At 37.2% G+C, this 72,089-nt stretch overlaps 1 long non-coding RNA gene across 1 annotated transcript; it reads left to right on the forward strand.

The window, feature by feature from the left end:
• The first annotated feature begins 14,969 nt into the window (after nucleotides 1-14,969).
• LOC115943262 (uncharacterized) lies at nucleotides 14,970-18,187 on the forward strand. Its single transcript, XR_004077861.2, has 3 exons — nucleotides 14,970-15,886; nucleotides 16,604-16,687; nucleotides 17,808-18,187. It is a non-coding gene; the product is annotated as an uncharacterized LOC115943262 (long non-coding RNA).
• Nucleotides 18,188-72,089: the final 53,902 nt, after the last annotated feature.

The following is a 72,089-nucleotide window of genomic DNA, read 5'->3' on the forward strand; positions in this document are numbered from 1 at the left end:
CAGTTTAGATAAGCAGCCAAAAAATTCAGAAGCCCAATCCAAAATTATTCTGTTTTAGTTGCCATAAAATCAGATTAAATATCGCATAAGAATAGGCTTTCTTGGAAGATTTCTGGTTCAGGCCTTCCTGGCTTTGGCATGAAACAAGAACACCACAATATAGCAAGATTGGAATGTAAGCCGTACCTAGAAGTCTAAACTTGAAATACTATTTGCATCTTCTATCTGAATAACTCAAGGAGATTTATTTTTGTCTATCTCTATAGAGTGTCAGATTTAAGTTATATTTTGTTAGCTAATGATTTTTAACTTAATAGTAACAAACAGTATTTGATGGCTTAAATATACTCTTACTCGCAGTTTGTCGAAATGCCGTTTTTCAAGAAACAATCGTTTGTCTGTAAGTAGAATACATACCCCTTAACCGCCTGATTATTACATTTCTTTTTCATGCTTCTGTGTGGTATAATTTTTGCACTTTAAATAGTACACTATTAAGCCATGTGGAGGATATTTTTGACTGTATCATACCTATGGGTATTTGGTTTTTAAACATTACATGGTCTCTTAAATGGTCTGCTATTGCAAAAACAAATTTAGAATAAAATTACTCTCTTAACCATATCCCTGAAATGGTTTGAATTCTAGCTGTGGATAAATCTCAGTCCTTTTAGAGGTTACCTCTCCCCCTTAGGCCATCTGCCGTAAGTACATGGGCTCATGCAGGCCTGCTGACAGCTCCGGCGTTCACTTACAAGGTTTGGAATTAAGGATTTTTTTCATGAAGGATATTTGCTGAGCGTTTTCCCAATGCCTCCAAGTGCTATAAAGCCTATGTAGTTTGAAGCTGGTGTTTATAAATTTTAGTCCGTAGTGGATATTTGTATTCCTTTTTTTCCCTCTATACTTCAAATCAATTATATTCTAATTGCTTGATTTAGATTTTTTTTTTCCCTAAGTGAAACAAACTAGTCTGCAAAGGCTGTATATTGCATGATTCCACCATATGACATTCTGGAAAGGCAACACTACAGACGGTGGAATGATCGGTGGTTGCCAGGACTTCAGGGGGAAGAGATGAAGGTGAAGCAAAGGGAATTTTTAAGGCGGTAAAACTATTCTGAATGATACTGTCACGGTAGACACATGACATTGTGTATCTGACAAAACCCATAGAGTTTTACAGCACAAAGAGTGAACCTTAATGTATGCAAATTTTAAAAAAATTATTAAGGAGGCTGGGGATCTCAGGAAGGAATACAGATTGTAATAAGAGAATATACATGGGAGGGTATGTGCTATGGTGAGCGCTGTGAGTTGTGTAGGACTGTTGAATCACAGACCTGTACCTCTGAAACAAATAATATATGTTAAAAAAAAAAAAAAAGAAGATAGTAGGAAGGGAAAAATGAAGGGGGGGAAATCAGAGGGGGAGACGAACCATGAGAGACTATGGATTCTGAGAAACAAACAGGGTTTTAGAGGGGAGGGGGGTGGGAGGATGGATTAGCCTGGTGATGGGTATTAAAGAGGGCACGTTCTGCATGGAGCACTGGGTGTTATACGCAAACAATGAATCATGGAACACTACATCAAAAACTAATGATGTAATGTATGGTGATTACCATAACATAATAAAATAAAATTAAAAAAAGAGAATATACATGTATCACAAATATATGAAACAACCTCACTGAAGAGGATGGGGGTAAAAAATGCTGACCTAAATAACTTTGGAAATGAGCATAGTCTGTAAGACTGAAGATAAAAAGAACTGCAGGAAAGCATTACCCTCTAGTTGATAAAGTCATTTCTCACGAGGGCACAGGTAAATAATTCTGTTACTGACATATGTACACTGGAATTGAAAAATTAAGTAAATAGATGGTAGATGGTGGGAGTCAAACTTGTCACTGTTGTACTGGAATCTACAGACAAGCAAGAGGAAGAGGCTAGAGTGGTTCATGTGGTAATAGCTTAGAATTGGAGACAATTAGTAAAAACTCATATTTAGCTTCATATGGATATGAATGGTTGCACATAGAAATATTTATAGGTATTTGTATATACATGGGTTAGTGTATATATTCATATTTATTTGCTCTGTCAGCTGAGGAGACCTAGAAGCAAAATCCCAGTAGTGAAGAGCAGACCTAGTGCCCAGATGTTGGTTTCTAATACCATTCTTCCAATAGAAGGAACTGGGACTCCCTGGTGAAATGATTGACTCTGGGGCTGGGGAAGGAAATATACAAGACAGGATCAACCTGGAACATCTTGTGGTGCCAAACAGTAAAGAACTACTCAAAACAAACAAACAAACAAACAAACAAAAAACAAAATAAAACACAACTGTTAAAAGTATGTCCAAGAAGTATAGGAGCCAACTGAAAGAGCTCCCAGTGTCCAAAATTGGGACAATTGGAGTAATAAAATAAATGAAGCAGTATTAGTTATAACACAGAGTATACAATAAACACCTGTGAATCCATAATTATATAAATAAATAATTGAATAAATTAATAAATGTGGGAGAAGAGACAAATCTCCTGTTGGAAGAATTCCAAATAATTTATGTAGGTGCCCTGACCTCAAGGTGGGGGGAAAATAAATCTATACTTCTTAAGTGCAGTCTCTGCATATTGACTTCCTTCCGAAGAGTACAGTGTGAACGAGGGGATGGAGAGAACTTTATACAGTGGAGAACTTTACAGTGGAGAAACCTGGCTACTTCAACCAGGTGATCAAGGTCAACATCAATTGTCATAAATCAATTTAATAGTATTTACCGTTGACATGATGTGTTGAAAATAACACTTAACCTTTGCGATCTTACTCTTCCAAACCCCAGTCTTCTCATGAGAAAAAAAATCAAATGATTTCCAGTAGAGGGGCATCCTACAACTACATGACCAGCACTCTTCAAAACTGTCAAAGTCATAAAAAAAAAAAAAAGAAAGAAAGTCTGAGATATTGTCAGAAATAAGGAGACATGGCAATTAAATGTAATATGACATCTGGATGGGACCCAGGAACACAAAAAGGGCATTAGATAAAACTAAAGAAATTTGAATAAACTATGTATTTATTTAATAATAATGTATCAATATTGGTTCATTAATTGTGGTAAACATGCCATACTAATGTATGCAAAGGGAAACTGGGGGCAGGATTGTTGGAACTGTGTACCATATCCACAATCTAAAACTACTGGAAAATTGAAAACTACTAGAACTAAAATTACTCTACATCTGGAAATCTAAAACTACTCTAAAAAATGAAGTCTATTTAAAGAAAATTACACAAATAACACACGCTTGTATTGAGAAAACACATTAAAGCAATTGAGAAGTATGGAAAGTGTAAAATGAAAACTCCTTACTGTTCTTCCAGTTTTAATTACTAGTGGTAACCAAGTTGCTAATTTGGTTAATATATATTTTTCTAAAATTTTCTGGGCATATATAAATGTGCATGTATTTGCTTTTCTCATAGAAATGGGATCATATTAAGACATATTTTGTAATTTTCTGCTCTTTTTCAACAATATAATATGGACATTGTTCTATAAATATTTCAACACCTACTTTACTCTTTTAATGACAGCACAATATCCTATGTTATGAATATACCATGTATATGTTATGTCTAATTTTTGGTGATAAAACTAACAATATAGGGCGCCTGGGTGGCTCAGTTGGTTAAGCGACTGCCTTCGGCTCAGGTCGTGATCCTGGAGTCCCGGGATCGAGTCCCACATTGGGCTCCCTGCTCAGCAGGGGGTCTGCTTCTCCCTCTGACCCTCTTCCCTCTCGTGCTCTCTGTCTCTCATTCTCTCTCTCTCAAATAAATAAATAAATAAAATCTTTAAAAAAAAAACTAACAATATAGTGTACATCTTAAGGAAACATCTGCCATGTTAGTCTGTTTAAGAGAATAGTTTAAAGAATTTTAAAAATCTCTCATTTCTCCGCACGATGATTTTGGGATTTTGTGTCTTGATTAGGGAGATCATAGAAATAATTTTACTGTATTATATTCCATTATTTATTACTTTTAATATTTAGGTTTGGATATTTAATCCATCTGGAAAATATTCTTTGCAATTTCTTTTTCTCCTAAATGGAGAGTTGTTTTAATAACATCATTTATTGAATAGTCCATTTTCTTCTGGAATTTGAAATGTTACCTTTTTAATATACTAACCTCTCATATAAGCATAGAATTAACTACCATCATCATTTTATTCTATTATTTGTCTATTTCTGTATCACCAGTTTTAATTAATGTGGCCTTATAGTGTGTTTTGATAGCTGGTAAGATGATTTCCTCTTTATTATGCCTTTTATAAAATTTCTTCCTTTACATGTGTAATTTAAGGATTAATTCTTTTTTTTTTTTTTAAGGATTTTATTTATTTGACAGAGAGAGAGAGCACAAGTAGGCAGACAGGCAGGCAGAGGGAGAGGGAGAAGCAGACTCCCCACTGAGCAAGGAGCCCGATGCGGGGCTCCATCCCAGAACCCTGGGATCATGACCTGAGCCAAAGGCAGACGCTTAACCAACTGAGCCACCCAGGCGCCCCAAGGATTAATTCTTTAAAAAAACATTTTCCATGCTTTCTCCTCCTCATCTTCCTCCTATTCCTGATCCCCCGTCTTTTCTTCCTTCTCCTTCATTTTTGTTGTTAAATTTGGCCTGGAAGTTTTTGTTGGGTTGTTTGCTTTGTTTTTAAATTTTTGTGGCTGGCACTTTGAACAGGATCTTTTTGTAAACACTTTATTTTTGAACTGACTGTTGCTAAGAAACATTTACAAAAGCTATTTACTTAATACCAATAATTTAGCTGATTACCTTACTGAAAGCTGTCTTATTAGTTCTAGTTTTGCTATCATTACTCTTGGTTTTCTTATTTGGAAAATGATAGCCAATTCAAATAAAGAAGGTAATTAACTCCATCACAGAGTTCATCTTATGGTAAGAAACACATGACTAAGAAGGGTACTACCCCAACATCTATCTGGAAAATGTTAATTTGATCCATTAATTGGTTTATTTTACTGACACATATTACATTAAAACAATAGTGTTTATTTATAATTATGATTAATTTTTTTTGAATGTGGCATGAAGCTAGTTCCTAGGCCAGTGGATGACTGTTTTATATGGAAACTACATTCTGATTAAATGTATTTACAAATGTTGGGCCAGAATTATGTAAATGATTTTAAGCTTGTACCATTCTGTCCTGAGACAAGAGTCTGATTGTTACACAAAAGCATGATTAAATCAAACTAATACATTAACTTGATCAGAGCATAAGCACATTAACAAATAAAATCTCATTTAATCCTCATAATGACCTTTTTAGTTTGATATTATTATTCTCTATTCTTCATAATTGCTTAACAACCAAGTTAAGACAAAGTCAAAATTAAACATCTTTTGGTAGACATGTAACTTTAATTCATATAAATCTGGAATGATTTTTTGCTTTGAGTAAAGGCAATAGATCTTCATTTGGTTAAGTCTTTAAAGCAAGGAATCTACTTAAATGCTTCAAAGCCAAATTGCCTTTGTCTTTCCTCTCCCAACCATGAGAAATGGGATTTTTCAGTGGGAGGAGGGTAGCATAAAGACCTAAGAGAAAGGGAATTGAAGGCTTGGCAAAAAGTAAACAGTTGAAAAAGGACAAAATAGGAAGATGGTTGTGTGAAATGGGGATTTGGGAGCTGCTCAGGAAGCAAGTGTTGGTAAGATATGATAGGTTGGTGTCAATAAGCAGGTATTGATGGGTGAAAGTATACACATAGGCGATTGGGTAATGGTGGGTAGCATTTGCTTCAGAGAGGTGGTGAGTTAAATTTACAGCTAAATGATGCTGAAAGCCAGACAAAACTGCAGTTTGAAAAACTATATCACTGCCCATATTGATCAAGTAACATAGAATTTCGCAGGCCTCCCCTCCAAATGATACTGCAATATTTCAAATAGAAACATTGCCTTGTATATACCAATATTAATCCTCTCCTATCTTCCAATTGTCCTAAAATATATTTTTGTGGAGTCCTCTGAATAATGTAGTAAGAGATTTCTTTATGTTGATATTTATATTAAAAAACAATGTGCCTATAATCTGAAGACAGACGCTACTGATATTAGTTGGTATGTATTCAACTGTATCTGGGAATAGGCACGCTGGATAAAACATGGTTGTTTTAACAATTTTGTATTAACTACATGACTGTTAAGGCACTTTGGTTTTAACAAGTAAGCCAAGAAGGGTGTCAAGATTTGGAAGAGAACTTTATCCAGAAACCTCACTTTTGAAAACAGAGGAGAAAAACGTATAATAGGAATAGAAGACTTTGTAGTGAAAATCACTTGAATCATTAGAAAGTACAGTGGGAAGCAGTAAGCGGGGCCATGACTGAAATTGGGCATCTAGTTTCTCAATCTCAAGGAACATTTACCAAGGGCTGCTGGGTGCAAAAACCTGCCTTAGATATTGTCAAAATCATGTAATTCTAAGTAGAGATTGTCATCTAGTGGTTTTTTGTGTGTGTCTATATATGTGTTCATCTGTGTGTGTGTGTGTGTGCGCGTATGTGTGTCTCCATGGGAAAGCTGACCTATAGAGAGAAGTGTCACATTAGTGTTCTTTTTTTTTTTTTTTTAGCACTTTGTTATTGGGAACACATACAAAGATTAGCACTTAAGGGTGGGGAGGTCTGTCGTTGTCAGGCACTGCTTGGTTAAAAGTAGACCAAAGGAGTCAGACTTGGAAGGACTAATACCCAGAACCAAAACTGTTGTGGGGATTGGTCAGATGGTGAAGAGACAGAACCAATCCTATATTCCAAGCGACCGTCCAGTCCAGCAGAGTGGAAACAATAGTAGTTCTGACATCAACAGGTTCAGACAAGTCAGCATCCAGGTGTCCCACTTGGAAGGAGAGTCAGAGGCAGTCATCCTCAGAATTAGTGTCAGCAGTTATGGGACTTTAGTTATGAAAAGAGGCTCAGGGTCAGACCTCCTTTTCAAAGGAGGCACAAGAAACAGCCAAATTCAAATCTTAGAACGAGGGCCAATGCACCAGACTAAACTAGTGACATGAGGTCGAGTCCCTAAAAAATAGCTTCTTTCTGACTAAATACTCAAGGCCAGAACTGCCCTTAGAGGTTTGATGTGGTCTAAGCATATAGAACGAAGATTCAGGTGAGTGGAGGGAGGGAAGGGTCAGGTCCAGGCAGGGAAAATTTTGAGTTTAAGGTATGATATATTTTCCATATCAATATATGATAAGTGGCAAATACCATTTTGAGATGTGTTTAGGAACATATTTGGCAATAAAAGTTTGGCAACAAATTTATGCTGTCTTTATCAGATGAATTGGGGAGATGTGCATCTTTTTTTGTAGTCTGGGATAGCTTAGCAAAAACGGATTTTTAAAAATGTGGCCTTTTATTGTGACAGACTATCTTTCTTATTGTTTTGTGTTTATTGCATTTATCCCTCATTTCTTAGCAATTTGAAGAGCTTTATAGAATCTACTTTCTTACGCAGGAGGCATAAATTAGAAAGTTGGAAATTGGAAAAACAGTGCTGAAGACTCACAAGAAGGGAGTGATGAAGTCAAGGCCAGAACAGTGTCTTGAGGGCTGTTCTATAAATACTTCGGGGCTTTTCAAAGAGACATTGCTTTAAGGGCAAATATCCTGTCTTTTATTTTGATTTTGACCTAAGCTCTCTTTATCTAAATTACACGATAAATATAATTTATTTATATTTATGTAAATAATAGGATACGCTTTTCAGTAACAAAATATTTTCAATCCTAGAAAAACAAGGCTCTGGTAACCACAGCAACCTTAGCAAAAAGTGCAGTGTAGAGCCACTAAGAGAAGGTGTGAGGTTCCACAGCTTTTAAATGATTTGTGAGTCATGTCTCCTTCTTATAATGGATGGCTTTCGTCAACTATATACGTGTAAAAATAGGAAAATGACAATAAGTTTTGCTTTTACTGAAGTTCTCGTAACAACGGTCTCTTTCTATTTCCTACACACACGTGCACACACACACAGAAATTTTCCCATGTTCAGAATTTAAAAGAAATATGTATATAGATGTATACTGACATATAACATTTCCTTTTAAATGCAATTTACTATATGAAAAATTCTTCAGGGCCTGTTTTGTGCTATATTCATTTTTATCCACTTAATAATGATCTCTACATAGGATCCTAGATTGAACATAAGAAAAATATAGTTAGTGTTTACTCTGGTTCAATCTAGATAGGAAAATCTAACCTTAACCTTATTTAAAGGGAGAGTTTGAATTTTTTAACCAAATCTCGTGGCACAAACTGTATTAAACTTTGTTTAATTTTTGTTGATAAAAATTTAAAGCACACTTTAAACAAACTGAGGATATTCTAAATATAAATAATGAATTGATGGCAAAAGTAAAGATGGATTTAAAATTACTTCTGTGTTTCTAATTTGTATGTTACCCATATTATGAAATTTCCTGCGTGGGAAAAGGCACGAAGTTATGGTCTTGGGGGCATGGGCGCAAGCTGGATCTGCTATAGCATAGCCAACTCAGGCCCACAATGAAACAAATCTTTTGTTTTTTGCTTTGAGGCAGTTTCAACTTAGAAAGGAGTTGTATATATAGTTTACTTTGCCTTGTATTGCTCATATTGTCAAATTTGGGTTATGATTTCTTTGAGGAAGCCAGAAAAGTGAAATATATAACTTAAGTGCATTTTCTAAACAAGATGTATAAACAGATTTTTGCATATGTATTTTTTACTTTACTTAAGAAACAAAAGGCTGAATCCACTTAACAATATAGATGTCTAAAAACAAAACAAAACAAAACAAAACAATATAGATGTCTATTCCAATTCTTTGACTGTAAATTCCACAGTTTGGGAATTGCACACTTATTTTCTAAGTACACATATTTTATTCATAATACTTCCAAGCAAACCATTTTTAACCAGTCAGAAAATATTTTTAAATGGCTATAGTTTTTGGCTTTGAGGAACTTTTTACATTTGAGCATTTGCCTCTAATGGTGAGCCTTTGAATGTATTATTCAGATTAATATACACCATGTGCTAAAATGTGGTCCTTTATGTTTTGGAACTAGGTATAAGCTCAATTTGAATTCCACTAAAAGTCTGTACAATATAAATATTTACTCTAGATATCTTCTGTATTTGGCATAATTGAAAAACAGCTATAAAACGTTTGAAACAGAAATGCTGTTCTTTACTGTAGTGGAAATTGTTTGTTGGTTTCTCAGCATCCATTGTCCCATTTCTCCTTCCTTAGAACGTCCTGATTTTCAGCTATGTGTACACCTTTCTTCTGGGCAGTGCAATAAGTTAGAAGAAAGTTCATGTCTCGTCTAAGATAATCCCATTATCGTTGCCACAGTAACAGGTTTAGGAACCCAGGGCTAAACCAACAAGGCCATAGCAATTATTTCACATGTGACATGTTAGCAGTTTGGGCACCTAAGACACGAAGGAATATTGCTGAGCTCTCCTGGGAAAAAAGTCTCTTCTACGTTGTGGTGTAAAAATTAGAGGCCTAGAGCTGCTCTATGGCCATATGGTTCCCAATTGGAGGATGCAGTCCAGCTGCGGAGGGTGCACAGCTAAAGGCACAGCAGAGAAATGGAGACAGAGTCTGGATTAGTCAATTCTATCACTTGCTCTGCCTATGAAGTTCATTATGTAAATTTCCTCATGGCTTAAGTCAGTTTGCCTTTTCTCATCAAAAACACACTAAATTTATATACTTAAAGATGCAGCAATCATACAGTTTGGATTTTCAGCATAGTTATACTCCCAAGAAATTTAATTATTTTTAAGGAAGGCAATTCGTTCAGTGTTAAATTAAATATGATTTATTCTTAAACATTTTAAATTTTTATGAGGATAGATTGATAAATCATAAGAATCATTTGTCAGACCATCTATTCTGGTTTGGGATTTGAAAAGTATGGCTTCCAATTTTGGAGCTAATCTTATTGGTATGATATTCTCAAATTTTGGCAAGGTACTTGAAGCACATCTTCAGCAAATCATTATAATATTTTCCCATCTGTTAATGGGATATGGTTTCATCGTTTCAGTCCATCCTGAAATTGTTACATACATATCCTGTTCTCACCATTCTTCCACTCAGAGTTTCAGTGACTACGATTTAATAGTGAACAATGGTACAGTATTCGGTTATTATTATTGGTCTTCAGAAGCGTAGCCAGTCTGTGCCAGCACGGTGCTAGCCATCGGTCTTAGCCACATTGCAGACACAGCCCCTGCCCTCTGAGGCTTATTGACTTGTGGTTTAGGCAGAAAACGAGAAGAGCAATTAATTCAAAGTGATAAGAAAGCTATGGGGCTAAGTATAGAATCTTATGAAAATACATGGTGGGTGGCATATAATCCAGACTTGGGTATTTAGAGAAGGAGACACAGAAAAAAGTGGTATCTAACCTGAGACTGACAGGCCAAGTAGAAAATAGCCATTAACCATGTGAAGTTCCCAAGGAAGAAGGAAGGTGTGGAAGTGGGGTTTTGGGTGGAGGAATAGTACACAGGCGCAGAGAGAGGAGAGAACATGACACATCTTGGGCAACTAATTCAAAATGCTGGAGCATAGAGCGTCTTCATGTCATCTGAGGCCTGAGTAGGAAGGGTCTTACTAATGAATTTGAAGTTTATTCTGAGAACACTGGAAACTCTGGAAGGAAGGAACTTTAAACAGGATGGTAAGAGGATATCCTTGCCTTTCAGCACGATCACTAAAGAGGGATCAAGATTAGAGTCAGGGAGACCAGCAAGAAAACGTTTGCAGTAATTTGAGCAAGAAATGATGGTGGCTTGAGTTCTTTCAGGAAAAACAATGAGCAGGATTTAGTGATTAATTGGGTGTTGTGAAAGGTTGGGGTGTTAATTTAACACATTATTTAATAGGTGTCGGATCCCACAGACTTTCTTCCATGGAATTATTTTTGACTCAAACAGAAGTTTTATTCATAAAGTCATCAAGATGTCTATAGTCCAGGAAAGGGAGCCTGCATAGAGCTGCCCTACCAATACAATAAAGCTGACTCCATCTTTAGAGTAATTGAAAACACAGCCTTGGGTTTGAGCAAAAGCAGTTTGGGCAGAGGACATGCATGAAAGTGTAAGATTCTCATCCTCAGGGGGTTCTAATGATCACAATCTCACCAGTGCTCTTGAGCACTAAGGATAGAAGTGACAGTTGGCACAAATCCATGATGGATTAGTAGCTATGCATGCGGTTTTGAACTTCAGAATAGCAGTGAGGTCATCACTGTTAGGAAATTTTAAAGTAGTAGAAAATGAGAAAACATACATTTCAACTTATAATTAAAGGCATTTAATTAAGGGTGTTTGGGGGTACTTGTAATTTGAAGAAACTGTTAAAAGAAAAGGGAAAACTAGAGACAACGTACAAACTCAAAAGCAGTTTGCTAAAATGAACGAAGAATCAACAAAGGAAAAGGGAGAGGTCAACATATTCTTATACTGAATTTCAGTTGCTTTTGTATAACAATGTATCTTTTGCGGTAGTTTGTTTTTTTCTTCACTATGTATTCTCTAAGTATGAAAAGAGAAGGAAGAGAAAAAAATATTCTCCTTCAAGAAAACATTTCTGGTCACAACATAATGCTACTCAATCTCTTTATGAACTGCTAAAAACAAAAGCAAAACAAAACAAAACCAGTGTGTGAACTTCTGTTACATACACATGGTACAGCCCTTTTCCTTCAAGATGAAATATTCCACACTTGATGCATCATTTTCTACTATTTACAGTCTGAAGAGAAAAATAACAAAAGGTGATCCTTACAAAAATTTGACTCTCAGGCTAAAATGTATCTTATTTACTTTGGGTTGGTTTAGTTTTTAACATTTTTATTGTGAAATATAAACACACATACAGAAAAGAGATATAGAACAAAATTGTTAAGTTCTGTGATCTATTACAAAGTGTGCATCCTGTAATCATGATCTAGGAATAAATAAAAAATTGCTAAGACCCAAAAGTACTCCTTGTGTACCCCAGTATCTCTTACTTCCTCTTTCTCCAAATTTCCACTACCATAATTTTTTTCCACTTCCTTAATTTTTATGATAATCACATTCATGCCTATCTCTATAGTTACATCACATACATATGAATCACTTAATACCATAATGTAGTGTCCGATTTTTTTTTGAAATTCATAAGAAAGGAATCATATGGTAGGCATTCTTTTAGTCCGCAGTCTTTCATTCCACGTTATATTTGAAGCTTTATCCACAGTGTTGTTTGCAGTTGTGTATTCATGCAATTCATAAGAATTGAATGGATGTACCAGAACTTGTTGATCTATTCTACTTTTGATGGACTTTTGGGTTGCTACCAGTTTGGGGTTATTATTAGCAACAACACTACTATAACATTCCTAAGCATGTCTCTTGGTGCACATGTGCTCATTTCCATTGGATATCTACATAGGGGTGGAATTATTGAGTCAACAGATTATATGTAAATTGAACTTCAGTAATTAATGCCAGTAAGTTTTCCAAGAGGTTACCAATTTATACTCCAATCATCAGATTATGAGAGTCCCCTTTGCTCCACCTCCTCACCAACACTTGTGATGGCCAGTTGTTTCCGTTTTAACAGTTCAGGTGGTTGTGTGGGGTTTATTCATTTTGGTTTTATTTGCATTTTCCAGATCACTAACGCAATTGAGTCCTTTATCATATGTTTATTAACCTCTTTGGATTTTCTCTTCTTTGAAGTGCCTATGCAAATCTCTTGCCCATTTTTCTATTGGGATTTCTTTTTTCTTATTGATCTTTAGGCATCTTCTTTTAGATTCAGTATGTGAACCTTCTGTCAGGTACACGTATTGCATATACTATCACTCAGTATGTGACTCACTTCTTTACTCTCTTCATCATGTCTTTTGTTTAAGTTTTTATTTACTAGTGTCTTTTGATAAATGGAGATTGTTGATTTTAATGTAGTCCATTTTGTCAATCTTTTCCTTTATGGTTAGTGCCATTTTCTGCCTTCTGAAAAGTTTTTTCTTACTCCAAGGTCATGAAGATATTCTCTTCAAGTATCTTCTGGAGTGTTTGTTATTATTTGCTTTTCACATTTAGATCTAAATCTACTTGGAATTTATTTTTTGTGTATATATGAAGTAAAGGATAGCTTCCATTTTAAAAACTATTGATATCCAATTATCCCAGTACATTTTACTCCCACTGCTCTATAGAGCTAACTTTTTAATAACTCAATAGTCTATATATGCATAGGTCTGTTTATGTGATTCCCATTCTAATTCATTGCTCTAATGTATCCTTGCACCAATAACTCACTGTTTTAATTACACATTATCATTGTTATATATAGTCAATATTCATTGAGATTTACCCACATATTTGTCCTTTCTATTGCTTTCTCTTTCTTCCTGCATCCCAAACTTTCATCTGAATTTATTTTCCTGCTGCCTGATGATTATCTGTCAGTACAGGTGCTCTCAGTTTTTGTTTGTCTGAAAAATATTTACTTTTCCTTCATCCTTGAAGAATACTTTTGTTGGGTATAAAATTTTAAGTTAGCGGTTATTATTCTCAGGCCCGTAAATATATTACGTGATTCCATCGTTTTTACTTTTCATCTGTTGAGAAGATGGCTCTCTGTCCAATTGTTGTCCTTTGATGACTGTCCTATTTCTCTTGTTTTTTTGAGGGCAGTTGGGATTCAATGGGTTTGCTATGATATACCTATGTATGGAATGTTTTAATGCTGCTTAGAGCTTTTAGGGATTCTTAAATCTGTAGTTCAATACATTTCATCAACAACTATCTCTTCAAATATTTTTTCTGTCTACATTGTCTCTTTCTTCTATGTCTGATGTTTCAAATACTTCCATATTAGAATTCCCACTGCATCTTCTAAATCTTATATCCACTTCTCTGTATTTTTCTTCTTTTGCTCTCTGCTTTCTTCCAGATATTTTTTTCTTTTTTTGTAGCTACTAATTCTGTCTTTGCTGGGTCAAATCTTCTGTAATACCTAAACATTGATTTCTTAATCTTGGTAAATGTGATTTAAATTGCAGAATTTCCATTTAGTCTTTTCTTTATAACTTTCAGTTCTAATTTTTAATCTTGTCTGTTATTTCTTTGATCATAGAATGCAGAGTTATTTTACCGTTATATCTCCATATACTACCAGTATTTGGAGACCTTCTGGATCTGTTTCTTGCTTTTATTTCTGCTGATTTCCTTGAATGTGTTATTTTCTCCTAATGTGACTTATTTTTCATTGTTTACCAGAAATTGTGCAAAATTGAATAAAGAAACATCTTGAGGCTTATGGTGGTGTTATCTTCCTCCAGAGAGGATCTACATTTGCTTTTACCAGGTGCCTGGGCAGTACTGACCAACCTGGGATTAACTCAGTCCAATTTTAAGGATTTCATGGCCTACAGCTATATTTCAGCCACTGTGGAGGTTTTTTTGCTTCTTGTTCACCCTTAAGGTATGGACAAGCAAAAGCAAGAATAATCACCAGGACTCCACTCCTTTGACAGGTTCTGACCACAATCTTTGATCCCTGCTCCTGCTAGTTTGCTGAAAGCGTAGCTTAGCCTCACAACTGCCCCATCTAGAATCAGAAATGTTCCCAGAGGAAAAATGGCCTCAAATCTCAGGCTCACCTTCCCAGGCTCCTATATTTTCTTACGTTCTGTCCCAATAATTCTTTACTATCTTGGCAGGTTTCCCTTTCCTGAAATACACAGTTTGTCCAGTTTGCTCATTTCCTTTATGTAGGAGGTTGATTAAAGCAGAGTAATTTTTTTAAAGCATGAACTTATTGCCTCACCTTTTTAAGAAAAATAAATATATTGAAAGGTAGAATTATCAGCACTTCATAACTTAACTCAAAGCTGGGGAAGTGTTGTGGATAACATTTTTGGGGAAAGTATGAAATATGCAGTTTTTAAAAATTCTGATCCGATTATATTATTCACTGTATTCTTTTCTTTGCTTTATTAAGGCTACTAACAAAATATAACTGGAAATCCTACAAGGGAAGTCATTGCTAGATGAGTGAATAAGAGCTTGGAAAGTATGCTTTCAACTGACACCAGAGGGAAAGAAAATGTTGGATTGTAGCTAACGTGCCTTTAGGATCTTAAATGTAGCCAGAATTTTAAATGCACAATTTGGTTCATAGTGAAAGGAAACATAAAAAGTATCATGATAGATTGTGTTTTTCTGACTACAAATTCTAAAGCTTTATTTGTTATGGGTTATACATAATAGAAGAGAAGCAGACAGTGTATCATATTTTTAGAACTAGAGCAAAGCAGGAAAATGATAGCGGTCTAATGATGTTGTTCAATATGTGATTTAAAATTGAGATGAGCTATACTTGCATTTGAATAGCAAAATGGCTTTCACTTTTCTATCTGGCTATAGGCCAGAATAGCAAAGTGAAAACAGAATTGTAAACTATTTTAGAATTTGCTAACTAAATTCTTAATTGCTTCACATTAGCCCTGTAGTCAGCTTACTCTCTGTTCTTACCTTGTGATATAATTTAATTAGATCAAGGCACAGTTATGATGACTACGCTCATTTTCTTTTTGCTTTTAGAATAAAAAAAACAGCAGAGAAAGAACTACGGTTTCAGGTGAAGAGTTAGAAAGCCACTGGCTGGCAATCTTTCATACTTCTTTATCTTGGAGCATTTGCAAGATCCTTTAAACATTCTATACTGAAGAGACTATGGTGGAAAAGAGCAATGCAGAGCTGGCAGCAAGGTAAGATATTGCTATAGCTTGAGAACAGCCAACCTTCCACTGCCAGGCTCTGTCCAAAATTATGTACCCAAGGTTTTGGCTTCAGTCAGTCTGGCTGACCAGACACTGTGAAGGGCTCTCCGAGGGAAAAAAATTGAGATCTACATAAAACATATTTTAATTGGACTTCCGGACTTGCAGGAAATACAGAAAAACTTGCCACCTGGAAACAAAAACACAAAAATATGTGCTGAAAAAGGCATCATTAAACAAACTTAAAAGTAACTTTGCCTTAAATATACATGCCTGTATTAGAGCTATAGCTGGGAAACTGTCTTTGGCCAAGGGCGAAATGGGAGAAATAAATCAAAGACTCTAGGATTAATCCAGGAACTTTCCAAGGGAGATAAAATTGCCCAAGGTCAGTAGTACCTTCCTGCTTCTAATAGAAACAAACATAATTCTTCTCCAAAGGTAAGCATCCTCAATTTTATGGGTAAAGATAAGCCAAATAGAGATCAGAATCAAAGATCACTAATCATATAAGAAAATTAACCACAGTGAATTTTAGTGGAAATTACAAGCAACTTATGATATTGGAATCATCAAATAATAACTACTAAAATAACTAAGTAGATATCTTTACATTAAAAAATGAATTATGACTAAATTTAGCAAAACTCTCATGTGGTGGCTTGTGCACCCCATTATGTTCTTTCAACCCTACCTCTTCTTTAGGCACTGAAGAAGCCTTGGGACTTCTATGCCACCACACAGTGGAAAAGCACTTGGCACTCACTATCTGAAGGAATTCATGCCATGGTAACCTTCTTGACCCTTGGAAATAATTTAAATGCAGTCAAATTTGTTAATCTTTTTTCATAGTTTTTTTCTGTCTTATTTCATAAAAGTGTTCCATATCTAAAGTTTGTAATGATCTCTCTCTTTTTTTTAAAGATTTTATTTATCCATTTGAGAGAGAGAGAGAGAGAAAGCATGAGCTGGGGGCGGGGCAGAGAGAGAGGGAGAGGGAAAAGCAAACTCCCCGCTGAGCAGGGAGCCAGAGGTGGGGCTACACCCCAGGACCCTAAGATCATGATCTAAGCCAAAGGCAGACCGGTAGCTGACTGAACCACCCAGGCACCCCTGTAATGATCTCTTCTTATACTGTCTTCTAAAATTTAAAGTTTTGTCTTCTACATTTCAGTCTAATCTACTGGAATTATCATTTTGTGAGGAGATATAATTGAAAGATTTAATTTTTTTTTAAGTATGGATGATGAATTGTCCTAGTTCTTAGTATGAGTCTTAATCTGAGCTCCTCATTCTATTCAATGGATAGATTTATCTATCTCTGTTCTAATGCTATAGTGTGTTAATTAATTTAGCTTTATAATAGATCTTGATATCTGGTAGGAATATTTCTTCTCCCATTATTTTTGATCATTTTCTTTAATGTTTTCATTCCTCTTGGATTTTTGCTCTTCTATACAAATTTTAGAATTATTTGTCAAATTACTGAAATAACTATTTAGCATTTTTAAATTGAATTTAGAATTTTGTTGGAGATAATTTATATCCTTATGATTTTGGGTCTTCCTACCCTTGAATGTGAGATATATTTTTAAATATTTAAATCTTCTTTAGTATCTTTCAAAAAGCTTCAACATTTTCTCCACACTTGTCCTGTGCATCTTTTGTTAGATTTGTGTCTTTGTACCTTTTCCTTTTTGTTTCAACTATAAATGGTATCCTTCATACATTATTTTTTATAATAATATTTTATAACAAATAATAATGCAATTCTCTTTGTACACTGATCTTTTATTTAGCTACCTTGCTACAGTTTCTTACTATTCTAATATTTTTATCTATATATTCTTTGTTTTCTAGGTAGGCAATTATGCCATATGCAAATAATGAAAAATTTTTTTTCTTTCAGATACTTAGAATGTTGTGCTTGGCTACATGACTTGGTTTAGCTATTGGGAGGTTATTGAACATGATGGCAGCAGAAACTTAAAATATGGATGCACAATTGGACTGGTCTTCTGAACTCCTATCTTTAGCCTCAAGAAGACCATGCCTTGAATAACCATTGTTCCAAGGAAGATGAAAGACATGAGTTGCAGATCTGGAGTCAATCCACAGCTTGGAGCAGGCCTAGCCAAGCCCAGACTCTATCAGCCAAACCTCAGCAAAGTGAGAAATAGATGTTTATTGTGGCACATCACTGTAATTATGTGGTTGTTGTGGCAATAGCAGACTGATACAACATTGAACCTCTAGTCATGGGAGAGTGCTACTTTGTCAATAAATGTTTCTGACCACCTTACAATCTACTGCCCTTTATATTCTACCACTTCTTGTCCTATACCCTTAAAGACCACCCTCATACATAGTTTCCTGGTTCTTGCTTTTATATTTTTGCCAGATTTAGCAACTTTTTGATGTGTAAGTTATCTTCTCCCAAAGCAAGGAGGACCCCATTTGGGCTCTGCTGAGACTTGACACTATTGTTTGGCCTGTAGACAATACAGGATGAAAAGTAGATCTTGAGGAAGATAAAGCATCATCTTGCAAGGCAACTGCCTCAGGTAAGGCCTTTACAGGAAAGGGAAGGCTGCTGTCTTCTTGCAAGGGGGAAGGAACTTCTGCCAGTCAGTGGATTCAGTGAACCCTAGGTGTTCAAGATTCTCAGGCTCATCTACTCAAATGTCCCCATCATAGGTCTCTGAGTCCCACTCTTCCTGTTCCTGACTTCGACAGAGAAGAACTGTCAAGTCTGTGAATTAAGTCTCCTCTGTAGTTTTGCCACCCTTATCATTAAAGCTCAAGAAGTGTCTAAGTGCTTACTATGAATCAAACCCTGATTAACTTTCTTACATGCTTTCACTTAATCCTTTCCATATGTCTGTGGTCTGGATTACTATTATCCTCATTTTTAAAATGAGAAAAATAACATTTACAGAGATGAAGTAACTTGTATAACAATTTGAATAATCAGGTCTGTTTGACTTCAAAGCCCACACAATGATATGTGGTATGCCAATGAAAATGAATGGAGCCCAGAAATAGTTTCTTATTTTACAAAGATAAAGATTATTAAAAACCAAAAATAATTTAAATAGGTTTTTTAAAAAACTAAAGATGTTTGGAGAAAAAAATACCACCATTATAAACTGACAAAGTTAAAATGAGACAGGAGAGACATAACAATTGATGGGGATAGTCATTCACATAGTGGGAAAGAAATCAAGATTACTGAACAGCTATTAAATTCCAGACATTATTCTAGGTGCTTTCATATGCACCTGCTTATTTAATCTTACCAATATTCCATTGTTTTAGGCATTTCCCAGAGCTAGTAAGTGAGGGAGTCGTAATTTGGGCTTAGCTCTGACTTTGTGCCTAGGTCCTCTCTATTAGACCCATGTTAATCAAAATGTGGACCATAGGCCAGCAGCATCAGCATCACCTGAGAGGTTGTTACAGATGCAGCGTTTCAGGTGCAACCCAGACATTCTCAATCAGAATCTGCATTTTAACAAGCTCTTTAGGTGAGTTTTATGCACGTTAAAGTTTGAGAAGCACTGCATCATTGCATATAATCTTCTCAGCATGTGTGTACTGGTAGGACTTAGAAAAGTTTAACAATGGACCCTCAGGAAATTGGTCTTAAAAGAAGCTTGATAAATAGCAATAGCTGAACTCTCTCAGCGGTCTTAAAACATGATCCAAACGGGGCTTAGTTTTATGGAAGTTCTAACTAATTTTGTGTCTAGCTCTCTCCTTCATCCATGCCAGAAAGTCTCAAGTTATTTGAATAAGTTATAGTGAAGGATATTTATTAAGGAGCCTCTGTATGCTGAACACAGTTCTAGGCAAGACTAAAAAGTCAGACATGTTTCATATCCTTAAAGAGCTTTTAATATAAATGGGAAAGAGGGGCACCTGGGTGACTCAGTCGATTGAGCAGCCAACTCTTGATTTTAGCTCAGGTCCTGATCTCAGGGTCCTGAGTTCAAGCCCCATGTTAGGCTCCATGAAAAAAATCAATCATCTATCTATCTATCTATCTATCTATCTATCTATCTATCTATCATCTATCTATCAAAGAAAACTCAGATGAAACCAAAAGAAAAGAACATGGAAAAAATAACAACAATGAAAAGCACATAAAAAAGTTTCTAGAATAAAGTAGGCATATAACAGAGGTATGTGTTTTAGGGGAGTTGCTAGAGGTGTCAGTGACCAGAGCCACAAGAGTTTAGATCATAAGGCTTTCTGCAAAGGAGATTCTAGTCAATGTTTTGAGGGAAGAAGAACTGTGGTTCATAAGGCAGCAAGTACTGAGGCATCTCATTAGGTGGAAATGACAAAAATAACTGCTTGGAGATGGGGCCAAGAAAACCATGATTCATATATAGAGGTGAAGATATTTGTCTAGTGAACAAAAAGCAAGTTGAGCTAAGGGTCCATGTTTGACTAAGTATGTCAAGCACAGGAAAAGAAAGTAAGGAATAGTAGAGAAGGGAAGGAAAGGAAGAAAGGAAGAATATTAAATGAGATGTATTAGTCCATCAGAGAAATAGAACCAATAAGATGAAGAGAGACAGAGATAGAGAGAGAGAGACGGAAAGAGAAGAGATTTATTGTAAAGAACTGCCTTATACAATTATGGGGTTGGTCAATCCAAAATTTGTAAAGCAGGCTGGAAGACTAGAAATTCTGGCAAGAGTTGATGTAGTCTCTTGGTACAAAGGCAGACTGGAGGCAGAATTGCTTCATCTAGGACTTCAGTCTCTTTTCTTAAGGCTTTCAACTGACTGCGTGGAGCTCACTCACATTATGCAGCATCAGTGCTTTACTCAAAGTCTACTGATTTAAATGTTAATTACATATAACAAATATTTTCATAGCAACATCTAGACTGGTGTTTGACCAAACAACCGAGCACCACAACTTAACCAAGTTGACACATCAAATAATCATCATAGCATATGTAAAGGCACAAAAATTGCTTAAGGTGTCCTTCTAGGGCTGGTGGAATAGGGTGATTGCAGCCAATGTTGCTGCAAACATCTTTGGTGTAAGGTATGCCCAGTGAGTCTGAATGAAATTAAACTATTGTTATAATTAGAAAATGTGTTTTTTTTTTTTTTTAGAAAATGTGTTTTAACTGTATTTTGATTATTAGTAGATTTTCAGTGTCAGTATCACCGACATTGACATGACATCCCCCATGTTATTCAGCAAAATTAGGGTTCTTTATTCAGTTCTGGACATCATGATTTGAACAAAGTAGAGCTCATCCAGAATAGGATGTCCAGAATAGTTTACTCTTGAAATAAGAAATTTAGGAAGATTGAATGGTTGATTGTTAAAATAACACAAAAGGAAGTTAAACATTCTGTGTTGCTCCAGAGTTCTGCTTAGGACCCATGGGTAGGAAGTACATCATGTAAGTAGAAGTTCCTGGCAAACAGAAATTCATAGAGTGAAGCCAACTATCCCGAAAGGCCTTCCTGGAAGCAGTGACCTGACTCTTGCTTACGCTCCCTCAGAGGTACCATGAGGTAGGATTTCAGGTTGCCTATTCTGCCTCTAAGATACTGGGATTTGAAAGCTGTTCTTTTGCTTAGTCATTCTGCTGCCATGTGTGTACTGGTCCTTGGCTAAATAAATATTTGGACATGAACAATGTAAAAAGGAACCAGAAGATGTTGGGTACAGTTATCTGCTCTTTTGATTTCCATGTTTGCTTTTAGTTCTGCAGCTAAAAAAGTGAGTGGAGTGGTGGGTCATTTTTATTTCCTTTATGCTTTTCTGTATTTTCCAAATTTTCTACAATGAACGTGTATTAATGTTATTTTTAACAAAGCAAAGAGAGTGGGTACAAGGCTACAGTCTACTTTACGTTGACCACAAATGAGCCTGTGTATAGAAGCCTTTCCGGCCCTTAGAATAGTGCAGGGGTCTGTGAGACAGCAGCTGGGAGACAAGAGGAGCCAGAACTTGGCATAACCTCTTATTTTTTAAAAAAAGTCTCATCGTGGTTTTGACCGGTATTTTTTAGCATACAGCTATTCCAGACCCCCTATTTTTGAGCAGATTCACAATACCAAAATGAACATGTGATTTCGCTTTCCTTTCTGAAGTTGGAAATGCCCCAAACTCAATGTCTCAGGGAGGGTGTGTCAAGGAGGTAAAACCTCAAGGGTGGTAGAGATTCTGCTCAATGCTTCCTTTCCTGTGATATGATGGGAGGTCAAGTCAGCAGGGAGGGTGAGGCCATGCAGGCTGCAGTGGGGTACAGTTGGGATATGGAGGTTAGCTGAGTGGAAAGCTTCTAGGGAAAGGCAGAGTGCGTGTTCATTTCTGGTTGGAGAGATCACCAGCCAGCTATGGAAACCCACTGCAAGGAAGCGAGGCTACACTGAGACCAAGGCCTTTGTATCTCCCTCTACTGCAGGTGAGCTTTACAAACTCCTCCCCTAAGGATGGCCAACACAGGTCACTGTGACCTGTTGTTTTCTTTTGGAAAGACACCTTGCTGGAGTTACAGTGACATGAGAACTTGAGCACTAGTGTCTGGTAGATTTTACTGCTAACTACGTGTTCATAAATCCCAAAAAAGACTTCCAACAACAGATTGCATTAGGACCCGAGAGAGCTATTGGCACTAGAAGACTGAAACTCTTCTTAAGAACAACAAAGTTTTACTCTTATAAAATCTCCCCAATTGGTCAACTAAAATGTGGCTGTGACTTTTCAAGCTCCCTGACTCAGCATCAAATGGAACTAATAAATTGGCCAGTAATCTCAATCTTGTTCTCTTGATCCACCAGAAAAAGCCAAGCTAACGTTTATTTCATTTATCATTTATATAGTATATGAAGAAGCATGAATTTAAACTTTGAAAAATTCATTCAAGACTTTTCTTCATTAAGATGATGAGGCATTAAAAGAATAAATCAGATTAGAAAATTCCACCACATTGCCAAGATCAGAGCTGAAGAGAGCAATTTCTGTCCTTTCTCTGGTGTAAGGATGGGCTGATTGTTTTCATGCTAAGGCTGAGATCTGTATGCCAACCAGAGGATGAAATTTAAAGGGGGGTGAAGTTAGAGAAAGAAGATGAAGTAATTGTAACTCTCTCTCTGTCTTATTTCTGATGTGGCTTAGGGCTAAAACCTGTGATTGCCCACCTTTGCCAAGATACTGCTTTTGTTGCTTAGTTTACTATTGATGGTTCTGATAATATGGATCTCTCCATACAGACAAAATTGTGAGTGTTAAATTTGTTAATATATGTACAACATGGCCTAACATATAAACAATAAAGTTTTAGTCATATCATTGCCCCCATCCAATGATCAGTGCCTCTCCAGTCTTTCCTCACATTTGTGTATGGTGGGGTTATGCTTATTGCCCTGGATTTTTACATTTCAATCTAGAGGAAAAGGGACAAGGAGAGGAAAGGAGGAGAAAAGAAAGGAAGGTAAGGATTAGCCCAAAATGTAGGATTTTCTTTGTAGAGTGTGATTACTGCTTGTAAAATGCATTTTTGATTGATATACAATGAAAACCATTTCAGGAGATTCAGGAATTTTAGAGCTGCTAAAGAAGCACCAAAAAACATCCTTAAGGATGGCAGCAAGTACATTCCGTTTCTGTATGAATGCAAATTCCCATGAAAACCTAATAAAAGCAGTGATAGAAAAGCAAGGGAGACTCTCCAATATTTTTCCAATGGGCTGCCTGGTTTGCTTTTGACATAGGGCCTGATACCCCGCGAGTCTACAGGGATGTGCACATTGTCTATTTGAATGACTATTTCAATGTACCCAGTCCACTGATATTAAATATGTATTATTATTTCCCCCGCCTTCAACTTGGTAATCAAAAAATCAGTAATGATTTTCTGACTTATTTTAAAATATCGGTAATAATTTTTGACTTATTTAAAAGAGTAAAGAGTACAGGAAGTATGTATCTGAAATACTTTTATACATAGTTTCATTATATTAAGTTATTTCTTTGTAAAGGGAACTATATTCAAAGAACTAATACAAATGCAGGGGTTAAGTTGTTCTACGTATTTCAGAAATAGTTATTTACCTGAAATTCCACTTATGAATATTTAGAATTTTATTACAAAATGCATCAAGTATTTTTAAAAAAGGAGACTTCTCTTTTTCTTTGAATTTCTTATTTATTTTTGAATTACTCAAGTACTCAATTCTTATATTATCAAGTGAAAATAACAAAGGAAAAGGCAACCCCTTCTTTCTCCCTTGTATCTCTTTCATCCCCTCCCCCCACAACCTTGCAGCTCATTTATCCAATAGTAAAAGACTGGTGTATACTTCTCCCTATTCTTCCTGCACATGCACATCTGTACTATATGTACATAAAATCTAGTGATATTACTGAAATAGAATCACACATATTACATTAAACTTACCTTTTTTTATCTGACTATATAAGGTGAAGTATTTTCTGACTTAGTAGTCTGGGTGAAACAATTGCCAAAATTTCAAAAATTTCAGGGCTCAAACCACATTAATTAGTAGCTTTCTACATTTCTCTCTAACTAACGTACATATTTGTAGACTAATGACTCTGCTCATTTCTGTGAGCAACAAAGAACTACAAGGTCTCTACCCTAAAGCATTTTACAAGCTCAAAGTAGAGAGAAGACTAAAATAAATAAAACAGTTAAGTAGCAAACTGGATGGTAGGACAAAAGGGAGCTATCAGGAAGTCTGGGGAAGACAGAACATTTAGCGCAGAATTAGGATTGTGTTTTTAGGGGCACCTGGGTGGCTCAGTTGGTTAAGTGTCTCTTCGGCTCAGGTCATGATCCCAGGGTCCTGGAATCAAGCCCCGCATTGGGCTCCCTCCTCCATGGGGAGGCTGCTTCTCCCTCTCCCTCTGCCTGCAGCTCCCCCTGCTTGTGCTCTCTCTTTCTCTGTCAAATAAATAAATAAAATTAAAAAAAAAAAAAAAAGAATTGTGCTTTCAGCAAAAAGTCACTCAAAAAGATCTGGAAATGTTTCCAATTGATGAATTTGCTGTGGCAGACACTGCTGGTCGGTTAACACAATAGCTATTTCTAGCACCCCCATTCTCTTACTGTCGCCCTTGAAGATGGGGAGAGGTATCATCATCATCTGAAAACTGGAAATCTACTGCAGGCTCTAGGAAAGCTTTCCCTGTCTTCATCCAAGGGACAGATGTAGTTGCTTCTCTTTCTCTCCCTTACTTCTTGCCTGGATGATGGATGTGATTCCTGGAGCTGTGGGAGCCATCCTATGACCATGAAGTGACAAGGATGAGGACAAAAGTCCAGTGCACTAAGAATGATGATATGGAAAGGTAGAAAGCATGAGTTTTTCAATGAATTATAGCATCATTGAGCAGCTAAAACTGCCTGCAACCACTCACTGCTGGACTTCCTATTATGTGGGGGAGAGAAAACTATTTAAAACAAATAGTCTTGTCACTGTTGGCGAACATTTCTTTTACTTATAATCAAAAGCATTCTTAATTGCTACGCCAGTATAAATGAACAAAAAAAAATATATAAGAATAGTCTTTAGAGTGTCATTAGAAGCAACTTAAATGTATATAAACAGGAGCCAGGTTAAATCATTTCTTATCCATTCATACGACGGGCTACAGTGTGGCTCTGAGAAAGAATGATAAAAACCTATATATTACGATGAACAATCACCAAGGCACAGTAATTGGAAAAAGCAAGAGCAGAGTAATATATACATTTCAGTCCCTCAAAATGAAGATGGCAAATGTTGATGAAAACAAAAGATTGACATTAAAAGGATACTATTCAAAATTTAAAAGACTAAGTAAGTATAAATAAAATTTAAATGATTAAAATTTTGTTTTTTGGTAAAAGTTCATAGCATTTATACTTCTAAAATTACTAAAGCTTGAAACTGCACCAAATCTTTTCGGACAATGCATAATATACTTTACTATATTAAGAAACAAAAGGATGATAGACAGATGATAGATGGATAGATGAAAGATAGATACATAGATAGATAGATGATAGATACACATACATGCATACATACAAAAACATACATAAATCCTCCTATATGTATTGTCTTACATATATGTATGATACCTTGCATATAGCGACAATCTAGACGGGCCATCCCAATGGACAGTCAGAGGTGGAAGCAGGCCAGATAGTGGGACTGACGTAAAGGGGATGGGTAAACTTTTCATATATACTCCATTTCAATGTTTGAATTTTGTTTTACTTTGCATTTTAAATACCACGGGACTGCTATGGTATTTTTTAAGTGAATAATGTGAAAAGATAAATAAAATGCTGTGTGAAGAAATGGTTTGAGAAGAACTTTCTTGTGCAGGACAAAGGCGATCTAACATAGTTTCACCTATCACCAGCACGTCGAAAATGCAAAGTACCCGCTTGTGAGATGGGAATGACAAAGAGCTACACCCCATACCCCCCAGCTAAAAATGTCATCTTTGGAGCAAGGGATCTGCAGAGTTCCATTCCTGGAAATGAAGGAGAGACAGAAGTCCAGTGATCATCTCAGAGGGGTGTAAGAATTCTGGGATATTTGTAACTTTCTGTGTTTGCTATTTCTGTATTCTCTGCTGTCCCCCTAGTCAAGGGCAACAAACCAGGTGACTGAGAAAAGATTTTGTCCCTCTGGGGCAATATGGAGGAAGAAGGCCTGGAGGACCTTGCTAGTTCTGCAGCACATCTTGGGTGAGGGTGTTGATGCTGGGGAATAGGTAAGGAGACAATGGGTTGAAGTAGAAGAAAGGAGAGCAAGTTGGGGTCCTGTGGCTTGCTAAAAGGAGGAAAAGGCTGCCCTGGGATAGAGAAGGGGTCCTTGGGTTTAATCATCTTATGTTTGCCCCCTGTCCATGAGGCCAGCGTGATAAATCTTTAAGTTTTAGACTTGTCAGACTTCTGCTCTTTGGCCTCCTTTGTGGGTAAGAACTACCACAACCTCAGCTGCTTTCTGCAGCCATCACTCTACTCAGTACCCCTGTTCTGGTCAAGTTCTTCCTCCCCATGAAGCATTATAGACTAACCAGAGGGCCCCCGGGGCTCTCCAGACCACACTTGGGAGAAACTCTGGCTCACATGATGCATGAGTAGGAACTAAAACACAGTATATCAAGTAGCTGTCCTCACTTATCATATCCAAATGGTGACAGCTGCAAGGAAAAACTACAGAAATCTCAGTAACACAATATACTTGCCTCAAATATTACATCATCTTTCAGTAAAGGCAGCCCCGTTTTTATGATGTATGGGATGTATCTTAGTTAAGTGAGTTCTTTGCCCCTGGGTTTTGAGCTGTGGTATGCCATGGTTGAAAAATGAAAGTGTAATAGGCATTTCCCTGCACCCAAAAATGTGTAACACATTTTCTCATATTTTGTGGGGGCAATTTCTGTACAATTTTCTTTCCTGTTGGTCAAGAGAAAAGGTATTTCTGTAAAAACGATGAAATTGCTTGGTAAAGTTATCCTAGGCCTTGTTGTAGATAATAATCTGGTTTTTAGGGAATCTGAAGCTCCCAACATTTTTGTTTTATAGCATCTGATTTTGACTAGAACATGAGTGGAATGATTTGTTAAATTGGTCTTTTTTTCATCAGTAGCGTCAAGGAAACATTAAATATTCTAGGGAAATGTATCAGATTTCCACACCGCAACACACAAATACACAGATTAATTTCCAAGACTGTAGTTTATTTCTGATGATGTACATGTGTGTATTTGGAGGAGAAAGTATACATGAATATATATGAATGTGTGTGTTTGGAGGAGAAAGTATATGAAAAGTATGTAAGAAGAGAATTTTTCCTGTGCTGGTAGGTAAACAACATAAATATCTGAGATCTTGTTAATAGACTGCTATGGACTGAATTGTGTCTCCCCAAAATTCATATGTGAAAGTCCTAATCCCCAATGTGACTATATTTGGAGATAAGGAGTTAGGTGGTAATTAGTGTTAAATTAGGTCATAAGGGTGTGGTCCTGATATGATAGGACAAGTGTCCTTATAAGAAAAGACACCGAGACCTCATGCTTTTCTCCCCCCTTTTTCTCCCTCTTTCCATCCGAGCGCAGAACAAAGGCCATGTGAGCACACAGCTGTGTACAAACCAGGAAGAGAGCTCTTCCTGGAAACTGACCCTTCTGGACCTTAATCTGAGACTTCTAGCTTCCAGAACTGTGAGAAAGTACATTTCTGTTGTTTAAGCCACCTGGTCTGTGGTATTTTGTTATGGCAGCCTAATTAGACTAATACACGGGTCAAATAATAGTCTGCAAAATAACAGAATCCTGTATAAGATCTAACTTTAGAGGCATCTTAAAATCTTGTGCAATTTAAGCATTTTGACAACACAAAATATTACCACTTAATTTTTATTTTAAAATTTGCTTCGTAAAAGTTGAAAGTGTTTAAATGTAGCACCCTCTAGACAATCCTCACTCACGAACTAGTCAATTCACTACGTAATTTACCACATCTCTTAGCCTCTTTTTAGGAAAGGCATTCTTGGAGAACTGTCATAGAGGGCTGCAAATGTCCGAGGTGAATTTCATGTGGAATACTTGCAGCAATGTTTTGGCAGGATCTCCATGGGGTGACCAAACTAAAGAGCTAACACCTCATTCTCTCCATCTTTGAGTATTTACTGTAAGAAGATGAGCCACTGAGAGCTCCGAGAACAGATGCCATAATTTCAAACTCTTGACTGAATGCTTCATTTCTCTGAGCTTTAATGATGCTTTTCAGTCTTAGTGCAATTGGTTTAGTTCTATTAGCTCTTTTCCCCTCCACATTTCTTAAATGTAGTAAGATGCGTCTATATCTCCATCCAGCTCAATTTCTACTTCTGGCCCTACATCTGCATCACATGAGGCCGTTCCTGGAACCCATTTTCCTGGGAGATTCTGGTGTGTAGCTTTTAGGCGTGCCACAACCCCGCTCCTGCCTCATGCCTCACTTGATCTGTTGTCTATTTGATCTACAGGAAATTGAAATCTTCAAAATAAAATATAAGTTGGTAACTTGCCACATATTCTGCAAAGTGTGACAAAAGAGGGAGAAATCAGAGGAATAAAGAAGCTTGACTCATACTGTCTCAGAAAATTCTTTTACAGCTGAGCAGCCCTCAGTGGGATAGCTGTCTGACTCTGAAAGCCCACGTACGTCTTAAACATTAGCTCCATTTTCCAGGGGAGGTTTACGTCAATGCATTGCTGATTTGAAAATGCATCAATATCTCTAGACTCATGTTGGAAGCAGCAAAGATCTGGAATCCTTCTTTCTTCTTTGAGGGAAGGGGAGGACTCCTTGTGGGTTGGCTGTGACCAATCAAGTTTTGCTTGATGCCAAAAAATTAAACACAGTAAGGCCAGACCCTGTCAGCAATGAGTTGATTGCTTTAAATAAGGGAGATTTCCTGAATGTTTAGATTGAAACTTCGACTTTGATTAAAGCAAAGAGAGGTACCAGGATGGCTTCCTAACTATTTAGTTCCTAAAATTCCTGTGAGGTCTGGAGATGACAAATTCAATTCTGATGTGCTGTGTTTTACACTCTGCAGGCTGTAGTAAAAGGGAAAACTAATCAAGCTTGGGTTTCCCATGGGCTGAGTTTTAAAATGTTTTCCTATTTAAAGCCATGGAAATATGTTAAAACCCACATAGGCAGGATGAAGTTTATACAAGGCAAAATCTATGTGACCATGTTTTTGCACAGTGTGCATATTTTGACTTTTCATTATTTTTGTATTGCTTAATCTTTCGTTCTGTTTAAAATTATATTCTTACTGCATTTTTATTATAAAGATGGGAAAGAATGGTTTAAATACATATATACAAAAATACATAATATATATTGCGAAATGATTTTGTTGTCAAGTAGAACACATTTGCTTGAATTTAAAATTTGTATTAAAAAGAAAAAAATAGAAAGCTGATGAACGACTGACCTGTATATAAATATATGGCTACATATCGAGGCATGCCAAGATAAAAATTTCAAATTTGTTTTTAGAGCCAGTGCCCTTATCGTGTAATTAAAATATTAATTACTATGTAAAAATCATCAAATGAAAAGAAACAGAAAGGAGGATCAATGAATCCATATGTCATTCAAACAAAGTAGGCATTTCATACATAAACAAAGGATTGAATTGTACATAAAGCATTGTTTGCAAACAGATCATAATTAATAGTAATGCTTTCCATTAGAAGATGAAGCAAGGAACTCCCATTAGTGTCTCTGCTCCCTTTTAAGCTGGGTATTAGGCCAGATTCTCACTAAGTCTTTGTTGTTTTTGTTTTTGTTTTTTTTTTAAGATTTTATTTATTTATGTGAGAGAGAGAGAGTGAAAGAGAGCATGAGAGGGGAGAGGGTCAGAGGGAGAAGAAGACTCCCTGCCGAGCAAGGAGCCCGATGTGGGACTCGATCCCAGGGCTCCAGGATCATGACCTGAGCCGAAGGCAGATGCTTAACCGACTGAGCCACCCAGGACCACCTCACTGTCTTCTTATGTCTATGAAGTTATAGGCAAAACCATAAAGAAGTTAAAAATGTTATAGGTGTATGTATGTAGATACACTCTGCCTACCTCCACCTGTCTGTCTGTCTATCTATCTAAGTTTCTGGAGGATAGTTGTTTTTAGAATATTAGAAGAATGACTACCCACATTGAAATTTTATGGCATGGGAGAATGGAAATTTCTTCATAAATATACACAGTTATTAAACTTAATCCTTGACTCTGTGCTCAAACTTAACATACAAGTAAATACAATAAAAAAAAATAATTGTCTTGTCAGTCCTCAGAATATGATACACTTAATTTTATGCTTTGGCAAGGAGAATAGTACTCAACTTCTGGAGATACAGTAATTCTTTCAGACCATATAGCACAATAGTTTACTCTTGTTTACCGAAATGGTGGAGGCAAATATATGTTCACTAATAGCATCCATGGATTCACTATCATGTCTATGTTAGATTACCAAATGGACTTATTAGACAATGAACAACAATTTATACATTTTAATAGTCAATCCTGGGGTTTTTCTTTTTTGTATGTTAGCTTTGGAAGAGGCAAGACAGAGCCAAAACTGAATTAACTTGGACGCTTAACGGAAGCGGCAGAATCAAACAATTGTTAGCCTTTGTATAGACAAAGCTAATTAAATGAAAACTTGACATGGGTTTCTTTTCCATGGTTAGACCCCCCGAAAATGCAAAACTCCTTTGCTCAGCTTCGCAAGTGACTAATCTTTTAAAATTTTTACCATGATTTACAGAACATAAGAAGTCTTGAAGCTGATTTATTCTTATTTTCAAATTTTATACATGAGGAAATCCTGCAGCTAATCAGTGGGAGGCCAAGTTCTGGGCTTTCTGCACTGATGTCCCTCACCGTTCACCACCTCCCTTGCAATGATTGTTTAGCATTTGTCATTAAAACCAGGGAGCACAAGATAAGACAGCACCTTAACACATGAACATCATGATGGAAAATTCAAAATTCTTTTGGAAGAGGTTTTATTTTTCATAAAAAAGTCTTTATCAACAGTTTACATAAAGGGTGGATGCACAGTTACTACGGGGTTGCCTGTATAATCACTTTACATTTTTCTTAAAAATATAAAAGTTCTTAAACAAACAAAAATAAAAGTTCAGTAATAGAAAAATATCATTTTGACAAACTTTTCCACTATAGTTAAGTATAAACTTGGCTCTTGTGGTCTTTGAGGAATTCATACTTGTGTTAGAAGGGAAGTTAAGGACGTATTTATGTGAATTCCAAATTAGCTGTTTCAGAAACAAATAAACTCTATCTTTTCGAAATGAGAATGTTTGAACACACGATTATAGATCTGGTTGGTTTTGATCTTTGGAAGTCCGTGGGGAATTGCATTGCATGTTCTGCTCCTGCCAAACGACACCAGGAACTGTTGTTACTGCTGATGAGCAGTTTGACTTTAGAACCATAATATAAATGGTAGTTTAAAGGTCCTTATTTTCTTTATGGCCATGTTCATTTGGATTGATAGGAGTGACAGCACTTCACCCAGAGAACTGGTTGGTGGAACTTTCGGGTTTTGTGTAATGGCAAATATTATCTAGAGTTGAAAATACTTCAATGACAAAATCATATCAGATTTTTAGGGAACTGGTAAATATGGTTGAACATTAATTACTTGTCAAGTTTAATTGAAGTTTGTGCTCAGATCATAATATATTTCAGGCTTTAAACTGGATTATTTTATCTCTCGTCTCAAAAAGTGTTGTTTTTACTATTTGAAGCTTATTTAAATGGTATAAAATTTTTCATTTCCAAATAATTCTGCAAACCAGAAGGTCAGCACTAAGAGTCTTGTATAGTTTGATGGGAGCATCTCTTGCTGTGTTAAGAATTCTGTAGATCGATGCTGCCCAGTAAACAGCCACTAGCCAGGTATGGCTAGTGAATACTTGAAAGATGGCCGTCCAAATTGAGTTATACTGTAAATGAAAAATACACACTGGATTTCAAAGACTTAGTAGGAAGGAGGAACACAAAATATCTCATTAATTTTTTAATTGATTACATTATTATTTTTAAAAATATTTTATTTATTTATTTGACAGAGAGAGACACAGCGAGAGAGGGAACAGAAGCAGGGGGGGTGAGAGAGGGCGAAGCAGACTTCCCGTGGAGCAGGGAGCCTGATGTGGGGCTCGATCCCAGGACCACGAGATCATGACCTGAGCCGAAGGCAGACGCTTAACGACTGAGCCCACCCAGGTGCCCTAATTGATTACATTTTAAAAAAAGATTTTATTTATTTATTTGAGAGAGTGAGAGAGAGCAAGAGAGAGCATGAGCTGGGGGAGAGGCAGATGGAGGGGGAGAGGCAGACTCCTCGCTGAGCAGGGATCCGGATGAGGGGCTTGATCCCAAGACCCTGGGATCATGACCCAAGATGAAGGCAGACACTTAACCCGACTGAGCCATCCAGGCGCCCTTGTTGATTACATTTTGAAATAATTTCAAAATATTGTGTTAAATAAAATATAGTGTTAAATGAAGCTCTTGTTTCTCTTTACTTTTTTGTAATGTGACTACTAGAAAATTAAAAATTATATGTGTAGTTCACATGGTATTTCTTCTAGAGGACAGTGGCACCTAGAAAATATAAAATTACGTATATTTTGCTTTATATTATTGCTTTATATTATTAGATAGTGCTGCCATGTGTAATCCATACATAGAATCTTTGTCACTTCTCCCTTAGCATGTTCTTAGAAAAATCAACTTGGAGGTTGATCATCTAAACTCCATCCTGGAGTATGCATAGGCATTACATAGAAGTCACTGGGTACCATACTTGAGAGTTGAGTTTTCTTTTCTTAACAGGTCTGTTATTAAGAGAAGAATCATTGAGTTAATTCAGAAGCCAACATCAGTAGTTGTTTAGTTAGCCTTACCTTTCCCTAAATTTTTCTTATTCAATCCATGAGAATTTATTTTTGGTCAAATTAGATAAGTTTTTCTCTCCACTTTTTTCCCTGAGAACAGAACTACCTTAACAGACCACTGTAGGTCATAATAGATTCTCCTATCCTTGCCAAAATTAGAATAATTATTGCCTCACTTAAAATGGTTGATAGGAAGTGTAAGAGTTATTTAGCTGCAGTCTAACTGTTCCACAGAGTGTCCTCACCCCCTTTAATTTCACAAGATGGAGAAGCAGAATCATCATATGCCAGTATCTTCTTAGTGGGAAACACAAACAAACCAAGGTAAAACTAAGAACCACATTACAAAAATTATCCCCTCTTTGTCCATCCCTTTGAACTTGCTGATCCTGAAAGATGACTATGAATGAGATGTAAGATCTTATGGAGTATCTTGTCCATCGTTATCTTTTCACTAATCCTAACACCATGCCAAATATACAGTGGGTGTTAAGGAAATTTTTGTTGAATGGAACTTAATCATTCAGAAATACAAATTATTTTAAGAAAAGGATGTTTATGGAGATTATTTGTAATAGAGTAAAGAAAAGGAAGTAAGAGAGAATAGGCACCAAAATGTGAACTTACTCCTGAAGTGTCTTTCTTTAAACTTGTATGGATAAAATGTGTTTAATTTAACTAACTTTAGTTTGGGCAGAAGAAAGAGGTTTTTATGCTCTTTTGAAGCTTGGATTTCTGCTTACCAGAATGCCAGAGCTTCTGTCAGTCAATAGCACATGCAAAATTTATCCAATATATTATTTGACATAGAGGTTACTCTGTCATTACTAACTAACTTGAGTCTGCCAGAGAATTTTTTTTGGAACTGTGTGCCTGCCAAAAAAGAAGTGTCTCTTGATTGATTGCCACAGCTGACCTAAAAGCTCAAGGATCACTGTGTAATAACCCCATTATCATACATTAACCACAAAACCCAAGTCCGAATCGCAGTAAGGGTCTTGTTCAAACCCACAAAACTTCGGAAAGCCAGAGCCTGGGAGGATTTTCATCCTTTCTGCAACCCATGACATCCCACAGCCACTGTGTGAGATTGGGTGTCTGACTTGCAATCCCTGAGAACAGATACACTGAAAAACCTTTTGAATTAAAGGTTGTTCCATAATCCCAATATTTCCTTCTTTTCCTCTGGTTTCTCCTTTTTAAAAAATCCATTTTATCTTAAGAATGTGAGGCATAATCATAATATTTTAAGCCATAAAATGATTATACATATAGATTACTGGGAATGGAAGCCAGACCAACAATATTTCATGAAGGCGGTTTATATAATTTCATTTCCTCTTTTATTTTGGTAAGTGCCAGTTGAAAAGGGGGGAGGGAAGAGTGGGAGTGAAAATCTCCATGTTTTTGAAGTACCCAAGAGTCTATAAGATTGACTGTAATGGCATCTCAAGCCGATATGGTCTGCCATGTATTATTCTAATTTTCTTTGTGTTTTAAACTACAGGCTGCACTGAAAGCACCTAGAGAGACTCAGAAGAGTTTAAATCAGTAGGACCTCAGATCTGGTCCTTGTATGTTTGGGAGAGAAGGGTCTGGTGACTGGGTCCTTAGTCAATATGGGCATTGATGGGTTTGAGATATTAATATATTTATATTTTTTATAATATAATAAATATTATATGGTATAATTTATATTTACTAAATGCATTCTATAAATTATTATATTTTATTAATTAAATAACTATAACATATAATAATTATATTTTATATTATATATATATCCGATGCCTAAGCTGACTTCTGAGTCTATGTTTTATTTAAGAATAAAGTGCAAGGAGTATATATTAGTGATGGCCTGATAACTGTCAGGTAGAAAGCTAGATACACAATTGTATTTAGGGCAGATGAATAAATCACCGAAGCCTCCAAACACTGTTTTTCTCTCATCCGTCTGTCATTAAGAGTGTGGTGTTTTGTTTTGTTTTGTGTTGTGTTGTCACTTGGTAGAAAAATCATCTTTCTGGAAGTGAAGACAAAGGCAAGGTCGGTAGCCCTCAGTGAGAAAAGCCAGTTACAGTATGAGAGAATGTTAGCAGTACTCGAAAAGGCTCTCCAATTTGGCCAAATTCTTTCCTTATTTGCTGACTAGTGATTGAAACTTTACCACTACTACTTCATTTCTGTGGATAAAGGTTTTTCTTTCTTTTTTTAATAAATATTTTCTTTATTTACTTGAGAAAGAGAGAGAGCGAGTGGGGGGGGAGGAGCAGAGGGAGAGGGACAAGAAGACTCTGAGCTGAGTTAGGAGCCGACTTGGGGCTCGATCTTATGACCCTGAGATCATGACCTGAGCCGAAATCAAGAGTCAGAGCTTAACTGACTAAGCCACCCAGGCACTCCAAGGCTTTTCTTTCTTTTGAATGATCAATACCGTCCTCACCTCCATCATGGGGAGTAAGGTGGGAATGAGGGGAAACCTCCTTACTTATGTTTTCCTTAGGTTTGAGTCCTGAGAGAAGGTATTCATGATGTAGAGTGGATGAGAGAAAAATGTCACAGCCTGGAAAGGCATGCGAGACAGAGTCATGAGGGAGAGACTGGCTACAGACTTCGTGAAGCTAAGTAAGGTCGATCTGAAGGAGGGGTACCTACCAAAACCTCTTTTATAGTCAGGGTGATGGGTTAACCACAACCATGAAATCTGATCCTTACGGAGATAAAGTGAGTACGTTATTCTTGCAATGGCATCACATTTTAAGAAGTCACAAAGAGATCCAAGTTCAAGCCTGAGAAAGAGAGGGAGAAAGACAGGGAGGGAGGGAGGGAGAGAGAGAAAGAGAGAGAGAACCACATAACCACAGCCTGGATCAATTTGAGAGCGGCAGAATTAAATGATGAAAATCTGCAGAGAGAATTCTGAACGCATGTCCTGGGGTGATGTGTTCAGGTCTCCTTAGAGGTAAAGCCTACATTTTGGTCCTAACTAATTTTTACTTCAAAAGGATAAGGGAGTGTTTATAGGCAGCTCTGTTTGGCCTTGCAGCTTCGCAGTGTCATCGATGGTACTAAGTTGTGGTTCGGTACCCAAATACTACCAAAGACTCTGCTATTATCTTCCACCCCCTCTAGCTAAAGAGCCAACATTCTGACATATTTACATACTAAATAAACTTTTTTTTAAAGAAAGTTACAATTAGTCAATCTATTTTTGAAGATTAATTAAAGACATTTATGGCTATTTGTTATAGAGCTAGTCCATTAAAAGGAAGGTCTGTTAGATGTTAAGATGATTCTTATATTTATAGAACTCCTGGCAGAGTTTGTTCAGGCAGTTACACAGTTTTGTTGGCTGTCCCATAGAGTCTCTTTTTCTCCTGTCCATTACCCACATTTCCCTCCTGGTTATCAGTGGACTACAGATAGGCAGTTATATGGCCCTTGTCTTTGCTGACTTGCTCCTTTGTTGTGGTCACTTATTCATGGCCTGACAAGGCCTGGCCCCTACTTAGGGGTCTAGGAAAGAGCTGCCTACCTGGTTGTTATGGTTCAATGAAATCCTATTCTTAATTTGCCATCTGATATCCCATTCCCAACCTCAACAATTACTTAAGTATACTCACTCAGGTTTAACAAGAAGCTGACCCTGTGATCTCAAAATCTGCCTCTAAGTTCAGCTAGATCAGGGAAAAAAGCAAAAGACATTTCCCAGTCTATTCCATTATAGGTTATATGAAAGAACACTGAGCTTTGTTTGGCAAATGATCTCTTGGCAAGATTTGCTTCATTGCCAATTTTTCACTAGACAATTAAGCATTTCATTTCCAATGATTGATTCGGATGACCTATCTGGAACAAATGTTAATGAAATGAGCTGTAATTACCAGTTTCTACCCACTATATGCCTTAAAAATAGACCCTTCATTGTCTTGCCTAGTAATATTATAAACAGTAAGATTTCAGAGGTTGACCTCTTATAGTACCTAGTGTCTATACACAAACTTTCGGTACTTAATGGTACTGTTTTATATTATTCTCTTATTAGTTCACGTGTTTAAGCTTTGTTATCCTGGTTATGATTACAAATCATTGCAGGCAGAGTTCCATCTTTTATTTCTTTTTCTTCTGTTAGTATCCACAGAAACTCAACATAGTGCTAAGGGCAGACGTAAGCTCCGGATACATGCTTGTTCAATGGAATTGAATGGTTCATCCATGACCACGTTTCACTGTGGTATGTGATCCCTTGGTTATCATTTTAAAATGTTGATCCTCCTCCTTATCTATCAAGACCAACTTATGAATCACCTCCTCTGGGCAGCTTTCTCGGACCATCTGCTTATAATTAGCCACTCCCTCCTCTGTGCCCCACTGTGTTCTGGGTATGCTTTGATTATTGTGTATACCACCTCCTCTATAACTCCCTATTATTTGTTTAAATGTTCATTTTCCCTATTCGAATATGAACCTTTGTGAAGAGAGTCTGTATTATTAGTCCTTCCTTGGCCTTGGCATATTAAAGGCTTAATAATTTGTTGAATCAGTAAATAAACACGAATCATTAGGGCTGGGTCACCTTTAATAAACTGCTGTTTATGCCTATTGATCTGCTTTTAGTGAAAATTCCAGCAGACTTTAAAGGAATTTCCATATGTTGTTTGATAGTTGAAGGTCTGTGTTGAACTTTTGAGTATTTATTTCATGTTGTGCCTTGGCACAAATATCTGTCTACATTTACTTTTTTTTTTTCTAATATCCCCGTGAAACTTGAGTTCCTCAAATTTCCCCTGCCTTTGCCTTCCAGTTCTTGCGTTCTTCACTTGCCCTTTGGGTTTAAACATTCTCTTTGGACATTTCTATACTTGATATGTTTGAGAGAATATTTATTTCTAATTCTACTTTACTTTCTGTGTTACCTAGAAAAAATGAGAGAGACCTCTCAAGAAGAGAAGACGATGTGGAACTTTGGAAGTTGTATGAGCATCTTAGCTCTCCAGGTTATTTGGAAGAGAAGGTCTCTGTTGTGCACAAAGAAAAGTATGAATGAAAACAGAACTTAGAAACAAATGAAGTAGGGGTCATATTCCATGATCAAAAAAGCACCTCCTCCTCCAAAATTATTCTTAGCAGGGCTCTTTTTGCAGCGAGTTCACGGAGGTCGGTTGATATATAATTGAATTTTCCAAAAACTGTTTTTCAGCAATACAACATAATAAGACTTAGTCCCACAGTGATATCAGTAATCTTGAAAAGCTGTGCAATGTTTTGAATTTTTCACAAGTTGCCTTTCTTAAAGTGGTTGGATGTATCAAAAACCAAAGTCATGCCTGTGACAAGGACATGGTTCATATCTCCACCTGCTGTAAGTTGCTATGCTTCCTTGGAGACACAAGATGGAAACTTATGTTATTCTTAGTGGGGTTAAAGCAAGGATGACTAGAAGGACTGAAAGGTCTCCATGGTGGGGAGAAGGAAGAGATATACATCATTATCTAGACTTGTGACTCTCTGATCATGGTTCCATTGTTGTGTTTGAGGCTTTATATTATTTGCTTTCCTCAAGTTTTTTTAATATGTTATGAGCCTTGTCTCTTGAGATTTCAGTTTTTAGACATTTATTTTTATTACTTCACATACGTGGTACCTCTTGGGGCAAGATACTTTCTTCTTCAGTTTGTACAGTTTCCTGGACAGTCTTGAGGACACCAAGATACTGTGTATCATTTTGTATTTTTGTCTTGCCTACAGTGGATTTAAACTTTCCTCCCAGGTCAGGTGTAGGTACCTTGGGTCCCTCCTGTTGGCTTTGGCAGCACCTGACAGAGTGCTGAATCAGTTCCCACCATACTTGTGGGTGGTTTGCCAACCAGCAATGGTTTTCTTTGTGCATCAGGCTGGACTGGATGCCTGAATTCTGCTCTCATTGATGGGCCGGCCTGGAGAAGTAATGTTAAAGCAGCAGCAGACCCAAGTACTCATTCTGGTCCAAAGGCGACTATCTTTATTTATTTATTTTTTTAAGATTATTTATTTATTTATTTGACAGAGAGAGACACACAGCGAGAGAGGGAACACAAGCAGGGGGAGTGGAGGAGGGAGAAGCAGGCTTCCCGCTGAGCAGGGAGCCTGATTTGGGGCTCGATCCCAGGACCCTGGGACCATGACCTGAGCCGAAGGCAGACACTTAACCCACTGAGCCACCCAGGTGCCCAACTGTCTTTTTTTTTTTTTAAGTTTACGTTGAAAAAGTTTTTCATTCCCAATCACATAGTTTCTAGTGACACTAAAACCAAGAAAAATAAGATAGTGGAGAAAAACTAGTGCTTTCTAGAAGTAAAAGAGGCTGATCTAGATTAAACATACATATGTTTCCATTTCCTTCATTATCTGTAAAGTAGCTATAAGTTTGGTGAGGAGACTTCCAGGAAGTGGAAAATGTGGTCAATGGCTAGAAGGTTTGAAACTGCAGAGCCCACTGTGGCCGCAGAGAGGTTGTTTGTCTCTAGGGGATGCAGGGAGCGAGGAGGCAGGAGGTACAGAGGTCAGACCCTGAGAGGGTACACGTATCCCTCAGCAGTCTGGACTTTGGTGATGAAGAACCTTCGAACAATTGCAAATGGAAGGAGAACTGTTGTGGTGGAAAGACTGGAAGCTTTGGACGGAGCAGGTGAACAGATATCCAGATAGTCTACTTAGCTGTGTGAACTTGAGCAAAAAAAAATTCATCTTTAGTTTCTTTATCTGAACGGTAGGTACAATCGTAGTGGTAAGGATTTGATAAATGTACTGCAAAGCATCTTGTCCAGAACATGGCACCCAAACAGAGGCTAGGTAAATTATTGTTTGTCCAAAACAAATGCCACAAGTAGGTGCTTATTCTCCTTCAATTAGAAATGTGGGTGTTTTAGTCAGGGGAAAGCTATGGTTGGCTAATTTGTCCCAAATGAGTCGAGAAAATGCAGGCCAGGAGGTAATACACTTCCTCCCCAGCAAAGCTGAAAGGCACAAAGAGCATTCAACACATACATAAAGAAAAATACCCTCAACTTACATTGGAAAGCAGAATAGCAGTTTCACTTAATTTTCTGGAGCCTGCACAAAATGGTCTAAGCAGGCTGGCCAGTTCACTCATTTGTTTCAGGGACCTCGATGTCTATACTTTAATATTTCCCTCCTCTGGCCTTACAGCTGGCACTTGAAAATGACACAGAAGCCGAGGTATGATGATGATCAGAAGTCCCACCAATGGCAGGTATAGAAATTTCTGTATTATAAAGACTTGATTGTGGATACAGTGTTCTGTTGTTAGTCAAAACTTTTGAAAAGAAGTGAGCAAACTACACTGAAAATAAAGATGGCCAAGGGTAGTGGCCAAGTAAGTCAGTAAAGTGGAACAACACAGCGTAAGACCTGGAGGAGCTGACTTCCAGCTAGAGCTCTGCTAATATTACACAACATGAGCTTGCATAGATTGGGTCACCTATGACCCTCAGTTTCCTCATCTGTAAAATGGTGGTTGATCTAAATCACTAGAGTCCCTTTTAAGTCTAACTGTGTACCTTGTGAATCTTAATTCATATTTCCATATTTCTAGATTCAATAGAGTGTCATCACTCTGACCCCAAGGCCTGCCTCCTTCCCCAGCATCTGATTAGTCACCAAGTCTTGCTCAGCATTTCTGTTAGAAATCTGAGCTTCAGAATCAGAGACTTTAAAGCAAATCCCAACTCAGTCATGTATATCAGCATAGCGAAGTTCATCTTTCTCTACATTTCAATGTCCTCATCCACAAAGTGGGGCAACAATAATATTTGTATCATAGCCTCGTGGTGTGGATTGAATGAGATAATGAATGTAAAGTCCTTAGCACCATGCCTGGTGTGTAGTAAATCATAACTATATTTAAAACCTCCCTTCCAAACAGCTCTTGAATGTGACTCTTCCTCTTCATTCAGAATACTGAAACCGAATTGGTTTCTTTAACTTTAGTCCAACTGTTTGCCCCAGGCAGAGAGGTCATCTTTCAAAAGCACATGGCATTACAACAACAAGAAGATTGGTAGGGCGGTCACAGAAATGGAAGGGAGGATGCTTAGAAGAGCAGGGCCTGATTTAACAAATTTGAGACCAGATTTCTCATGGCCCTGTTTCAGGGTGACAGAAGTCAAGGTGTTCTTGGAATTTTCAGGCCATTTTAACTCATCAGCTTGAAGCTGAGTCACTCACGGTGGGACAGCGTTAGGACCCTTAACAAGGGTCCTCTGTATGCAGCACTCATGACTCCCTAAACTTTATTCTGAAAACTTCCTAAGACTTGCTTTGTCTTGGGGGAAGATTCATTTGTCTGCTGGGCAGATGTGTGGTTGATTGACCTGTGTGGCCACTGGCCACATGTGTGGTCACTGGTCAGATGGGGAGACTGGCTTGGGTAAAGGATGAACCAAAGCAGGCCATGGGCTGACATTTCCACATGTGACTTGGAGCCCAGCAGGAGCTGCTCTGGTACATCGAGCTTCACTTCCCTGCATCTTTCCTGAGATCAGGGAAAAGCAGCCAGGAAAAACCATGGGCCCCAACAACACATCAGTGATTCCAGTGAGATGCCAGTATTTCCTACTATGAGTCCTATGGAGTGTAAGAAAATTCACTGGATCTTTCATTTGGGAGAAGAGTCTCTCTTGCCTGAAAAATACGATGACTCTCCCGCCAATACAAATAAGTAAATGAAAGTTTAGCTTTCATAACTGACCTGCGAACAGTCTGGTTCATTGTGGGGGAAAAAAGCTAACAGGGCACGGCTACCGCAGAACTCAGGGAGCAGAGAGCATTAGCGCAACACCCAAGAGAACTGAGGGCCTTTAAACCCCTTTCAATTTCAGGCCAATGGTGGCAGCACAGCCCAGGAGTGGGGAAGGGACAGGGGGCTGTCCAGGCCGACGGGCGTCACGTTACAGGGCCGGAGGGACTGGAGAAGGGGAACGTTTGGCTCTCATTACAGAACAAAGGGACAGGGTGCTAGAAAACAGAGTGAATCTGGGTCAGAGGTACCTGACGCTCCCACAGGTGCTGTAGTCAATTTGCACATCTCCACCCGGGAGGGAGCCTCCCAAAGCTGTCTCCCCACCAAGCGCACTTGCCAACAATAACATTTTACCAGGAACACAGCTTGTCAAGACCAGCATTTTCGCTGGAACAGTGGTGTGACGAAAATCATGTTTGCTCAGGGGCAAAGCTCGCTGCTGTTGAGAAGTTAGAGTTGTTAGTACGTGATTTTCGTGAAAGCCCCTCCAAATATTCAAAACGTTGGTATAATTTTAGTTTTTACAGATCTCCTTCTCTCATAAATTCCTCACTTTGTCTAGGAGGGGGTTGGCGAGGAAGGAAAAGACAGAAAAATCTGTGATGCTTATGAAGAATAGATATTGATCATAATTCAAGATCGAAACTTTATATTTTCCTTAATTATGACAGAGGTGCACATAGTTTGATGGACAGCGCACCACCTATTTTCCCTTCCATTTTTTGTTTCCTAACACACCACTCCATTTTTTTTTTTTCTTTCCAACCTGCCTTCTGATGAAGCATTCATTTGAAAATCTGTATTTTTGGCAACGCGACAATTGGTCCAAGTTTTTGGTGGCTCCCCTGACTTCTGGTTATTTCTCTCTTCCCTTCATTTTTTTCCTTCCTTCTCTTTTGAAATCATCTGCAGGCCTTTGGAGGGAGAGGCTTGGATGCCACACGGACAGCAGCTCTGCCAACTTACCACCCGAACCTTATAACTATATTTTAAGTCATTAACGATGAAGCCCCAGAAATGTTGGCGGAGGGTACGTTTCATCTGAAACAATATAAAGTGCACCGTGAGAGAAAAGCCGGCCTCAGGTATTTGCAGGGGTCCTGTTATGTGGTGGTTGTGATGAAAATGAGCTTAGTGACTTTAACAGCTGGCCCTTTATTAGCAAACCTGGTTCTACTAAAAAAATATGGAAAATCAGAATTGATGTAGAGTGTTAATCGCAAATCCTTTGTATTAGCGGGACTTCTGTATTGTGTTAACTTTTACTATTGCGGAGAGCAGACATCCTTTGGAGCAAGAGGCTGGGCAAACGGACCTCCTTTGTCAAACAGCACTCCGTAGGGATCCAGGCCATGTCTGTCTGTGACATTTGGTCTAGAAGGCAAATAATTTTCCTTCAGGTGACTTGGCAAAACTGAGGGGAGTCTTCAGGCTCGGCTGCTGTCAGGACGGAGAATCCTTTCTTGGGGCATTTTGGAATTGTCCTTCCAGTGTTCGCTTGTGGTGGCTCTTTTTCTAGGCGCGTCATCCTGAAAAGCTTTCCCTTTGGCTGAGCTTTTACACACAGTAATTGAAAACAACACATTTTCTGCTGCCAACTGGAGACACCAGAGCGATCACTCTCTCTTTCTACTTTGGATTTAACAATGTGGCGGTGGATCAGATGGGAGACATGCTCTTGGTATTCAAAATGAAAAACACCAGAACACAACCGTTATTTTATGAAAGAGGCTGGAAAATGGTTAGTAAAAAAATCGCAGATGTGTTTCACAGATGAGGGGGAGGTGAAAGGAGTAGTACATTCGCAAAATAGCATGACAAGCACAATCTAGTCCTCATTTTTCTCAACAGAGTATTTTTGGGGCTTTCTAAGCTTGATTTGGGGGTTTATTTTCACTTTCAAGAGTATTGGGGGGGGAGGATTTTGACCCTCTAGGGAAACATAATAGTATTTGATAGAATATTGACCCTAGTTCTTTACCTGTAGCCACACTAAGGGAAGCTTAATGAATTACTGAGACAACTACCCTCTCAAATTAGAAATCACACTTTGAACTCTTGTTCAAGAAGAGAAACTCAAAAATATGAATATATTTTAATGGTAGACAACTCAAAATAGACCTTCTGTTTTGTGAAAACTGCAATCACAAATTGCTCACTTTTGCCTTAATCTTAACTTTGCAGAAGACTCAATTTTCTGAACCTAGAGACTGTGGCTTGTTTCATGGGGCCATGCGCCCAGCAGGCACTCAGTGAATTCACCTAGTGAACTAAGGATATTAAAAGAGTGTGAAACTTTATAGGTGAGATTTCTCTATCCCTTCCTCTGTCTAAATAAAATTTTAAAAGAATCTTTTATTTATACTTTATTTCTATGAGACTTTATGTATATTTTAGTGATTATTTTCCAGATAGTTTAATTATGTGTCTAAGTGACACACTGGTTATTACAATAAAATAGACACAAACAAACATTGAAATCTCTTAAATGACTGGCTGATTGTCACCCACAGCAAGTGATACCCGAGAAGAATTATTCTGTGCTCTGACAGTTCCAACAGTCCTGGAAGAGAGAGGAACATATTACAGGAATAACAACAATATTTTGGGGTCTTCGTTTGCCTTTCACAAAGTATTTTAAAATATATTTTAAGGTAACTAAGCTTTTGTAAGGAAGTATGCTTTGGTTCACCTCTGTTTCTATTGTTGAGCATCCTTTTTGTGGGACTTAATAAAAAAAATTCTAGATATTCTAATCTCTCATCTATTACAGATGCTCAGTTTAGGGCATTAGAACAATTGTAATCAATTTACTCTCATTTAGCCTCCGTTGGAAGAATGTTGATCTACCTCTTCCAGAGAGGAATCATTTGCTTTTATTTTTAGTTTACAAGGGCATATATAATGTTTACCTTATGCCGGGCACTGTTTTAAGCACTTGAGAAACCTGCACGTATTTAATCCTTATAACCCTATGAAGTAAGTACTTGTATTATCATGCCCATTTTAGAGATGAGAAAACCAATGCATGGAGAAGCTAAGTAAATTGCCCATGGCCAAGCAGATAGTAGGTGGAGGTGTAGACTTTGATCCCATGCAGTCTGACAGGAGCATCCTTGCCCTACTTCCTCTAAAACAGTGTTGTCCAATAGAAATACGTCAGCCATAAATGTAATTTAAAATTTCCTAGTAGCTACATTAAAAAAGTAAAAACTAAAATTGAACTTAAATAATACCTTACATGATGCAACAGGTGAAGTGAAATGTAATATTTACCAAAGCAATACAGTTGTGTTTAGTAAAAATATGTTTTATACTGCTTTTTGTCTCAAAATTTAAATTCATTTAAATTAGGTAAAATAAAAAATTCAGTTTCTCTGTAGCACTAGCCATGTTTCAAGTGGTCAGTATCCATGTGTGGCTTGTGACTGCCATATTGGACAGCACATCCATGAAGAACTTTCCATAGAAGCACATTGCTTGGAAATAGCCCCAGAGAATAAATTTAAGGAGAATTGCATTCAGGAAATTTTGCTTTCCCTATTACTCCAGGCTCATTGCCATGACAGAAGGAAAAGTAAACATTGGTTCTCAATTTCTGACTTATCAGAGGGCTGAACACCATTGGTTGGCACGAAGATATTCTCTGATGGGGCTTTCTGACGGGTTTGTGTTTTTAAAGGGGCCATTTCCAACTGTGCTCAGGCTGTGGCTTATCAAGGGGTGGGGGCGGGGGAATCTGTGTGCCTAGCTGGAAGCATTTCCCTCTTGAGAAGAAACATTAACACCACCAATCATAAGTGAAGAAAAGGAGGAGAGGTTTAGATACTCTGATTCCCTACCCTCCCCAGGCCCACCTTCACCAGATTTTACCAGTGTTTCCACCATTCACACATTAACAAATATCTAAAATGATCTTACTATGGTTTTGTATTCCTTTCTAAATATAGACATAACCAACAGCACAAAACATACTTGGAAGTTGGGGATCTTAAATCAAATTTGAGTGACTAAGTTGACAGAGGATAGAGGAAAGAACTTTTATTTTGTTTCCTCTTGATCACTAAGAATTCAAAAATAAATCAAAGGAAGGTATATTCTACACTTAATGCGGCAAATCTGCATGCATTTTGTATTTATGCTCTGAGCCTAATATAAATTTAACTTTGCTAGAACTATTAATGTCATTTAAACTATGTTTTAATGATAATGGAGACTAATTTCCCATTCAGATAATTTACTATTAAAAGATAAAAGTTTTCAGTATTGCATGAAAATAGTTTTGTAAGCAGATGTCAATATTACTTAATTATGATGATTTTATTAGTTTTTTTGTTTGTTACTGAGGGGAATATTTTTAAATTGTCATTTTTACCTTTTCAATTTTTCATTGAATGGGAAAACCTGTGGGGTGCAATATAAAGAGAAGGAGGTCTGGGTTTAGCAGACACCGATTTTAATCCAAAGGAGCAGAACTTTAACCCAAGTTCTGCCGCTTAAAAGCAGTTTCTCTCTAAACTTGAATACTTTACTTAATCTTTGTGAGTCTCCAGTTTCCTGCCCTGTAGATTAAGGACAATAATGTGTATTTCTTCAGGCTGTTAAAAAGAGTAAATGAGAAAACATATGTAAAATGCTTAGCCTACTGCTTGACACATATTAGGAAGCTAATAAATGTTAAATCCTTTTCCATAGTTACACGCACATTCTTTCATATGAATGGATCTTAAGTCATCCAATGCCTCAAAATTTTATTAGCAAAAGTGCTATTAAAATTGGCTTATGATATCTTCTCTTAAAACTCAAAATCTTTAATTGTGTCCTTTTTTCCATGAGAAGTTTCACAATTGTGCCTAACTTAATGATTATAGAGCTCAAAACTGATTAAATGGCAAATCATTTAGGGCCTGAATTTTTTTACCATTTTCAGGAAGAAGGGAAGACAGAAAGTGAACTAAAAAAGGGGAGATAACTAAATCTTAAATAATAGTATAGTAACTATCCTAGTGGCAATATAGTGATAATTGAATAAACAAATATTCGCTCTGGATTAAACCCTTCCACGGGTTCTTCCTCGTAGCCTATCAGTAATGACTGGAGAGCCGCTGACGTCACGTCACAATGTGCGCAGCTGGGCTATTTAAAGGCTGCCATTCCATTTCCAAGTTTCACTCCCTTCTGACGTCTTCTGCACTGGTCACTTGGCACCCTTGGCTACACTTCAGCGGATAATTTGTACACTACATAAGCATTTAGAAAAACCCAGGGTGAAACCAGGGGTGAGAGTCATCGGTGACATTTATAGTTACTGAGCTCTTCGCTCTATGCCACGATGTAGGTCAGAGGGTGCATCTTTCAAGAGAAAAAGACCATTCTTTCCAGGCTATTTCTTTCACACGGAGACGACAATGATTCCTCGCCAAATTCAGGCTTGACCTCATTTGTCGAACGATGTGGTCAATAGATTTTTTTCCTAGATCCTAAACTTTCTTTCTCTCTTTTTGTTTAAATCACAAATTCAGCATTTAAATTATGTTTGATCAAAGGTAAATGTTTTTTCTAAGTAAGAACCACCTTTCGTTGACCAGGAACTTAATGGGAGGAAATTAGGTAAATGGATTGAAACCAAAAGAGTGTCATCAAACCCTTTTAGTTTCATGGATAAAAGAGTGTTGTAGGGAGTTTTGTTCTTCGCAGGGTTGGAATATGTGCGCTGCTCATGGCAACCAGCTGTCACGCCACTTCCCAGAACTCGGAGGAAACAGAAACTTGCTTCTCTGCTGTTATTAATGCATGAGGCTGTGCTGGAAGCGAAGAGCAGGGTGGCCGTGGAGGTGCGGGTAGTTTTATGTATTTGGAGGGCGTGAAGGAAACATCTTCCTCTGTACTTCTTTTCCCCAGATTGGCCAGTGCCCGAAATTGGCGCATTCAGCAGCACTGTGGGGTGAGGTATGCACGAGGCACCATTTCCCTCTAAGGCAAATACCTTCACTGTGGGCAAGGCGTCAGAATTTGCAAGCTCAGCCAGCACCTTTGACCTGACCGTGCAGCTGACAGCTGTCGGTAGCTTCCATTTATCCTAGGTCAGCTTCTGAGGCATCAACAGAAAATGAAATAAAGATTTGGGCAGTCACTTCAGAAACAAAAATGGAATGCTCAATAATTTGCTTCATTCTACTCAGGCTGAGAAACATTTAGGAAGCGGGTAATGACGGGAAAATCAGATCCATAAGAGAAGCTGCTCAGGGGGAAGAAACGGGTCATCAGACACCTTATCTGAAGATCCAGATGAGGAAACTACAGCTTTATAACAGTCAACCAGATGATTACTTGCTTGAGTTGGGAATGCCACACCGTTCAGTGGGCAGAGATTGTCACCTTTCACATCCTCAGTGCCCAGCACTGTGCCTGGTAGTTGGTGCTCACTCAGTGAGTATTTAGGCCATTAATGAGTGAAGCCTATGACTGCTGACAGTCCTTAGTGGCTGGCTGCCCACCAGTCTCGCAGACATGATAGGCTGTGGTTCTATAGAACAATCCTGTGACTTGATGCATTAACTTTGAAATTATAGTCACTGGTATTTCATCTATAAAGTAATACTATTGAGGGGCGCCTGGGTGGCTCAGTTGGTTAAGCCTCGGACTCTTGATTTTGGTTCAGGTCATGATCTTAGGGCCCTGGGATCGAGCCCCATTATGCTCCATGCTCAGCAGGCAGTCTCCTTGAGGATTCTTTTCCTCTCCCTCCGCTCCTCCCCGCCCAAAGGCAATACTATTGATTATAGAATGTATACTCACATACATACATAGAAGTTCATTTTGCCACCAACTAACTGGACCAGGAGAAAATTGATCAAAGTAAATAATACAGATACACATTATTTATATGTGTATGTGTTTACATATAATTATTTTTTTCTCAGTTCGTATATATCTAAAAGTTGAAATTCCCAAGTCATATTTTCTGAGAACAGGATGAGAAGGAAGGAATTAATATTTTTCTTCCATTCCTACAGTATATTATATTTGAGCTCTATGCTTTATAAGAGTTCTTTAACTTTGTCTCACAGTGACCATTCCAAGGGAAAAATCAATTCCCTTTTGTAGATGAGGATACTGAGGTTCAGAGAATATATAACTTTCTAATTTTACATAGTGAGGAAACATTCGAGCCAAGATGCAACCTGCTATCTTTGATGCTAAAGTCTGTGGGTGTTTCTCTTTACCTAAAACTTAAAATGTCATCAACTGTAAAGCATTTGAAGAAGATACTGTATATAAGGAGATATTCTTCAAGAAATGTATGTTAAAATAAATATAGGGAAATTAATTTTCTATGTGAGCAAAAAGATCACTTAGCAAAATGTAATAAACAGATGTTTCTCAAGAGATATGAAATATACAAAAATATGTACTAATTTGGAATAAACATATAAGAAAAATGCAGAAACGAATGAAAACAAAGCTACAAAGCTTTATTGAGCAAGAAAATTATAAAACCATAAATGGAGATATCTACTTTGTTTTAGGATGGGAATTCTCAACAGTGTGAAGTTGTCACTTCTCCCACATTTTGATGTATATACATTTAATGAACTCCAAATCCAAAGTCCACAAGTTCTTACTTAGAAATTTGATCACTAATTCTAAAATTCATCTGAATAAATACATAGAAGAAAGTAGGCAAGATACTTTTTTAAAAGAAGAGTAATGAGGCATACTTACATTATCAGATATTAAATTAAATTATAAATCTTATTACTTAGAACAGTGTGGTATAGCCATTTGAATTTACAGATCATTGGAAACATAAAGAGATGATAAATACATGTAAGTGAAATGAATATGATCAAAATGGAATTTCAAATCAGTGAGGAAATAATGGATTATGCAAATAATGATAATAAGGTAATTGTTTTAAAAATGCAAAAATGAGTTAGCTATTAAAAATTTTATTCATGTGGTTTATAGAGCTAAATATAGTAACAAAGATGAATGTCCAGCTGATCTTGAAGTGCAAAGGCTGGAAACAAAAGAAAATATATATAGATTTGGGTCAAAAGTATCATAAATAAAAATCAAAGAGCAAACTAAAAAGTATAAAAAATTCATGCAACATATCATGGAGAGATTGTTAAATCTTCAAATTTATAAAGGCTTCCTTTTAAGTGAAAAGAATGAACATTACAGCAGACAAAGAGACACAAATAGGCAAGTCACAAGAGCTAGATGACCAACAAACTCTAAATCATTTTTTAAATTTCTTAGAAATCAAAGATATGCTAATTAAAATAAAACATCATTTCTTGCCAATCAAATTCACATTCCAGGGACTATCTTTCTTGCACTTGCATGTTTGTTCTAGAACTTACCTCCCCTTCTGCTATTGCCCTTGGTCAGCCTGCGCAGAGCTGCCTTTAACTCACTCAGCATTTGCTGGAGATCATTTTCTCCCACCCCACCTGAGACACTGAGAACCTCCAGATACCAGATATCTCCTTGGAGCTTCTTGGATGAAAAGGGGATATGACTTGTTTCCCTTATGTGATACCTCCTGTTGGAGGAATATTTGCACTATCCTTTTTATTCTTTTTATTCCCCAGGGGCTTACTAAGTTTTATTGGAACAGCTTTTCATGGATTCTCCAGCTCTTTGATGGACAAAGGTATGATTTTAATAAAGAACTGGTCCAAGAGACAAATCCTGGCACTGGAACCCATATGGCACTCAGAATCTGGAATAGCAAATCCCTTTCAAGGACCAAGTCTTACTTAGAGGTTAGGGTCACTTTGCTGGGATTTTCTCTTAGGCTTCTTGCAGATAAGCTGAGGTGAATCCCAAAGACTCCAGCCTGTCTGATTTGCCCTTAATGTTGAGTTTAGACACCCCCACTTTTTTGTAACACAAACCCATCAAATGGAGTTGATTTCTTTCCTTCTTTATGCCTTTAAAATGTTTCTAAATTTCTCTCATGAACTGGCACTACTGCTATAATTTTATAACTCACTTTTAAGAGTAAATGTTATAAGTATGGAAAAATGCAAGTTTTATTTCATGAATTCATAGCCCAGAATGTTGAATCCTTAGCAAGACCATTTCTTTGAGCCAAAGATTAAGGTCTGCATTTTACTTCAATCCAGGGAAGATAAGCAACATTTACAGATATTTTAAATTGAATTAAGGCCTTAGTTTGTTTTTTAAATGCTGAGTTTTGTTAGTCATCCTAACTTTTTGCATTTAAATTATAGCTAAGAATATTGAGTACAAACTTGCAGTTTAACCCTGGCATGGAATAATTCCGTTGAGGATTTCTTTCAAAATAAAATAGAATATTTTCCATATTCACTACCATTATGCTTCCCACAAAACACATAAAGGATATTTGAGGAAATGTTTCTAATTTTCAGAGTGTCTCCTAAAAGCTGGTTTGGACACGGAAAAGAGCTAGAGCCATAAATTTTTTAAAGGTGTTTATGGGCAACTACTAATTTGTTCTAAGTTTACATTTCATATGTTAAAATTCTATTATGATGACAAAGTTCTTGACATACACTGTAATATTTATACTTTAAAGCAATTCTCATGTGAGCTGGTATTTATTTACTCCCTATGGTTTGATTTTTAAAAATTCTCTAAGAGCGAAGATTATGGACCTTTTTGTTTGTTTGTTTTTTAAGTATTCCTTCCTGGGGATTAGCTGTGCAATTGGTATTTTAAGTTATTAAATAAATCAACCAACATATGTTTACTGCCATTTATTATGTGAAATATTTAATAATAAGAAGTGAAAGTCACTTATTTTTTTCCTGATACATATAATTCGCTTTATTTTTATTTTATTTTATTATGTTATGTTAATTACCATACATTACATCATTAGTTTTTGATGTAGTGTTCCATGATTCATTGTTTGCGTATAACACCCAGTGCTCCATTCAATTCGTGCCCTCTTTAATACCCATCACCAGGCTAACCCATCCCCCCACCGCCCTCCCCTCTAGAACCCTCAGTTTGTTTCTCAGAGCCCATAGTCTCTCATGGTTCTTCTCCCCCTCCGATTTCCCCCCCTCATTTTTCCCTTCCGAAACTCATTTAAAAGAAAAACAATTTTAGCTCATTATACCTTCTCCCTAATCTTCTTGAGGAAACAAAACATGCACACTCAGAAAAGATTAACTACAAGACAGCACTGAATGTCAACAAGTGACACAGCTGATATGGATTTCAATGAATAAGTATCCCCCACACTGAGGAGCAAAAATGGTGATGATGATGATCCTTGACACAGTAGGTGCTTAAAAATTGCTGTCATTTGCATAAATATTAGTTAAATTATTTATCCAAAAAGTGCTTACTCCATGTCCCTTACCTCATAACAGCCCTGAAAGAAGACATCATTAGCACTATTTTTAAAAAAGATTTTATTAATTTATTTGAGAGAGAGAGCTAGAGAAAGAGCATAAGCAGGGGGAGGGGCAGAGGGAGAGGGAGAAGCAGGCTCCCCGCTGGGCAGAGAGCCAGACAAGGACATGAGGTTTGATCCCAGGACCCTGACATCAGGACTTGAGCCAAAATCATGAGTTGGATGCTCACCCGACTGAGCATCCCAGGCGCCCCAGCACTATTTTTGATGAGGAGAAAATTGATGATTAGGGAGGACTCCAGTTGATATGCTTCAAAGTGGTAGGAAGGAAAGGAAATTTCATACCCACAATTGTTTGACTCCACCGTCCATGTTTCCCCTTCCTCATTACATAGTGTCTTGCAGAGAGAACACTGTCATTGTGGCACTTTGAAAAGGTGGATCTACCATGAGACATGTTTATTTATCAAGTAATTCTTGCAACAAATACCAATGACCACTCATGCTGTGCTACACATTGAGTAAAATTGGTCAATGTCCTCAGGAAGTTTAAAGCCTATTCAAAAGAGAGCAATAAAAATGCCACAAAATAAATGTAAATTTGAAATTCTAATAGTACCAGAAAGAAGATATACATTCTACTACAGAGCTTACAATAGGTAGATTTGATCTAGTTCGGGGATTAAGATCCCAATCTCTGAAAGGTAAATAGGCTTAAACTCTGTAAATTGGAAAATAAAGAATACTCAAGATCCAAAGGATTTGGAGAAAGAGGGAGAAATGATGATTAAGAAGGACTAATGATGGCCAGCAAAGCTTAAGCTGAGAGAGCAAAAAGGATAATAGTACAAACAAGATGGAGCTGAGAAAGCATGTAGGCATGAGACTATTCTGGGTGTTATAAACCATATCGACTATTTGGTCTTCATTCTGAGAGCAATGGCAAGCCAATGAAGAGTTGTAACTGGGGAGTTGTAAAGGAGAGGGTGGAATGGAAGAGAGTATCTGGATAGATGTGGAGTTGGACAGGACGGGGCCAAGTGAACTTGAGTAGACCAGAAAGGAGACATTTTGTAGGCCAGCCAAGAGATGATGGTTGCTTGGACTACAGAGTTGGTAATAAAGATAAAGAAAAAGGAATTGATTTCAGAGCTTATTTAGGAGATAAATTAGCATAATATGGTGATGGATTAGATGTGGCAAGGAGATTGTTGAAGGAAAGGTAAGTTTCAAGGATGAATTCAGGTTCTTGGTTTACATAACTTGATAGATGTTAGTTCCATTCACTATGAAAGGAAACAGTCACGGTTTGGAAGGGAAGATCATGATTTTGGTTTTCAATATACTGAATTTGCAATACATTTGAGACTGGCTGGAGACTGTGAGATCACCTGTTGGGTATATACACATGTAGCTCAAGAAAAGGTCTCAGCTACAGAGATAAATTTGTGGGTCATCTGAGTTTAGGTAGTGACTAAGGATATGAGTATAAATGAGATTAATTAGGGAAAGATATAAAATGAGAAGAGCAAAAGGCCAATGACTGAACACTGAGCAAAGACATCATTTAAAGGCCAAGTAAAAGAAAATGTACTTCTTCAGGAAACAGAGAAGTGACAGAAGGCAGGATAGTAGAATATCTGAAGACCAAGGAAAATGGTATTACAAGAAAGGAGTGGCCCAATAATGTTGAATGCTTTTGCAAGGTCATCTGAAATACTTTGTGCTGAGCCAGAGAAGGAAGGGAAAAGAATTTCTGACTGCCTATCCTCCTGCACCCCAAAATTGAGGTGGACATATAAATTCCTCTTTTCTTACTACTTAAAAAAGTGAGGGGGGCGGAGAGGGACAGAGGGAAAGACAGACAGAGAGAGAGAACCTAGCCTACTTCAGAATAATTGTTACCTAAGGAGACTTTAATAAGAGCTATTGTAACTACTTCCTCCATCACCATTCCCAATTTTGTCACCACTGGGTTGTCCCAGTATTAGATTAGTAATACAATGTCTAATATATCTATCCAAGGATCACTTACGCTATCTAAAATAAATTGTTATTGGTTATATTTGCAAAACTGACTGAAAACTTGCTTTTGTTAATTTCTCAAAAGCACAGCCATTTCAAGATGAGAATTTTCAGGCAAAGGAAACTTTTAGAAGACTTTTTAAAATTTGCTTTAGTTGGAAAGCCGGTGTATATCCTCAAAGTAACTTAAAACTCTTTCCAAACTTTTTTAAAAAAAATGTATCTTTGACTCATTAAAATTGGCAGAAATGTCTTGTAATTTAAGAAAAAACTTTAAATATATGCATACATTTAGAATTAAAGTGTTTTGAGCAAGATAAAGAATAGATCGTGAGAATCTCCTAGAAAGACGTTCTAAAAAGGGGAAAAACTGGAAAGTGGATTACTAGAAGAGGATGCTGTTGCAATAGTCCAGACTGGAAGCATTTACTGTTCTCCTCATCTAGGGTAGGAGATAGTAGGGGGAAAAATGATAGTTTCTGGAATTAGGTAAAAAAATTGAAATGATACTGTGACTGAGTGGGAGCAGAAGCATAGATTTGAGCTTCTGCAAATGTTTATTTAGCACTATTTCACATGTAGAGTTTTTTCTCCATTTTGTGGAAGAGGAAACTCAGAGATCCAATAGTCCGCCCCAAAACACTTTAATAAGTTGTAGACCTGAATTTCTACCTACAATTTCAAATACAAGGTTTTTTTCCCCTAATATAAAACCATAACAAATGCCCAAGAAAAGAGCTAAAACAATTAATAAAAAGTTTCATGAGAAGTACAATGCTGTAAAACAAAGCTGATGAACAGAATGAACCAGAACTCTAGTTCAGATGGAAAAGGAGCTTCTTCTAATGATGTCCTTCCTGCAGAGGCCTAGGTAATCACCACTGGGTCTTTGATGGCAGACAAAGAGAGTGGAGGAGGTCCATCCCGTGCAAGTGCTGTGGTCCCGGGTGACCACACTGAAGACGCACACGCTCACAGCTGAATCAGTGTGGGTCATTGTGTTTACACTTGCTCACTCCTGGTTCCCCAGTGAGCTGCCACACTGAACGCATGAAATAGTGACCATAGAGTGAATCATCGCCCAAGCCCTCAAATTTCTTATCAAAAGATTTCAGGTGAAAAAAAAGGCCCCCAAATTTATCATTTGCTTTTTTTTTTCTTCTTTGTAAGCTGAGGAATTCAAGGCTGTCAAGAAGGATGGACATCTTGCAAAGAAATGGAAAGTGAGGTCTTTAAAGACATTGTTTATACACCCCAAAGAAATCAGCTCTTATTTCAGTCGGGATCACAGAAGACTTGGATATATTTTATATTTTCTTTTCAGAAGTGTAAAAAAATACTTAAAAGTGCATATATAGACTGAACATAGATTTATTGCCAATGACTTTTGTAAGGCGGGTGCATTGAGGCTGCTAATGTAAGTTTATGAGTACAGCTGGTCCATTTAACGGCAGGTTTATAGGCACACCTCAAGAACGGCCCCGGGTCTGTGGAAGGTATGGTATCAAACAATCTCTGTTGGACATATGGGCCCATCTATGGGCAATGTACTATAAACCAACCCATAACTACTGCAGCTGTGATCATAAACCTTTTTAGAAAACAACTAGAAAAATCTGATTCCGAAATGTGCGCTGTGTTTCCAAACGGGAAGGTGGAAGGTACGACGTGAATGCCGATGCAGCGGCTTTGGGTGAAAATATCACAGGCTCAGGTTAAACCAACAAAACCGACTCCACTCTCGCACTGCATTGTGTTCATAAATCTCAATCGAAGGATCAATGGCAATTAATTTTCTGCTTTTAAAATTCTAAGTGCCTGAGACCACTGGTATTCCACTAAACACCGGTGTTCCTCCAATAAGTCACCCGGATGTCGATGCTTACCTACAATGTTGATACAGTGTTTTATTACACAGGCGTACCTTCAAAGATTTGTCTTCCATGTAATGAAGATACATTTCAAAGTTGAGACTTTTCATCGGTTAAAAGGGCATTTTGCTTTTCCTCTGACATTTTGAAATATTTATTTTCAAAAGTATTTTATGGAAAGGACCACCAGTGGACTAGCTAAGTGCATTATAAAAACTTAGAGAAATACGATGACTGGATTTTTTTTTTTTTTTTACAGAATAGTGGCAGATGGATGTAAGACTATTTCTCTGTCCTGAGACCTGCCCTTGGGCCACACGAGGTGGTCAGAAAACAATTGCATTTAATTTATAATAAATAAAACTATCATCTAAAACACTTTGAAGCTCTATCCCTTTTTGTACTTTCATGGTGTCTAAAGTTAGGACTTGCAGAGTAGGTTTCATTGATTGACCTGCAGAATACACAAAGGGAGGGCACACACAGAGAAGTATTTTTTCTTACTTGTTCACTACCAACAAAATGTCACACTGCTTCCCCTTCTCTGGATTATGTTGACCAGTCTAATTGGGGATGTTGACATCTTTCTCTTCTATTACCCATTTAAAAATATTTTTAAAAATGTGTGTAAAGATCACTTATATTTTATCTACTATTATTTGGAAAAAAATAATAGAAAATAGAAATATGTGTGTGTGTAGTCTTATTCTGAGACTGACCTGCTATTTTTTCCAACCAGTTACTAGACTTATTGATTCTACTTACATACATTTTGAGTTACACTGATAACAGTTTTTGGTTAAGTAATATCACTTGCATTAAAGGAATCTGTTATTGACTTTACTTTTATTTTATTTTATTTTTTTAAGCCTAATGCAGGGTTTGAACTCATGACCCTGAGATCAAGACCTGAGCTGAGATCAAGAGTAGGATACTTAACCAACTGAGCCACCCAGGTCCCCCTGTTATTGACTTTACAGTGTATTACCATTAATTAGTGGGAATCATTCCTTTTTTAAAGAGGGAATATTTCTTACATTAGACCCAAATTTTTGACATTTACTTCAATTGGCTCCCTTGCTAGACTTGCAGAATAGCTAATAAAAAGACTTTTAAGTTTTCAATTATCATGTCATTGAGTCAGTTGTATCACTAGTTGTTGAACAGAATAGATGAGTGTGGCAAAACTTCCCATTTTCTCTAGATGACCAGTTTTTATTTGCCATGTTTTGGCTTTCTTGAACCTGGGTGATTAGAAGTCAGGAAGTACATCAATGTGTCTATTATTTGGAGGTAATTGGATTTCTCAATGAGAGTTAATTTCAGGATGACTTTCAAAACATTAGAAGAAAGTGTGGATAACTGTCTACTTATGTGTTTCAAATGGAACACCCACTTTAAAATATTCAGAGTCCAAGCAGTTACCATATTCAAAATTGGCTTTAGCAAAATCAATCATTTGAATAAGATTTTTTAAATAGTAAATTATAGAGGTTTACACAATTTAAATTACTTTGACGTATTTTATTTCATTTAGTGTTCACAATAATCATTTGAGGTGGGCACCTCAGGTACTATTTTCCCATGTTACAAGTGAAGAAACTAAGGCTCAATAAGGTTATTGGTTTCCCATAAGTCTCACAGCTGGTTACAGATCTACTTTGACCTTGAACACAAGTCTTAGATTCCATGATAAAGCTACAATTGAAATTCACATGTTACCTAAGTAGAAGAGGATCACACTTTAGATGATATTATTGCTATTACATTGGAAAGCTGAAAAGAGAAAGCCTTATATGGAACACAACACAAGGCAGGTATATTTATTATAAGATGGCCACTGGAAAATTTTGTCATTTATAGCATTGGCTTGGCAGGGCAGAATTAGGTCACACTCCAGACAGCTGAAGGAAGGGGCTTAATGAGCCCACAAGCGATTGGGTATGGGATGTCAAGATGAGAGGGACCAAAACACAAGCATCACAATTTGACCAGAACGAATGCTATGGGGGTACCTAAATGGACTAGAGCCACTGTAGAACATAATACCAGATATCTTTCTTTTATTTTTTTTAAATTTTCTTATATTATTAAATATATAAAATGATGACTCGTCATGGTTAGCAACCTTGGGCAGAAGATGGAAGTAGAAACCACATCAGAAGGAACTATTTTATTCAGCCACCACATCTGTTCAAGTACAACTGGACATTCCAAAAACCTTTTGTGCTAGTTTAATCGTGCCAGATATTCTCTGTTAGAGAAGAGGTCAACAAACCACTTCACAAAACATTATCTAATTCTCTGAGAGCCATATCCATCTTAATTTTTAGATGGTTTGGTGCTAATAACATTATTTATTGAATACTGTCCAAGTTTATAATTTAATCTTAGCTAAATTATTTTAAATAAAATATAGTAATATAGATTGGTTCTTTTCCACTTGGATAATATCTTGAAAAAATAATGTTAATAGTCTCATATATATATTCTTATTCCATGATAAGAATTTTGAATCTAATTCTTGGAAACAAGGAACCATAGAAAATCTTATTTTATTCAACCTATTTTACTCTTTTTTTCCTTGTCTGCCTCTCTTACATCGATCAAGTTTCTTTATTCCTTTTTTTCTCCCAGTTATAGTTTGGAAGCTTTATAGCCTCTTTCTACTTTATTAAAGATCAATCTTAAAATTTAACATGTATGTTGCTCTTAACACAATCTGAGTTTTTCAGAAATTCTAACTTTTCTCTTAGCCAGGAAGGGATCCTTGGAGAATTAATGTCAGTGTGCCTCCTGTATATAACAGTTATCCAATATTTTAGTTCCACCTTATTTTTACAGTCCCAAATTAATCATTTTAAAATATACAGCCAGGGTTATGTGGGTGGCTCAGTCGCTTAAGCATCCAATTCTTGATTTCGGCTCAAGTCCTGATCTCAGGTCGTGAGATAGAGCCCCTCATCGTCCCACACTGGGTGTGGAGCCTGCTTAAGATTCTCCCTCTCCCTCTGCCACTTACCCCATTCTTTCTCTCCCTCTAAAATAAAATAAAATAAATAAATATTTTAAAAAGGTATTTTCTTTATCAGTGATATTCTGTAATTTTGGTACTATTTGTTTAAGTATGAGTTATTTTTATTTATCATGCTTGGAACTCAGATTTCTTCAATGTGAGGACTCAAGTCTTCATCAATTTAGGAAAATAGTCAGGAATTAAATATTTAAATATTGTCTTCCTCTTATTATCTTTTTTTCTCTTCATCTCAAACTTACAGACGTGTATCTTCCAATTCTCTGCTCCGTATTTCTTCATCTCATTCACATTTTCCAACTCTTAATCCTTATTTCTGTTATCTTTGGGCCAATATATTATTTCTTTTTTCTTTTTTCTTTTTTTTTCCTATTATTTATTTATTTGACAGAGAGAGACACAGTGAGAGAGGGAACACAAGGAGGGGGAGTGGGAGAAGGAGAAGCAGGCTTCCTGAGGAGCAGGAAGCCTAAAGTGGGGCTTGATCCCAGGACCCTGGGATCATGACCTGAGCCGAAGGCAGATGCTTAACGACTGAGCCACCCAGGCACCCCTATTATCTCTTTTTTAAAAGAAACATATCTATCTTCCAGTTTATCAAATTTTATTTTATCAGTGTCTATTATTTGATCCTTTTTCAAGTCTGCCAAGGTTTCTTTCATGATGTCTTTGGTTTCTGTATAATCTCAACTCTCCCTTTTATACTTTTAATCATTTTTATTTTTATTTTTTAAATTTTATTTATTTATTTGACAGAGAGATAGAGAGCACAGGTAAGCAGAGTGGCAGGCAGAGGTAGAGGGAGAAACAGGCTCCCCAGTGAGCAGGGAGCCTGATGCGGGACTCAATCCCAGGACCCCAGGATCGTGACCTGAGTTGAAGGCAGCCGCTTAACCGACTGAGCCACCCAGGCGCCCCTCTTTTAATCATTTTAAAAAATACTTTTTTGGGGGGCGCCTGGGTGGCTCAGTTGTTAAGCATCTGCCTTCGGCTCGGGTCATGATCTCGGGGTCCTGGGATCGAGCCCCGCATCGGGTTCCCTGCTCAGCGGGAAGCCTGGTTCTCCCTCTCCCACTCTCCCTGCTTGTGTTCCCTCTCTCGCTGTCTCTCTCTGTATTAAATAAATATAATCTTAAAAAAAAACCAACAACTTATTTTTGTATGCTGTTTCAGACTGTTTCTACTATTCATGTTATTGGGGTCTAACTTTTCTGTTTGTTATAGCTCCTGAATCTTGATCATGGGGGATTATATCTCTGGATATTTTGTAATGTTGAATTATAAATCCTTGCTACAACAGCTTAAGAGTTAACCACTCGGTGTCAGTTCTTATTTTATTCCTAGCACTTACGGAAACCCATTTCTTTTTGTGCATTTCTGCTATGTATTTAAAATAAAGGTTTTATTTTATCTTGATTTTCTAGGTATTGGAGGTGGGAGGGTTTACAGGCTGTTGTTATACTTCATTTCATGTGGATGAAAGAAGCATAAACTTGCTTCTTGTAGGACCTTTAAGCAAATACGTAAAACTAGAAAGGACTGCATTTCAGGTTCTTGCCTGTTTTTCTATCTGGTTCTTAGACTATTGGATTATAGAGATTATTATAGGCATTACTGAATCTCCAAGACAACAGCCAAAAAAAGAATAAATTATTCCCAAAGTAGGAATTTGCTCAGGATTTAATGAATCCTAGTTTTCACTGTGAAAGGAATAACTAACCTGGTTATTTTTCAGGGTGATTTGAAACGTTGAATTTCAATGCAAAAATTTCAATGCCATATGTTTGTTCATTGTAGTAATATAAATATTCCATTGGGTGTCATTTTACAATTCCGAATTAGGTCACCTTTCATATTATCGCTAAATGCTTATCCAGATTTGGGGACTGTTTTGTTTCCTTTCTCATGTAATCCAGAATCATTCTAAATCACTTGAATTATATCTTTATTAGAAAAAAAAGTAAGATTCATGGTTTTCTGTAATTTTCTATTTTATGATTTATCAATTTTTCTTTCTGCTATGGTATATTTGAAATAAAACTGTGAAATTACAATATTGGCCCAGAAGTGGAAGATTTGATTGTTTCCTGCCTCTTTTACATCAAAAAATATATTTTATTTCAAGGGGAAAAAGTTTAGAAGGTTTTCTACAGTAGAATGACTAATTTAATATACTCTTGGGCAGCAGTAATAATCATGCCAAGAAATTATGAAAATTTTATAACCTATGGTCTTTGCTCTAGTGGCCCTTCACTGAGCAGCAGAATAATGTTGGAACCACATGAAACATATGGTCTATGAATCAGTGCAAGTGTGTGTGCAATATGAAAAAATGTAGTAGGTATAGATATATGAATACACATACATGAGAAACAACTAACAATACAGCTATGATTTAAAATATCAGTGTAAATCACATGTTTATAAAAAAGATATTCACATAAACTCGATTTATATATGAAGTGATTGATTTTATATGTAAATGGCTACCCAGAGGAAAAGTTACTCATTTTTTATTATTTCATTTTTTATATACTATTCAGACTAAGTATTCGGAGTTCATTTGTACTTTAAATACAAATCAGAAGAAACTTGCCAAAAATTATATTTCAAAGGAAATATTATTATTACTTTATTGGTCTTATCTATTTTTTTAAAAATTGTACAAAATTTGGTGTTCCCGCCGGTTCATCTCAACTTTTGGAGAGCTATCTCGATTTAAAAATAAACAAACAGCAGCAACAACAAAACAAGAAGAGATTCAGCCTGTTACCTGCAGAAAAACAAGGGACAAAAAATTGATAGCAATCTTTTGATTTTTAAAACAGGCAATCGAATAAAAGAATGTGTTTTTCAAGTCTGAACAGTCTGGCCTTAAAGATCAGGAAAGAGTCCATTTTCTGAGCCACACTTGATAAAGATTTGTAGGATTGGGAAGAGAAGAAAAATCCAACCAATGGAATGTGGTTGGAGTGATGTCTCCCACTTGCAGGTCTGGTACATAAAAACATTCTACTTGGTCCTTTATAGTCTTTCTTCTTTGGTCTATTGGCAAGATGTAAATGGCCAGCCAAGGACTCATGAAAAGGAAAAATCCAGAATACATGAGGAACCACGAAGAAAGCTTCCGCCTTACCAGCATATCTACTTTGGACCTAACACAAGTGAGGAAGAGTTTGATGGATTTAAGCCACTGAGATTTGAGAGTTTGTTATATTAGCTAGAACAAATATAACAAATAAAATTGTTTTTATATAACAAATAAAAATAAGTTAAAATAAGTATCCCAAACTTACGTCTCCAGTAATCAGAAAGTTATTTGAAATACAGCAAATTACAATTTTCAGATATAAAATAATTTATTTTAAGAATTTTTGAAGCTCATGCTAATAGCTAAGATGAAATATATACACTAAAAATCCTTGGCTTTGAGGAATAATGGGTTTCTTTTTTCTTTCTTTCTTTCTTTTTTTTTCTTTCTTTCTTCTTTCTCCTTTCTTTCTTTCATAATGGGCTTCTTAGAACAACATTTTAAGGTAGAAAATCTAAGCAAATTAATTAGGAAATAGTAGGTGCTCAATAACTATTTGTTGAATAAACCCTCCAGTAACTGAACTGGACTCTGCTAAGGGTTATCAGGCAGGGGATGATATCGTACGTTGCATTAGATATCTATTACTACATGACAAATTACTCAAATCTGAGCAGATTAAAACAACAAACATTTATTATCTCTCAGTTTCTTTTTTTTTTTTAAAGATTTTATTTATTTATTTGACAGAGAGAGGCACAGCGAGAGAGGGAACACAAGCAGGGGGAGTGGGAGAGGGAGAAGCAGGCTTCCCGCCGAGCAGGGAGCCCGATGCGGGGCTCGATCCCAAGACCCTGAGATCATGACCCGAGCTGAAGGCAGACGCTCAACGACTGAGCCACCCAGGTGCCCCATTATCTCTCAGTTTCTGAGCTTTGCTGATGGTTCTGGCTTGGGTGGCTTCCCCATGAGATTGCAAAGCCGATGCTGGCGAGGCCCATAATCATCTGCACATTCAACTGGGGCTGCAGGATCTGCTTTTGAGCTCTATGGTGGCTGGCAGGCCTTAGCTCTCCCTCACGTGCACCTTTATTTCTCCATAGGGCTACCTCATGATATGACAGCTGGCTTCCCCCAGAACAAGTGACGAGAGAGAGAGAGATGGAAATAAAAAACTGATAGGTGATAGAGAGAGAGGGAATCCTGACAAGGAAAGCTCAGTATTTCACATCCTAATCTCAGAAGTGACAAAATTCCCTTCTGCCATATTCTATTGGCCATATAGACTAACCCTGGTACAATGTGGGAGGGCAATACACAAAGGTAAGGATACCATGAGGAGGTGGGGCTTAGTGGGGCCATTTTGGTTTCCTACAACTTACATATGGTAACTTCTGAGATGTTTATTAATGTAGATTAATTATCATTACTTTTACAAAAAATGTTAATGTTTAGTTCTTTATTACAAAGAAACCCATGTTCATTGTTAAATAAGGTTTTTATTTATTTTTTTATTTTTTTTTTTATTTATTTATTTGACAGAGAGAGACAGTGAGAGAGGGAACACAAGCTGGCAGAGTGGGAGAGGGAGAAGCAGGCTCCCTTTTGAACAGAGAGCCTGATGCGGGGCTCGATCCCAGGACCCTGGGATCATGACCTGAGCCGAAGGCAGACGCTTAACGACTGAGCCACGCAGGCACCCCAACCCCATTCTTTTTTTTTTTTTTTAAGATTTTATTTATTTGACAGAGAGAGAGACAGCGAGAGAGGGAACACAAGCAGGGGGGAGTGGGAGAGGGAGAAGCAGGCTTCCGGCGGAGCAGGGAGCCCGATGTGGGACTTGATCCCAGGACCCTGGGATCATGACCTGAGCCGAAGGCAGACGCTTAACGACTGAGCCACCCAGGTGCCCCTGAATAAGGTTTTTAAATAATACAGATATGTATAAGGACAGCAGAAGTCTCTCTGCAATGCCCTTCCTTTTCCCTACCTGCCTTCTTTATTTTGTTTAATCCAGAGGCAAATTACCCCCAAAAGAGTCTGCAACAGACAGAACATGTCAGAGAAAGATTTTTTGAGGATACTCATAACTCAATTCTCAGTTACTGGAAATCCTAGCAGTCCAGGGTTATGTTTTAAACTTCATTGTTCTTCCGGATCACTTAACACAGGGTTTACAAAAGGTAAGAACTCAGTAAATATTTGTTGATTTGAAGTGAATTTAATTCAAAGAAGTAACATGTATTTTCAATATATAAGAGAAGAAAATTACATGGGCCTTTTTTTATAAGAGTTTTGAAATAAAACTGTTTTTCAATAAATCCATTAAATAATTGGAAATAAAGAAATCCAGACCCAAAGATATATAGCAAGGCCCCATTTAAATGATGCTAAATTAGCTGAAACATTGGTACTGTAGCTCCCGAAGGACTTCCAAAGATTTTTGGCCTGAATACAAGGCTCACAAAATACTATCAGCTGGGGACTGAGGGCATGTTTTCCAAAGGGCTGCCTGGTTCCCTATTCGTGTAAAACTTTGTTTATCCAAAAGCTTCATACGTACATTGCCCCACTCTATCCACCTTCTTAGCATCTAATGACAGAACAATCTACCTCAATTTTAGTTCTAGTTAATAATTTTTTCTGGTTTATTGAAGAATAATTGACACACATCACTAAATATGTATATGTTTAAAGTGTACAGCAGGATGATTTGACTTACGTATATTGTGAAGTGACTACCATAATAGGTTTAGTTAACACCCAGCATCTCATACAGATACAATTAAAAAAAAAGTCTCCTTGAGATGAGAACTCTTAGGATTTACTCTTTTAACAACTTTCCTGTTTATCATACATCAGTATTAACTATAGTCTTTATGCTGTACCTTTTATCCCTCGTACTTACTTATCATAACTGGAAATTTATACCTTTTGACTACCTTCCTCCTATTTCCCCTCAGTTAACACAATTTAAACAATGCCCTGAATGGCCTCCTTAAGTATTAGTAAGCTGTATTTCTACATCAACCAACCTCAGCCCAAAATATCACATTCTATATTTGGAACATCTTTATGGAATAAGCTTGAAATAAACTGTGCAATTTATGCCCAATTTCTTGGTGTAACTATTCATAACTAGTAAGTGCAAACACTGCAATCAAAATCTTTTTCATAACAGGTACTTATAAGCTTTGATTCTATAATAGGGACCAATCTATTAATTTATGTTAACATTTACCTTGAAGAAACAAATATAAAGCAAAAGCACTTTCATATCAGAGACATTCTGATAGAGGAATACTTGTTGCTTAGAAGTGGATCTCTCTTGGGGCGCCTGCGTGGCTCAATCAGTTAAGCATCCAACTCTTGATTTGGGCTCAGGTCATGATTTCAGGGTTGTGAGATCAAGCCCTGCATCAGGCTCTGCACTGGATGTGGAGTCTGCTTGGGATTCTCTCTCTCCCTCTCCTTCTGCCCCTCACTCCTACCTCTCTAAAAAAAGAGGAAAAAAAAAAAAAAGAAGTTGATCTCTTTTGTTTTCTGAAAATCGTTCATGCTTTTTATTTATTTATTTATTCATTTTTTATTCTTATGTTAATCCCCATACATTACATCATTAGTTTTAGATGAAGTGTTCCATGATTCATTGTTTGTCGTTCATGCTTTTTAATTAAAGGTGCCTGTAACATAGATTCACCATCTAATCAACTTCAGTGTGGAATATTTTGGTAGAACCTTTGCTATAGAAAGAGTCCCAGTAGTTCAAAAGACTTTCTCATATCACAGAAGTTCTTGTTATTTTATGTCACATAGTTATTGTGATCAGCATGTAATTTGTGTGTTTTTATTAACATGCTAATTATTTTTCCATATGTAGCATGCAACTGTGGGTTGCCAACTCAACAGCTATTTTATTCATCTTTCTTACCAATGCAACCCTTATTTTTTTTTTTTCAGATATTAGGCAATACTGCACTCAGGAAGATGGGTCCCTTGTCCAAATCCAAAGGATAAACTATGACTGTTCAAAGCCAATCCTTGAAATCCATTCTCTTTTGTTGGTGAATATTTATGGGTGCACATGTGATCCATCTCTGACTAATGAGACACGGGGTAAAAATAGCATAGGGTTTCTGGGAAACGCTTTCTCCCTGATAACAATAGAGATGTGCAAGGAATAACTTCCTTTATATTCTTGCTTTTGGATTTTATACTCAGAAGAAGTTATGCCTGAGGCTGCTGCAGCCAACATAGGATCATGAGAGGAAACAAATTTCCCTCCAGTCCTCTGATCTTATTAAGCCGTTAAATTAACCCACCACAAAATCATCTACTTCTTGACTTTTTGTTATGTGAGATATACAAAAATGTTATTTGACCTTTATTTGAGTATTTCATTTTTTGTGCCCCCAAATATCTTAACTAATGTACCATACTGTTAACATCGTATGTTTCATTCCAGGGACCAGTATTTACCCAGCTAACTTATTTATACCCCTTCTGGCAGTATTTTGCTTGTTTTCATAATTGTTAGTAATGGCACCTGCGAATGATGTCTGATAATCTAAGATTTTTGGTGTTCATATTTTTATGAAGTAGGCAATATCATCTCCATTTTGCTAATGCCAAAAAAAGAGGCTTACAGAGAAATCATATCAGTTACACAGCGGGCAAATAATAGAGCTGAGATTGGATTCTTGATGCAAATGTTTAACTTTGAAAACTCTCTCAAATGCTGCACTACACTGCCTCCCTCGTGGACCATGATTCCTACACAGTATTACCTCCACCATTCTAAGTCTTTGTGTTCTTAACTCATTTTTCTTGGTTAGCACTTTTTAATGTTTTCCTAAATTGTATTGTCCCCTGTTATTAAGAAAATTTTCAGGGCGCCTGGGTGGCTCAGTTGGTTAGGCGATTGCCTTAGGCTCAGGTCATGATCCTGGAGTCCCGGGATCGAGTCCCGCGTCGGGCTCCCTGCTCAGTGGGGAGTCTGCTTCTTCCTCTCCCGCTCTCCCCCTCTTGTGCTCTCTCTCTCTCTCTCATTCTCTCTCTCAAATAAATAAATAAAATCTTAAAAAAAAAAATTTTTCAAACATGCAGCAGAGTTGACATAATTTTGTAGCGAACACCTATGTACTCACCACCTAGATTCTGTTAACATATCATTGTTTGATCACATATTTATCACACCTATTTTTTTTTAAGATTTTATTTATTTATTTTGACAGAAAGAGAGAGCGAGCACACAAGCAGGGGGAGTGGCAGGCAGAGGGAAAGGGAGAAGCAGGCTTCCCTCAGAGCAGGGAGCACAATGTGGAACTCCATCACAGGACTCTGGGATCATGACCTGAGCCAAGGGCAGACTCTTAATAACCAACTGAGTCACCCAGGCACCACTATTTATCATATCTTATTATTACCACTTTCCCTTCTTATTTTCTTCAACTTTTAGTACTTTTCTAACATATGCATACCTGCATATTTCATTAGCAATGGAATTGATGATCCTTTGGACGCTGATTTAGTTCTCTAAATCTGGTGTTTCAGGTAGTTATTGGAGTAGATGAGGACTCTCCTTTGATACCATTTTCCTGTATGTTAAAATTGTGTACTACTGGCATTATCACAAATGAATTAAAATAATCACTATGATAACCAGTTCAGGTCTGAATCTGTTTGGTTTAGTATAGAGAAGGGTCAGGTGATGTTGTTACAATAGACTAGGATTGTCTTTCATTTCCACTTATATTTATACAATGGTAAATAATGGTGTCATTAAATAATCTTTGAAATAAACAAATTATTCTTGTAATGTTCTTGAAATATTTCTGATTAAGAGTGCTCACACACGCCTTTTCTAATTTTAAAAGTTTGAAGGGGTTGCTCTCTTGTTTCACTAGTGACAGAGTCATCTGTGTGTTTCTGTGTGAAAGGGGGTAGGTGCGTGTGAGTGAAGCCACAGTCCGCTGTCTGAGGTTCCCCTGTGCCCTCCACCATGTGTTTGTTTCTGAACCTCTGGCCAGACTCACTTATGCCAACAGAATAATTCAGCAAAGTTCTTTAATTCAGTTCTAATAGTCCAACTGGGAAATATAAAAGAAACCAGGTTTGTAGTTTGGGTCTCTAACCTCTCCTTCTATTTCCATAGCTGTTAACTCCTTGGCTACTCATGGCTAAAAGCCTTGAGTAGGCAAGTAGTGATATTTTTAAAACTTATTTTTAACTCTACTATCTTAGTAGAGATAAAAAGGAAAGGTTCTTTAGGGGGTGTGGGGTGTGTGTTAAATATTCTATATAATAAAATTAATGAATATATACATATCCCTATATTCCAACTATGTGATGCACAAGATATTTTGATCTGGCTTTTTCATTTAGTGTTTGCTATCTTTTCTCCTAAGGGAAAGGAATGCCTCTGTTTAATTGTTCTGTGGTTCTTTTACTTGATATTAATGCATGTCTCAGTGTACATTTTGTTTGCATAATAGAACTATTTTTTAAAAGACTTTATTTACCTATCTGAAAGAGAGAGAGAGAGAGAACATGGGGGGAGGAAGGGCAGAGGGAGAGAGAGAAGCAGACTCCCCACTGACCAGGGAGCCTTATTCGGGGCTCATGAGATCACTACCTGTGCTGCAGGCAGACACTTAGTCCACTGAGCCACCCAGGAAACCCTAGAGCTGTTGTACTCTTCTCTTTCCTTAGAATGTATTTGCTGGCCAATGGCTTGGCTATCGTTCATTTTTACTCTTTTTAAAGAAATGTTTGGGGCGCCTGGGTGGCTCAGTCATTAAGCGTCTGCCTTCGGCTCAGGTCGTGATCCCAGGGTCCTGGGATCGAGCCCCGCATCGGGCTCCCTGCTCCGCGGGAAGCCTGCTTCTCCCTCTCCCTCTCCCACTCCCCCTGCTTGTGTTCCCTCTCTCGCTGTGTCTCTCTCTGTCAAATAAATAAATAAAATCTTCAAAAAAAAAATAAAAAATTTAAAAAACAATAAAGAAATGTTTGTTGAAGTCCTTTGTGCCAGATACAGTCTGGGAAACACATAAATTGGCTACAGAACCTGTCTTCACACAGCTTATATCTAATAACATGAGTGAGTGTTAACTATTTCATCTTCTTATCTTATCTAATTTGAAATGGACTTTGTAAAATATATTTGTCAGTAATATTTTTCCAAAGTTGTGCTTTCCTGTCCTTTTTCTCCCCCACAATTGGATATGTTTTGTCTCCTCTCAAAGATTTGATCATGTGTGGAAATGGGATTTATGTATTACATGCTACTTTAAATACTGAGCACTTAAATATTTCAAGAAATGCCACCTAACCTGCAATAAGTCCCAGGAACATAAAGTGGAAAACGCCTTTTACGTTTTTAAAGCAGCATCCCTATGGTTCTTCAAAGCCTCCCTAGGGGATGGGTTCTGAGGTGATCACACATATTCAAGGCTTAGTAAAAATGCTAACCCTGCTAAGTGAGAAGAATATACTATGAATGTCATAGCATCGTTTGGATTTCCTTTACTCCAAGAAGTGATGCTGCCTTTTGTCATGGAAAGAGCATTATCTGTAGTTGGTCAGAAGTAGTTTGTTAATCACTTGCCCTGCTTCCTTGGTGCACGGCTCTGAGCATCTGTGTTTATCTGGGAGAAGGCCATCTTCTCCAAGTCTATCCAACCTGGTGCCTTCTCCTCCCTCAGATCTTTGTTCAAAGGTCTCTTTTTCAATCAGGAGTCTTCTGTCTCCCTGTGGTGGTCCTCGCTGTGCCCCTTCCGTCTCTCCCCACCCGCACGTGTCACCACCGCTCTGATAAATGCCCTGAAGGAAATGGGCGGAGTGATCCAAGAGTAACAGGGTGGGGACTCACTAGGCTTAGGCTTATCATTTGTCGCCTGTCTCTCCCCCTGGAATGTGACCTCCAGGGAAGCAGAGACCTTTCTTTTCTCATTCACTGTGGTGTCCCTCCTATCCACCTACAACAGTGCCTGGCACGGGGAGATCATGCTATGATTACTGTTGCTATTTTTAGCTCCTTGCTGAGGGATACACTCTGCTCTCCTACTTTGCAGAACAGTACAGTACGTGGGCTTCTCATATTTTCTTACAGGGTGGACTCGGAGCCATGTGGTAACATAGACTGCTTTCGGGTTTAGATAATTATTTTGTTAGGTTTAGTTGATTAACTATTTCTCTGGGATGGAGCCAATGAGTGTAATAGAACCAGCAGGTGTTTATTAATATTACAACCTTATTTCCTCTTGCTGTTCAGGACTGCCAACTTCTAAACAGGGAGATACCTGAGCCTTTTGTATGCCACATGACAGTCTTGTATTTTTTTTCACAGGTGTTAAAACCAAACGGGGATAAGCAGATTTTGTAATCTTGTGTGTTCTGAGGCAAGCATAAGCTGTGGGACCTGTTTTCATGGCACAGCTCAGTGTGGCCGGCCAGGAATTAAGTAGAACATCACTAGGGGCAAAACATATTTCCATTTATTTAATTAGACCTGTGACCAAAGATCTGTTTAAAGTGGGTGGCAGAGTGATAGAAAATAAGATTTTGAAATATTCTAGATTTTCACCTTTGCACCAGTTACCTCAGGGCTGGTTTTCAGGATTTAAAATAATTATACTCTTCATGGTAGTCAACATAATTTATTAATGGAACCAGACTTCAGGCATAAAAACCTACAGTCAACAGGCCTTCAGGGGGCCCATTTGCATTTCTTTGAGAAATTTCTCTTTGTAACTACTCATTGTATAAATCAATACTATCAACAATTGACATAAAATTCACATTGATGGGTTTGCTTTAGTTTCATTGCCTTATTTCTTTTAGACTGAGATATACACTAATATACACACCTAATTTTTCAATGCCAAAGTTAAATTCTAAACTTACTTTTCTAATTCCAGAGGCACTTCTTACAAAACTTTAAAGCTTGATGCAGCATTTGATATGACATAGGATCAGAAATACTAATTTATAGAACCCTCATTATTTTTAGGTATTATTCCAGGTGCTATCTCATATATATATATATATATATATTACTATGTCTTAACCATAATTTAGTACAACACATAGTAAATCAGTAAGTTGGATCTTAGAGAGGTGTGGTAATTTGCTCAGTCACACAGCTTATAAATTGTAGCACCAGGATATAAACATTTTGTATGACTCCCAAATTTCTCTCATTTTCATTATATCGGGATACTTCTCAGAAGACAAAAATTCTCAAAATTCCCATCAACAAAGCATTTGAATATAGTTGCTAAAACAAATGTCACCAAGCCAAATTTCTGTAATAATGTGAGGCTCAAAATGGAATCCCAAATAGTTTAAGGGAATGGTTCATAGATTCAAAGTGAGAAACTTCAACAAGTACAGGCAAGGCTGACACAACTTGATGCCTAATAATGATGGTTGTATTACTGGCAATTTTATAAAATTTTCTTTGAAGCTGCACCAAATTACAATTTGAAAATGGAGCCCAAGCTTTGGTCCATTTTCTTGAATCTAGAGAAATCTGGATGCACAAAAGGAAGCTCTGGCCTGGAGAACCTATAA

This window comes from Leptonychotes weddellii, chromosome 8 (assembly GCF_054177405.1).
Source record: "Leptonychotes weddellii isolate Sample4059 chromosome 8, ASM5417740v2, whole genome shotgun sequence".
In the NCBI taxonomy this organism is placed as follows: Eukaryota; Metazoa; Chordata; class Mammalia; order Carnivora; family Phocidae; genus Leptonychotes; species Leptonychotes weddellii.